The 72,089-nt window shown below is 39.5% G+C and overlaps 3 protein-coding genes across 4 annotated transcripts; 2 read left to right on the forward strand and 1 right to left on the reverse strand.

Moving 5' to 3' along the window:
- Positions 1-1,567: 1,567 nt before the first annotated feature.
- On the forward strand, positions 1,568-2,539 carry LOC131694616 (uncharacterized). The gene has a single exon (XM_058983094.1). It carries the CDS (start codon positions 1,568-1,570, stop codon positions 2,537-2,539), a length of 972 nt encoding a protein of 323 aa, XP_058839077.1.
- A 5,314-nt stretch (positions 2,540-7,853) lies between these two features.
- LOC131694618 (mitochondrial genome maintenance exonuclease 1-like) lies at positions 7,854-9,830 on the forward strand. 2 transcript variants are annotated; one of them, XM_058983097.1, is made up of 3 exons: positions 7,854-7,959; positions 8,030-8,731; positions 8,789-9,830. In XM_058983097.1, exons 2-3 carry the CDS (start codon positions 8,196-8,198, stop codon positions 9,084-9,086), a joined length of 834 nt encoding a protein of 277 aa, XP_058839080.1. In that variant the 5' UTR covers positions 7,854-7,959; positions 8,030-8,195; the 3' UTR covers positions 9,087-9,830. The 2 variants fall into 2 exon arrangements, with proteins under 2 accessions (XP_058839080.1, XP_058839079.1); XM_058983096.1 differs by having other exon boundaries at positions 7,863-8,731.
- A 21,351-nt stretch (positions 9,831-31,181) lies between these two features.
- LOC131694617 (uncharacterized) lies at positions 31,182-33,786 on the reverse strand. Its single transcript, XM_058983095.1, has 9 exons — positions 33,604-33,786; positions 33,349-33,549; positions 32,893-33,180; positions 32,525-32,825; positions 32,128-32,341; positions 31,875-32,058; positions 31,675-31,815; positions 31,452-31,618; positions 31,182-31,381 (listed from the first exon to the last, which is right to left on the reverse strand). Exons 1-9 carry the CDS (start codon positions 33,683-33,685, stop codon positions 31,262-31,264), a joined length of 1,698 nt encoding a protein of 565 aa, XP_058839078.1. The 5' UTR covers positions 33,686-33,786; the 3' UTR covers positions 31,182-31,261.
- Positions 33,787-72,089: the final 38,303 nt, after the last annotated feature.

The raw sequence follows: 72,089 nt of genomic DNA on the forward strand, positions 1-72,089 counted from the left end.
CATGTACACAAACCTCTAACGAAACAATATCAACTGCAAGCATACCCATCACACAGCCCTTTATCAACATCAACTAAATCACGCACAGTGTGTCCGATCATTGTGATGCGCCTACTACTTCTCTGACAGCACCACTGATAATAAAGTAAATAATAAAGAACACGGATACGCGATTGTGACCCGCAGCCCCCACAAACAACTCAAACCAGGTAATCGTGAAAGCCCATACAACATCAACAGCGAGGTCAGCATGAACGAAAACGATAAACCGAGAGAAAGCGGACTAAGTGATCCACAAGCAACAGAGGCAATGAAGTTAATGGATCTTCAACAAGAAATAATATCTTTACGCAAAGTAACAAATCGCGTACACAAGATTCGATTGATATGCAATAAAATTTGATTTATTTATTTGTATTTACACATTGATAATATTAAAAGATCAAAAGATGAAATAGCTAATGGACGATAAACATATCCTCACGCATGGACGCTGAACAGCGACTAACCGCCGAGTGTAGCGTCCTACATAACAGGGAGTATGGAATGTCGCGCTCAAACCAGTGCTGCGAAATTTCAAAATCAGTTACTTATTTCTGCTTGTATTTACCGAAACCAAAATTCAGATTCACCGCCTCCCTCATTCATTAACTTTCCAACTGACTGAAATTTCATGTAGAATCGAATGCTTGAGTGCAGAGGAAATATAAATTCCTTCACCAACCAAAGCATTCATTTGATATTATGTGGACTGTTTGAACTGGCAGAAACTGGCATCTTCTACATTGCCGAGCATAAGTGAAACCAAACATGCCCGAACCTGAATGCGCTGTGTCGGGAGAACGAATGATGAGGGAAACGAACCAAACCGCGACGGACATGAATTGAATTTTGTTTTTTTTTAAGCTCTGGCTCAAACTAATATTATTTACACCAAGGTATCTGTCAGTTTTCATATAACAATCGATAAAACGGAGAAATTTGGTAACAATGGCAGGTTTTGCAGCTCTAAGATCGAGAGATAATGGTTGTCATTAGAGATTGCCAGACATAGCTCAGGGAAGCTACTTGGGATCGCTGATGTTTCTGATTTACGTCAATATCGTGTTATTAGTGCTGAAAACTCCTCGCCGGTCCTGCACAGACCATATCAGTATGAAACGTTTGCTGATGATGGTGTAGCAAATCCGAAAAAGTTCTTGGTGATCGAATTCCGACGAAAGACTTAATGGCAGATCTCTTCCTCCCAGAACTTTTTACTATTGATGCTCTACCTGCCGAACCCCAGAACCTTTTAACTGCCGAAAACATGCGGAGAAGGCAATTTCGATTGAGAGGTAACGGAGGGAAGTACTCTTTCGTCTGTCCTGGTTTTTTACTCGTCTGATATGGTCACCCTAGGTACAGACACTGTAATCCGGAGACCATCGTGAACGAGATACGCCAACGGTATTACATTCCGAAACTTAGGATAGCGGTGAGAAGAGCAGCCAAAGCTTGTCAATGGTGTCGAATCTACAAGGTTTCGCCAAAGGTTCCCCGAATGGCGCCGCTACCACTTGCTAGGATGGCGTCGTTCGTGCGACCGTTCACATACGTCGGAATAGATTTCTTTGGGCCGTTGGCTGTGAAAGTGGGAAGAAGTAATGCAAAACGATGGGTAGCCGTGTTTACGTGCCTGACAGTGCGCGCAGTTCACGTTGAAGTTGCTCACAACCTTACTACGGAATCCTGCATCAAATGTATTCGCCGGTTCATCTGTCGTCGCGGTTCTCCGGCCGAAATATATTCCGACAACGGAACAAACTTCCAAGGGGCCGCAAGACTGCTGAAAGAACAGATCGATCTGCTAGCTGTTACGTTCACTGGTATCGATACGAAATGGATATTCAACCCACCGGGAACTCCCCATATGGGCGGCGCATGGGAACGAATGGTACGCTCCATCAAAACGGCTGTGGAGCTGGCATACAATAATAACCGTAGACTGGATGACGAAGCGCTCGAAACATTCATGGTGGAGGCTGAAGCAATCGTGAATAGTCGTTCACTAACGTATCTACCGCTTGCATCTGAAGAACACGAAGCTCTCACACCAAACCATTTCCTTTTGGGCAGTTCAAGTGGCGTTCGCCAGCCGGCGATGGAGACTACCGGTTCTTCGAAGGCTTTACGATCTTCTTGGGATGAAATACAGCATCAACTCGACGTATTCTGGAGAAGGTGGACAAGGGAGTATCTCCCTACGCTGACCAAACGGCCGAAATGGTGCGGCGAAGCAAAACCAGTAACAGAAGGGGAGCTGGTGTTGGTAGTTGGCGACGGCAGAAGAAATGAGTGGACGAGGGGTCGTATAGCTCAAGTGATCAAAGGGGTGGACGGAAGAATACGGCAAGCTATAGTACAAACTGCGAGGGGGCTGGTGCGTAGGCCTGTGGCTAGATTGGTGGTATTAGAGGTTGATGATGGTGGTAAAACTGGACCTGGTGGCCAGTGTTACGGGGGAGAGAATGTTGATACTGGCAACACGTCTCATTGAGCTACAGTAGGAGCTACGGACTGTCAGGTCGACGGGGCTATCTCGGTGACAGCCGGAAATACAACAGCAGACGGGTGTGAGGAATTACTGTCACTTTGATTTCATCACCAGCGCAGAACAAACGTGTCAGCTAGGAAAATCTTAAAATTATATTATTAAAACTAATGTTCTTACTCTAACTTATAAACTAAATGGAAAAAAACGTTATTGCTATCGGTTTGGTTTATAGGAAAATGTATTATTGAAATTTGTAAGTTCCTAAATTGAATTTAATGTAAACCTAACCTAACCTAACTTAAACATGCAGAAATAGTACGGATAAAGGAGCTAAAACTAATTGTTCCCTAAAACTACACGGATAAACTGATTTGTAAGTAACACATAAAATGAAACAACAATGAAATTAACACGAAAATAAAATTTACAGCTAAAGCTACAGTTACAACAGACAACTACTGTCGTTGTATTCTTGCTCGAAAGAAATCGGACCTATCAGAGTTTCTCGCTCTCAACGTTTGGGAACAGGCAACCATAGTAAATAATTTTTTTCAACCGAAATCCTGGCATCAATGTCCACAACACTTGTCAAATGCAAGATGATAAATGAAAGGTAAGCATTGTTGCAGTTGTTAAGTTTGAAGAGCGGAATAGAAAAATCGGCTATGTTATGTATTTCAATTTTCCATGGAATAATGATTGTAATTGGCTGATTTACAGAATGTAGAGTAACGACTGCATTTTTAAAACTCAACACAACCATTTATTGTTACGGGAAATTAAACAACACCAAAATTATTTTTCTTCCGTGCGAAGTAATCAATTCTAGTCGTTCTTTGGCCGATTCTTGTCTCTGTTTACTCTTTTCCTTCGCTCTTTTACCACTGATATCTGACATACAAGTCAAGTTCTCAATGTGTGTAACCAAAATAACTGTCGTTTTGAAAGGACTACAGCAAGTAGATACTTGGCGCTGGTCGGCGCTACGATCGGTTAGCAGACTTCCAGCAAGCGGTATACGGACATGGCGTGCAAGCTTGGATACGATGATTATTCACGCATGCGAAACTGTGTACAACGGTGATTTGTAACGTATTTTTATCCGAATGTTTACACAGGTTTTCCAAAAAAAAGTTCTAGCTTATGGGCCCTATTCTCACAGTCACGTCACCTAGTGACTAGAAGAAAATTTCCTTCTAGTCACTAAGTGACGTGACTGTGAGAATAGGGCCCTATATGTCTATTCTCTGTGGTTTTACCGTCACCGACCGGTATCGTGCGGGACACTATGCAGTGATTTTGAACAGTTTATGCCTTGGACACTTTAACAGGAATACATTTTACGTTTCCGGATCATTTTGTTAGTTTTGGTTTGTATTAAAGATGCTAAACGCCTTTAGAGAAAGGCTTACCATCGTTTGTTTATCTGTCAGTGTCATTCCAATCAAGCGCGAGACCTGTCAGAAGCACTAAATCCTAAAAAAATCGCTTTGAATCCTTCTCGAACGAGGGCCATTGACAGGTCTCGTGCTCGATTGGAATCGATAGAGATGGCGAGTTGTTATCCAGAGGGATTCAGTGTCGATAGTTTGCATAAGATGAAAATGGTGATACCCAATGTTTCTATGTATAAGTACAGTTGTCATTTTTCTTCGAAAAAAACGATAAAACAATGAAGAAAAACAAACAAATGACGTTACAATTATTTTTATCGGTAGATTCGAGATAAAAATGTGTCCCTAAGTGTTCGAATCGGAATATCTGAGGTGAAGTTCGACCTTTTCTCATTCGGCTTTTTATGCTTACTTCCAGGGTCGCGGACGTCATGTTTAATTTTACGTGTATAAAAGTATTACACTTAAAAGTGACGAATGTTCCCACCTTTCTTTCCCTTCATCTTGATTTTCGGGTGGTGTTAAGTGACGCATTATGGCTACGTGTCAAAATCGCGTCACTAGCGCCACGCTCGGTGAGGCGTATTTTTCATAATTTAAATCGACCGTTTTTTCTGTGGGCGATGAAAATTCTTCTCGTGTTACGTCTGTTTGTCTGTGACTGTGCTTTGCAGCCTGAATCCAATAAGCCATGAATACAGAGATGCCAGATTTGCAGACATGTCTGCAAATTCGCAGACTTTTGATTTTAGCTGCAGATTTTTTCGAAGACGCAGATATTTGCAGATTTTTGAGTTTGGTTGAAGATATTTACAGATTTTTTCGTTTGGTTGCAGATATTAACAGATTTTTGAGAATAAAGGCGTTTGGTTACACTAGTTTTATTACAGATTTATCTACTTCAGGTTTTTCCTCCATAAACTATTTCTCTCTACTAATCTTGGGCGATAAATGCACTATTTTCATTTAATATAACTAAAGTGACTAGAAAAACAAAGAGACGCCATCTTAATTCAGTGAAAACAATTCAACTAGTAACCAGGCTATAGGTCACAAGCAACACTGCAAATGTGCAAGCCTCACAAGACTTTGTTGTTATTCCGTTTGTTTCTTCTAGCCAATAAAAAACTGATGCGTCTTCTGGTCTGCTGAGTTTCTCGATCAGCTAAAACATAGTTATATCCGCAGGAATGGTATTTTTCGGCGGCAAAACCATATTAGAACAAAATTAATCGTTTGCATCATTTAGTATTCGTTACCCTAGTGCTAAATTTCGTCCTCCCATGGAACCAAGCCATTTTCTCTTTAGCGTTTCTAAACACGATGATATTGTAACAAACTTGGTTTGAGGATATCATTTTTATCTTTAAAATATTTAGTAATTTTAATGAATTGCATAACAATACTTCCATAAAAACAATGCTACATAATGCTAAAAATTTACGATTGACAACTCTCTTGTTCGTTTGGAATGACATTGACAGTTAAATTGGAATTCCAAACGGAACATGTCTCTTTGTTATTCTAGTCTCTTTAAATATAAAAAGTTATTTTTGGTCGAAAATAGTTTTCTTGGCATATTTGGTACTTCCCAGACTTTTAAAATTATTATTGCAGACATTTGAAAAAAGTATCTGGCATTTCTGCATGAATATCCGTATGGTGATGTTGGTCAAGATAGGGGCTCGAGCAAATGCAAGCGTCTCCTACAAAAAATGATCGATCATTCAATGCAAGAAGTTTATGTGTTGGGGTGTTCAGCAACAGTCAACATGGCATTACGAGTTATCAGAACTAAAATCGGTTTTTTTTGTCAAATACATGCCTAATTACATCACTAAGAACTGACATCCGAATTGAGTTTTCAACGTAAGAAATAACTCTGTCACATTGAAATGACAACAGCAATTCGAGACTGCCTGTGCTGTAATCGATCAGCAGACTTTCAGCAACCGTTATACGGGTCTTGTGTGCAAACTTGAGTAGAATCCTGATCCACGCGAGCGGAATGGGTGCGATGCTGCTTTGTAACGTATTTTTATTTAAATATTTTCACAGATTTAGGAGAAATCATCGTGCTGGCAGCAATATCTTATGAAAACTGGAAAAACAGTATCATACAAAAGTATTATTTTCAATAAAGTAATTGTTTCACAAAGGGCATGCCTTATTTCATACACTCAGTGAACATTCAGGTCAAATATAAAATCGGCGCGTTTCAAAAAGGACAATCGGGGCGCTGATCATTTATTTCTGAATTCGGCGGCTTGTGAAAATCGTCGGCGGCGCTGCGCGGCAGCGCTCACCTCTACGGTATAATGAAGACTAGAACGCTTAGAGCATGTTCAGGAGTGTTTCAGTTCTAGATTCATAATTTTGATAGTTCTATTATATAAAACTGAAAATTTTAAAACTAAAACTTGCTGGCCCCAGCAGCAGTTTTAGCGGATGTTCTATTCAGTTTAAAATTCATGTCTCACCATTCCTTCAGCGTTACTGCATTCAAATTTATTTTTCCCCAGTCTATCGAGTCTAAGTGTCTGTGCAGCAAACTTTGCATGTATTTAAAACACAGTTCTAAACGTGTTTTAAAATCAGCAACAAATAAAACGGAGTCGTATAACAGTTTTATATTTTGAAACAAAACTGTTCGAAATTATAAAACAACACGCTCTGCGGGGGATGTGAATGTTTCAGTTCCAGTTCTACTTTGAAACTCCTATACAAAATAAAACGCTCCTGAACATGCCTTATACTGCTAACGGTTTATTTTCTGTGAATACTTACAGGTTAGAGGTGGAAATCAGACTGATCTTAAGCTTGTTAGTAGTTTTCCTTTTATAGCGTTGATGGTGATAAGTGGTACCAGTTTTTCGTTGGTGGGCTTTCCTTTCTGTGATACCGAACACTCTCAATATGCATTATGCCAAACCCCTACCTCTCAATAAGCATTATGCTAAATGTCCATTATGCCAAACCCGTTGTGCCAAACTTCCATTGTACTATATCGGGTACACCCTATTTGCAGCACATCATGTGATTATTGCATAGTTAACGAATATCGAAATCAAATCGCGCATTATACAAAAAGTCGTAAAATTTTCATGATCATGTTTTGAAATTTTGTACTCCAGATCTTTGAATGGACATACATGTGAAATATTTCAAAGCTTCCATGCAGCTGCACAGCTGTTCATATGCGTCTTTCAGAAACGACGCAAGATTCATTTCATTCTGTGTTTTTCCCACTGCACATAATTACCTACATATTAAATATACCTACACTCAAAAAAAAGTAAACGTTATGCCCATTGATTTTACACATAGATTTTTGCAAATAACGGAGGCATATAGACACTATTTGCTGGCACATAAACCTAATGTGTGTATTCACAAGAAATATTAATCTTACATTCACATTTCATAACTATTAGGCACATAAAACCCCATTCTATAATAATATGCACATATAACTTATGTGTGTGCATACATAGTTTATACAGTTGACACATAGAAGGTATGTGTGCGCGTGATAACAATAGCATTTCTTCTTCATATGAATTTTAAGCGGTTTGAAGCAAATAGAATTAACGTTTGGATTTCTTTCAGTGTACATTAGCATTAGATATTGCATATGTATTATGTCCTTAAACAACATAGTCTATAGACCATCTTGGTACAGTTGTTCCATCAAAACACATACTTGTTCTCAAAAGGGATTTTTTAAGTCCATTAAACTTGAACCTCGTTTTTCTCACTTCGAGCTGAATGTGACATGACTTAGGACTTTTCGAATAGGTACTCATGAAATGTTCACATTCGTCACTCTTGCCATAAAATATGAACCAATTGCAGTGAGAAGCGCCTCGACGTGATGAACATTTGAACCTGATTTGACATTTTCGTTTTTGTTTTGTTTGCATTTTCGTATTGCCCAGTGCATTGTATTCATTAATGTTCGTTGAGTTTAAATTTTAAGTATGATTCCGGTAATAACTTCAGTTTCACTAAACCAAATAAGTCATCATTGTGAGTATCGTCACATAAGTAAAACTATGTGGAAATTGTTCAATGTGCGCCGTTTGGCAACATCTACCAGAAAGAAGCCTGCTCCAAAATTGCCAACCAGCCCCAGAGCGCGCGCCATTAAAAATCTGAACTATGAAAACAAGGCACTGTTTGGCTCGGTAATCAAAAGTCCTGCTAATGCTGTGACAGCGGGCCCCTCAGTGGACAGCTCAGAACATTCATCCGAATTATTCTGGATGCTTCAAGGGAACAGTGCGCCTTATACGAAGATCCAAAGCAATGAGTGCCGCGCTAGTATGGAAAATGTGTTAATACCGTTCAAAGAAGCAGAACTTCGTTCGATACCTTCATTTCCATTGACCCCCTCGGATTCCGGTATTCTGGAGCAACGATGGACCCGGCACCAGCAGTTTGAAAATGATCAGTACAAATCACCATCGGTCAACAAAATCCTCAGTGCAACTATGCCGGAATTTGCGCGGCAAGCACTTTTGAAGTGGAAAGCCTCAAAGATAGCCTTGCTGGGCGAGGCTGGTTTTGCCGAGCTACAGAAAGCAACACTGCAAAGGGGTAGCAATTTTCACTCTTGCCTGGAAAGTTGGTTCAGTGGGGAAACTCTGGATAACGATAAATTGCTAAATGCAGGTGAACTATGGACGAGTATAAACCCTCAGTTGGACAAAGTTCATAGACCAGCTCAAATAATTGAGCAAAAGATTTATCATCCATTTTTGCATTACAACGGAGTTGTTGACTGCGTGTCATCAATAGAGTAAGTATCGATTAACTCGGTGCATGTACCGAGAGAAACTAACAATTATATTTTCAGAAACAAAATGCACATAATCGAATGGAAGACATCAGAGAATCAAAAATTTAGTCTGTCGGCGACCTTTGATGCTCCACTGCAATTGTGTGCCTATCTGGGAGCGTTGAGGACCGACCCCCTGTATTCGGATTTGAACATATCCGACGGTGCTGTGTTCGTTGCCTACACCAACGGTAAGCCAGCACATGTTCATCTGATCAATCATGCTAAGCTTAGGAAGTACTGGTCAGCATGGTTGCAGCGGTTGCAGGAATACTGGACCCGATACCGTGACAATACCTTACCGGAACCGATTTGATGCGTGGAATGATTAAAATATATGTGCTGAAGCGTTTCATTGTGGGCATTTTGGTCGGTCAAGGAATACTGTCAAGGCAAATAAATGGAATGTTGATTCATGGTATGGCTGTCATGTCAATTCATGAATCTAGTCATATAAATCTGTAGTATTTTCAAAAATGGTTGCTGCACTGGCATAAATTCGTAGTTATTACTGGAAAATTGACCATATTGGCCACATAACGACTTTCCGGAAGTTCTGGAACATCCATACTCCTTGTCCTCAAGCTTTGAGAAATTTTCTTGTCCTGGAGCGTTGAGAAATTTTCTTGTTCTCGAGCGTTGAGAAATATCAGTCGCATAAATTCGTACTTATGACTGGGACAGGGGCCTATAAGGTTTTGTTCTGGCCACATATACGACTCTTTTGCAATAATAATTCTTTGAAAAAAAACAAGAACCTTCAGGAATACCACACACTTTCAGCGCCAGTTCCGGATATTTCGGAAGATCGCTACGTTACCAATTGGGTCCATATCCCAGCCACAACTACGAAATTACGCGAATGATATTTCCAAAAATAAAAAAAATTCTCGAAACTATGAACTTATGCCAATGAAGCGTGAATAGATGTTTTCGAAAAAACTTCAGAATACCAGAACTAGATCATGAATTAGCCAGTTTTACGAATGTTACAAATCTTCCGGATGAGTTTCACGTAGAATTCAGGGAGAGTATTTGAATTGATATTGTTCATTTTAGATGGGATGTTATATAAGCTTTCAAGAAAATTATAAATTTTTGGAATCAGTTTCATTAATTGACCACATTATCGCTTGTTCAGTATTATGAGGAATACGATTGTATCGCTGGAATCGGAATCGTAATGCGGAACATCCAGCATGACCGATGTTTCATGTACAAGACTGTTATGTACATTCCCATTTTTGTTTTGTTTGTGTTTACTGTTAGTATTCTGTCAATAAACCTGTGATTTATGGTGAGGGTTCTGCATGTATCTATGTATGCCAAACATGACCCTGTTCGACACCAATTCCCACTGGCCGACCTGGTCAAATACGGTAACATTAACCAGAAACTGAAAATTGAAACACTAACAAACAATTTGGGTACAAGTACAAATAGATTTGGCTGGAAATGAGTTCGAAATCCGGGTCAATATGACCCGCTAACACCTTATTCGTAACTTTGTTTATACAGCCCATACGGAATGTCCGCAAATTTTGAACTCTATGGAAAATCGTTGCTCTCCACGAAATAGAAAGTCAAAAGATTCCAAACTTCTAGATGCAAAACTTAAAAAGTTATCGCATTTTGAAAGTTCATTTTGGGTCATATTGACCCCAACACCTCAAGAGGGTTTGACGTGACAATCGCGATGAAGTGCTCATTTTTGGAGAGATTTGATGCAGTCTTCTATAAAACTTCTTTTACTTTTTTTTATTATATGAACTTTAACCAAACAGAGCCGTAGCTCTTTTATATATCACTATCTAGCATCTATCCAACAATAGGCATAATAAAACGAGCTTTAATGGTTATCCGGCAGATTTTGCGCAAGCGCTTAGCTATAGCACCTTGCAGCCATTGCCTATTTACGAGACGGGGAATTTTTTTTTTCCTCGCCAGCTGGGTATTGGGGGTCGTTTATTTCTATCTGGCTCTTGTACACTTCCGCGTCATCATCGTGCTTGCTGCTTTTACGTTCGTAAACATCTGATTTCTTCCTTCCTTGTTACCTTTACGACTATGAACTTCTTCAATGATTGTGCTGGCTGTAGATTTTGAGGTACTTGACGCAGCTTTTGTCCTTGTCAATATTACCTGAGTAGGTGTGTGTGTGCGTGTGTGTGTATACAATCCATTTCCCACTGTCCGGCAGTGCTTTTATGGAAGAAACTTATCTGCATCTATGTAATGATATATTTGTTTTCATCGATAGATGGCGCTGGAAATGAAAGGCGATAGCTCTATTGTACATCCAACGACCCATTTCAAGAATGCCTGTTCCTACACGTACATTCTGAGGCCGCCTTCATATACAATAAGCCCCGCGCAAATACATCCACCTATAAATTGGATATTTGCAATATATTCGCGTTTCCAGAATGAAAAATATTTTTGATTCTGGCACGTACAAAAAGGAAAATATTTATGAAGGTAGACAAGCATTGAAAAATGACATGAAACGATCTCACCAGTTCTGAATAAATAAATTCATGAGATTTCTGTGAAGAATTCTCCTTCATCCGTGAAATTGTTGCATCAGCTACTCAGGTTCAGGCGGCGCTGCAGACGCTAAGCGGAACGAACGGGCGTATTTTTTCGCGTCTTGCTACACATACTTCAATGGCAAAGTTGTGACGACAAACTTCTATGCAAAATTACACTTTTCTCGCGATATTTCAAACTACTAACACGTAACTTAACAGAAAAAAGTTACCTACTAAACGATTGACTTCATTTTCCTGGTGAATATATTGTATATCACTGAAAAACATTGGACGTTAACGACAAGACGTACGGGCGATTCGCCAGTGCTGCCACTTCCCCCTTATCAATATTATCTGAGCAGACGCCACAAAATTGGTAAATGTTTGTGTTCAGCACAGGCCAGTACGCAAGGGAAGAGTTTTGGGGGTTCAAACCCCTCCCATGAGGGTCTAGGATAACTGAGAAATAACCACGTGAGGGTGGTCGGATAGAGATGTAAGTCAAGTTGGTCGACATCTCTGGGTCGGTTCACGTTTTCACAAGTTTCGATATTAGTAATAGTTTTGGGCTGGATGTTGTTGGCTCGAATCAAAACTTGTCGAAAGTAAACAAAGTTCATTTCATATCGTCAACCTGGTGCCCAGGTGGTGAAATCAACGGGGTGCTGGAGCGTTGCCAAAAAATTTTTATTTCCAGATTAAATTTTACTAAACTTCCCAGTTTAACTCAACCGGAATGCTGGCTGGTTCTAATTCGTATTCCGGCTCCGGTGACACAACCGATTCAAGTTAGAATGTTTAAGGGGTACCATTTCGATGCGGCTTAGCCGCATAACCGAGGCCTAGGAACTGAAGCGGCGCAAAGCCGCTGAGGATCCGCAGGGCGAGGTGGCCACCGACCGGCCGTCGGAAGCAAGCGAACCTGTGATCCACTCGTTTGCCCGGCTCACTCAAACATAGGGGCTATCCCTAGTTTAAGTTCGACTGAGCGGTAGCGAAGTCGGACAGCACGCGCAAAAGCGATGTGGCGTAGCCACATTGGGTGGTGGACACAAAATAAAATTGGCAACGCTACCAAAATGTAAACACAAATGAACACTCCGGATGAACCTATCGTCAATTGACATTTCGACGAGTTTTGATTCGAGCCAATAATATGGGCCCATAGTTTTGAGTAGATCAGTTACATAGCAAAGGGCGGTCAGCGAGCTTCAACGGGAGCTAAGGAGGAAAAGCACGAAGTCGGAGAGAATCGGTATATCGTTGTCTGGCGAAATGTCAGCCCCGATGATCCCTCCATCGAAGTGGCTGACAGCTAAATGGCTCGCAAAAATGGGCATCGATATCGGCAGAAATACCGACGCCGAAAAATTCTCAGCACCAGCTAGCAAATAAATCGGAACGAGTAGCGCCAAGATGGATAAGTAACCCTGCAAAGTAGGTTGAAACGAGAATAATTTACATCTCATGGTCGACACCTTCGGAACGTTTCGTGTCTCACCAGATGTCGATATTGGCAGCAGACCTGAGCAAGTCAGATATACCGCGAAGGTTGAACAGCAAGCAAGAAAAATCAGCAATGAAAAAATATGAACGATTAACACAACCTAAACGGAGCAAGAGCCCAATTACTGCTGAAGTAGTACCTAACGGTTGCCTCGGAGGGACGAGGATGGCGAGATATAAGATACAAAGGTTTAGTCGGAAGGCATACTTAACCAGAGTCGAAAAATGTTTTTTTCGTTTACCAAAATCTGACGAAAATGACGAGCGAGCGATGCTAATTTCTAAACCACTAGAACATTACGAAACCGAAAATGAGACAACGGCCTACGACAAAGCATGCGGGGAAATTCAATTTCATTATTTCCTCCACACATTCGTTTTCGCTTCCAAATTGATAACGACATTAGTCGCTTCGATATTGCACATAGCGCTGGCCAAACGAAAAGAAACTAGTAACGATATTTATTTGCCGTTGTTCGATTTGAGAGAATTACAAGCTAGCAATGATATTGGACGACTGAAGGGGCAGTGGTGTGCGTATTTCCTGTGTTTGCGACATTCTAGTTGCATGTTATGATGCACATTGCTATAATTTCATTTAATGAAAATAAAAATCAAAATTACTGATTTGAAATTTAAACGAGATTGAATTTTCGTATTGCCATAGGAAAACGAAAGTCACTACTTCTGCTACTCGCTTCCATAGAATCGAAAGAAGAAGGGGCGTTGTCGTTATTGTTTTGCTTTGTGTGAATTTAGTAACGAAGGAGGCAGCGAAAAGACGAAGGTGAATTCAGTGAATTTCATCGTTCATTGAATCGGTATGAGAATTTTAGGCCCTGTACTTAACTACTCGATAACAGATATTTATCCAATTTGTTGAGCTGAGTTGATTGCTACACAAAACTCTTCGGACCTTATAAAAAGTTGGAGGGTTTCTATACCTACCTTTCTTTTATAAGAAATGTAAAAAAAATCAAAACCCTCGCTTTGAAAATTTTCTGCGCACGAGCCTGGTTCAGCGGTTTGTGATTAGGGCAAACCGTAATGTACCGTTTTTTTCATGGAATGGATTTAATTTCTTCCAAATGTGACATAAATCTGCAAGTAAGCGGTAGCGATCTTGTAATCGATATATGGTCGGTGTTAAGTTAGACCGGACTAAGTCGCAAAACATAAAAAATGAGATATTGATGAGTTAGATTATAGATTTTGTCCATCGTGTGTCAGAGTGACTGCCTCCCGGTTATCGAAAGTGTGAATAACGGTGCAATTTAACGACTATACAAAGTAAAGTGGCTTATAACAAAGACTCCATATCAAGAAGACTGGCAACTCTGTCCAGAATCCGGAGACAGTAACAGCAACGCCACTTGCGGGTAAAGGTGGTACTTTCCATAGTGATGCACACACACATATACATTTTTACATAAAGCTTCCTCCCTTCTTCCAATAGAGGCGCTGTAACCTCTGTCGCTTCTCGTTTGTATGGGGGAAGGAAAGAGATATCAGTCTTCTTGATATGGAGTCTTCGCTTATAAACAGCCCCGTGAAAACTGTTTGTTGCCTGAAGCTGCCACCAAATACCAGTAGCGCTAGCTACGTTTCAAATGTTCAAGGTCTGTTCACATGAATTGTTTAAAAGTTGGAATCAAAACAAGTAATTAGTAACAATATATGAGAACTCACGCTTTCTCTTGCATCGCTTCTTCTCCACAAAATCCGAACGCTTTTATAACCTGAGTACCAATTAAGCACATCAAAATGAAGTTTGTTTGCATTCGAAAAGTTTCAGGTCGAGTTAACAACATTGGCTCGTAGCAATGTGAACGTTGCTTAAAGCGCGTTCGCTGTCATTTTTGACAACTAGCCGAGCCAGAAAGCCAGCTTATGTTGGCTTTTCAAAGAAACGTCAAAACATTCACCCTCTCGCTTATAAAAGCATTTTTCGGCATATTTTCGACAGACGCGAGTGGTGACAGTTTGTGAAAATCGAATTCCGGCAAATGAAAAAATATCTTTTCCTCGCATTACGGGCCGTCGATTCCCGATGCAAGGACAAAAAAAGTGCACAGAAAATGTCTAGAAACACAGTGTGCATTGTAAAAATAGTGGAAAATGGTTTTTCAGAGAAAAAAATTCGATCCAAAAAGTGAAAAAATATGGCAATAAGAAAAATTGACATATTCAAATAATTGGCGTTTCACCAGCGACTAGCGACTACCAGGTGTCGCCCCAAAATTCTACACCCGAAAAATAGGTGGCAAACCAGCCGGTTGGTGCTCAGCTAATTTCACCGCGTCCCTAGTCACCTATTTTTATTGGGTGTTTCATCGGCGGTGCTATCGTTGAAAATAAACCGCCTTGGATATTCAACTGTTTTTTTACTTTCTTATTGCAAATGAGTAGAGGTTTTGAATCTTTTATATTCGGGATTGCAAATATTTTGTCGCATGTAAATTTTGGGTATCCGGCGCTGTAAGGGAACACGTATCTGCCGGTCGGTAAACTAATTTCTATGTTTGTTTAGGGATTGTTTTACCAAGGGGGGAACTGATCCACAGAGCATTCAATGTGCTTAGGGAAAATACATGCCCTTATTTAAGTGGAATGATGACTTCAATCATGTATAAGGTTTGAGAATTGACAATTCGCGAGAGGGATCGGGGACCGGTTGGCAATTTCCTTCAGTTATGTTAGCACGAAGAATAAGTGTTTTGCTGTCATTTTCATTGGTTAGCTTTCAATTCTATCTCATGCCTTCACGCGAGTCTAAGTCTATTGATGTCATTTGGTCCTTAGACCGGCGACGACTGGGAGCTATCAACCTTCTGCCGATCGTAGCGGAATGGGAGTGTGCGGGCGGGTCTAGCCGAGAAAGCAATACCGTGAAAGTTGTTCGGAAATCAGCTCCAATTAGACTTTCCTCCAATCCTCTGTATTTCCTTTCAATGTTCGATATAATCGTTCGTATACGTGTATTTCACAAACAATCCGATATTAGAAATAGGAAATACTTTCGTTGATTTATAACATCTAGAGCTATCATAACTCTTTGTCTGTATAACGTGTTATCACTCGGTAGTTTGCAACCCAAAAAATATATCGTAGAGAAGGAATAGCGAAATTAGCCTAAATAGTGTCGCAATAAATGGTATCCGGCCCATTACGCAGATAAGATTGGTTTTCCTGGGCAGTACTCCAACGATCGGCTGTGTGGAGTTCCAATTGCTTTTGTTTAGAAAACAGGATACTCTCGGTAGCCGGCTACCCAGATTTTGAAAGAACAAAAAACTATACAAGATCTTATTTTTCGGGCAATCGTGTTCTCGAGAGCTAACTGAACTACTAACTAATAAACTATACTTTACAGGTCGCATCGCTTGCTTGGAGCGAATGCTAGACCCTATTTCCTTCCAAACCACCAACTCCGCGACACCTATGGAAGAGTCTGATGAACCTTCTGTATAAGATTCCTCATTTTATTCAAACGATCGCCGGGTTAAATCAGCACCGACACGATAGAAACCACGAAAAAATTCGGCGCGTGAATGAATATTATTAAAAAATATAAGCAGTGCTCCTTATAGCCGGCTATCCGGAGTTCAAGTTGCTTATTTTGCTAATCGTACTAATACAACAAATGATAAATTTCCCAAATTCTCGGCAGCCGGCTGCCCAGAGCAATTATTACATGATAACGCTATTGGCACACTTTTTAACAACTCTCCCCTTCCCGTGATACATGTGGAGATGCAGAGGATTCCTCGGTCTCTAGTAGCAACATGTATCGGTCTAACATTCCTTCCTTTCCCAGAAGATCTGCATTCGGACGTGGCCGGCGCAGAGTTAAAAATATTCAAATTCATTGAATGAAAATTGACCATATTCAGCCGCATTCATTTACAATATTCAGTGACGCAGCTGAAAACGTCAAACGAACAAACCGCCCATTCATCCATGCAGATTTTCATTCGTCTCCGATTATTACACGAAGCGACCGTGAACAACGAATCAAACGCATCAAAGTAGGCCCTGGCACAATGTACGCGATGATGATTGTTGTTTCATATGCTTTATCGGCATTTGAAAACATTTTCCTAAATAATTAGTGAAATGAATATATTGTACGATATTCAACTGAATGATTAACATGGATATTTGAATGAATATTTTTTCTACTCACCGCGAGTCGCATCAGATTCATTTTCAGTCGTCAAAAGAGAGATTCGATTATTTTTAACTCTGGGCCGGCGTCGGTATTGATCAGCATGCAAGGATCAGAATAGATTGTACAATGTGGCTCATCATGTTATTCCCAAGCATGTTGTTCCAATCAACATTTTGCAACCTAATTTGGTTCTGGTCAATAACGGAGTAGCAACTACGGGCGATCTCTAATGCTTACGCTTATGCTTATTAAACATAAAAAATGCGATATTGATAGCACTGGATAAAGAATTTCTTTGACTGCACTCGATTTTTGCCACATTTGAAATATGTAACAATAAACAACAAATTTGGCCAAAATATCGTAAAGGAAGCTGCGATTCAAACTTTGAACTCGTTTGTCTCGAAATCAATACTTTGTCACTTAGTCCGGTCTGACTTAACACCAATCATATATGAAGCTCTTAATTATAGCATTGTCATACACAACTATGTGTTTTAAATTATTTAAAATGAATGAGGGGTGGGCGTAGCGTAGTTGGTAAATCGATTGCTTTGTGCTCAGCGCACCTGGGTTCAAGTCCCGACCCCGCACATAGGGTTAGAAATTTTTCATGAGAGATTTTTCTAACCCGAAGAGACGAATGACCTTAAGGTTAAAACCTCTATAATCGAAAAAAATGAATGGTTTCGCCTAGGCCAATTTGTTGAACGCTACGAGCGCTGAATACCTGGCACGGTACAACTCGATAAAGGCGACTTCCATAAGTTTAACCTCCATTTTCACCTTCAGAAAATGTTCCTCACCACGAATGCTCGGTCTAATGCGAGTCATCACTAATCACCGTGTTCGGCTGGAGCACCACTTCTTGTTTCTGCCACTCACTCATCTCGACAGATTTCTAGTAGCAGTTTACTTTGTTCTTCAGACAAGGCACACAATATAAAAGTCACTATATTTGTAGCTTTCCTCGCACTGGCTCGGACAGAAGTATACCTACACTACACTGAGTTTTTTGACCATTGTTTTGGTGGTTAGAAACTTTGACTTTTTCTCAATAATTTGTTCACACCAGCTACAAAATTGTCAAAAGTCGCTGATAATAATGTTTTTTAATTCTTTAAAACATTTCGGGAGGGGCTTTAGCCCCTAGCCCCCCTCTAGCTACATGCCTGCATCAGATTTCCACCGCAAGTGAGGATAAGAAAGATTTCCTTAATCTAGAACTTTATACGACTGTAAATCAATCCTGCTTTGTTAGAAGAAGGTACTGAGCTTTTATCGTAGTAATATCTGCTGAGCCAGTTTTGCATGGGCCCCAAGAGCGCATTTTAATTTACCTACTAATTTTTAAAGTTTTCCAAACTATGTCAACCAAAAGGCCTACGGCCTACATTTCATAGGACTCAACCCTAGATGTGCCCATATCAAAACAAGCCCGGTCATAGTGCGCGATGCGTTACGCACTTTTGATGATGTACGACACGCCGATTGATAAATCTTCGGTGGGAGTGGGGCCTTATTTGAATACCAAACAGGTATCTGAAGAAGATTTTATGTTATTGTTGGTCCGTCCTTAACCAAATTAAAGCCACGGTGAACAGAACGTTGGATCGCAGTGCACGTCGAACCTTCGATTGTTTAACATCTTACATCGATCGCATAGAGAGCCATTAGAAAGCGTGACGATGACTCCACCTGTACGGGGACTAGGTTGGGCAAGCGCTCTCCGAGTATGGATAGTTTGCATGCTGCTTGTGGCGATGGTGGAAATGCGTCCTCAATACTATCAGTACCAGCAATATACGCCTCGGGTGATTCGTGATGCTTCTTCAGGTGAGGGCAAAAGTTGTGGAAGTTTTCCAAATCTGTAATTAATCGTATTTTTTTCTATTTTTGTTAGATTTACCAGAGAACAATTTAGTTCGAAAGGACTTCTACATTCATGAATTTCCACAAGAAATGATCGAAGATGAGGTTCAAGAGCAGGTGGACCGTATGTTGGAATTGAAACGAAGGAAACAAATTGAATTACACAGGATTGTGCTTAAGCTGTATCAAGAGTTTCGAAGACAAGAACAGGACGGGTCGCTGAATGTGTATCGTTTGTAGAAATAATTATAAAATTGTGTAAATAAATGTGTTAATACGGTGATAGTTAGTCTCAGGTGTCAGTAATACTTTTAGCAACTTAATGCGTTGGTACTACATCTCGCGGAATACGATATCGTAAACTCCAATTTACCGAGAAATTTTAAATCAAATCGTGTGGTATTTCTAATTACAGTAGCTGTTACTGAGATGAAAACAAGTTCATTTAGACAAAAATTTCAATTTTTAGGATAGGCAAACTCTGTTCATACGTGAAAACCATTTTCGAAAAAAAATTAAAGATCCATGCACTTTTTTACAAGCGCATACAAACATTCAAATATTATTTCATACTCCAAAATTGCTGATGAGAAAATGTATAATAAATGCGAATGATTAGTGTATTTTAGTAGTATTTAGTAGATTAGAACACGGAAAAAGATTGTTCCCAAAATCATGAATAAAGTGTCATGAATTCTGGAATAATCACGTTTTTACGTTACGAAAACAGGACCATGAACAAAAACATGTGTTTTTTAATTATGTTCAATATCCCTTCAGTGACCTCCGTAACGCTTTTATTAGTGGAAATGTTTGTTTATTTTATGAATTTAAGCCACTGTTTCCGCGATGTCATTACCGAATCGATTTTCTGTACGTGAAGTTGTCGCAGCCAACGATGCTGTTCTGATGGTGAACATAGTAACTTGTGCGTCATTACTGCAGTTTTATTTAATTTTTGTTGTTGTGAAATACAGTCTTATGGTGATTAAATTTGTGTTGAACAAGAAGCCAAAGTGAAATTAATTCAGATGAGATGTGTTTAAGTATGCTACTGTCTGTGTTGCGTTTGATTTAATTATAATTACAATTTCTCGATCGACCGTCGCCCAAATATAGCGTCGTCGGTCGCAGAGTTCGTTTCATTGTTTTGTATTGTTCATTGTGCCGGTGCGTTTAATTTGTCTGTTTGGTATGGGGGAGTGCAGAGGCAATCTATCCGTATCATACAATGTTGCTTGCTCAATATGCCTTGATCGCTTCCATCAGCGGTGCTCTGGGCTGACAAAATCGATGGTCACTTGGGTTACCGACAATGAAAGTCTTTGCTTTAAATGTGCGAAATGTTTATCGGTCCAATCTTTTGGCGCGCTAGGTGGTGATTCGATCATCAGTGATTTGAGAAAAGAGATGGAACGACTTGCTTCCATTTCTGAATCTTTCGCTGCTGTACGAAATAACATCGATGCGCAGATAAACATCGCAATAGAGAACGGGATGGAAAAACTAATCAGATCTTTCAAAGAGACTCTAGAGAGTAAGGTGGCATGTTTGGAAAACAGTGTTACCAAAAAGTTGGAAGATTTGAAAAGTTGCTTGAATAGAAATGTTTATCACGAAAATGAATTAGCTATGATGAACAGAAAGCGGAATTTTACAGAGAGAAAGGTTCATTCTGAATCTGATGGTAATCCCAGTAGAAAACGAAAAGTAATAGCGAATAGAAACGATAAACCGATACTTATTGAACTTGATGATAAAAATGATGACGAGGTTTTCGCTAATAATTCAGTAAAAACTTACGCGAATGTTTTGACGGGAGCTTCTGGGATCAAAAGCCAAACGAAACGTAAGGCTCGTCCGGTCATTGTTATTAAACCAATCGAATCTTCCCAATCGAATGAAGATACGCGAAAAGCATTAAAGGAAAAATTGAATCCAAAAGTACACAAAATTAGTAACTTTAGAAACGGTAAAGATGGCTCGATTATTGTGGAGTGTGCAGCTGGGGATAACATTAACTTGATGAAAGAAAACATTGTAAGCAATCTGGGTGAAAAGTATAATGCTGTTATACCGGCACCCGGTAAACCAAAGTTAAAAATTACGGGAATGAGTGATCGATATTCGCCGGATGACTTCATTGACTTATTGAAAAGTCAGAATGAGGGCATTCCGATTCAAGAGGTTAAAGTAGTTGCCAATTTCCAAAATCCACGCTTCAAATATAACAAATACAATATTATAATTGAAGTTGACAAAGACATTTATAGCGGCCTAATGTCAGCCCGTACGGTGAACATTGGTTGGGATAGGTGTTCTGTTTTAGAGGCCTTTAACGTGCTGCGCTGCTTCAACTGTGGAGAATTTGGTCATAAGAGTACGGGATGCGTAAACAAAGAAACATTCTCCAGATGTAATGGAGCACATAGAACATCTGAATGCTTGTCAACTGATTTTAAATGCGTAAATTGTGTTAAAAAGAATAGTGAACGTAAACTGAATTTGGACGTAAACCATGCGGCATTTAGTAAGCAGTGTTCAGTATATCGGAGACTGCTGGAATTTAAAAAAAGTAACGTTTTGTCAAGTGAATAGCAACTACCAAACGGGAGGCTGTCTGAAATATTGTATTTAAATATAGCCGGGTTGTCTACAAACTTTGTTGCAATGCGACATCTTGTAGAAAACAAACGTCCATTGTTGGTTTTTCTATCAGAAACACATATAGTGGATGCAGATGCATTTGATCAGTATAGTATTCCGGGTTATAAAGTTGCTTTTTGCCTATCGCATTCCAGACACACTGGTGGAGTTGCTATTTACGCCAAAGAATCGATTAAATTCAACGTTCGGTTAAACGAAGCAGTTGATAATAATTGGTTCTTGGGTATATCAGTTGAAAGAGGCATGCAGATGGGAAACTTTGCAGTAGTATACCATTCTCCTAGTTCAAGCGATCGACGGTTTTTAGAAATTTTAGAAAACTGGTGGGAGAATTTCGTTGATTTAAGCAAAGTTAATGTAATTTCGGGCGATTTTAATATTAATTGGCTCAACGATCAAAATTCGAATCAATTGAAGCAGTTGGCTGAGTTTTTCAATTTCAAGCAAACGGTTAGTGAGTGTACAAGGATTTCCAGACACAGCAGAACATTGATAGATCACGTGTATTCCAATTTTGATGAGGTTCATTCGTATGTAGAGGCCAATTGTAAAATTTCAGACCATGAGACGATTTCAATTTTGCTGGAGAATGAGCCTAACCGTGAGGAGGATAAAGTTAAAATTAAGTGCTGGAAAAGATATTCGAAACAAGCCATGTCTCAACTTGTTTCGAGAAGCCTGGATTTTACGGAATTAAATGGAAATTTGGATAACAAGGCAGCTATTCTAACTAACGCGTTAAAAGAGTGTACAAATAGTTTAGTTTCTCAAAAATATGTTAACTTAAATATCTCGAACAGCTGGTACTCTTTAGATCTTTTGCGCCTGAAACGTAAAAGGGATAAAAAGTACAAGAAATTTTGCAGAACTAATAATGAACGTCTTTGGAATGGGTATACACACGCGCGAAACATGTATTCACGAGCTTTGAAAAAGACCAAATGTGAGTATATTCAAAGGAAGATCGATCAACATCAAAACAACAGCAAAGAGTTATGGAAAATTCTAAAGAATTTAATTAAACCTAAATCTAGTTCCTCGTAGTCCATAACTTTCAACGGGGTAGAAGAGCAATCTGAACAAACAATAGCTGAAAAATTGAACAATTATTTCGTTAACAGCGTGCAACTGATCAATCAAAGTATTGAGCTGGTCGGTGAACCTGTGGAAATAACACAGCCGATTAATGTTAACTGTAGATTTGATGGATTTCACCCAATCACTTTTGAACAGTTGAAGGATATTTGTTTTTCTTTGGGAAAATCGGCTGGTATCGATAATGTCAACGCAAAAGTGATACAGGATTGCTTTCATGTCATCGGACACGATCTGCTGGACCTTGTAAATGAATCGCTACAAACTGGGCACGTGCCGAAAGTTTGGAAGGAATCACTAGTGATTCCTATTCCCAAAGTTACTGGGACGGATAAAGCCGAAGAGTAGCGCCCTATTAACATGTTGCACACATTAGAGAAAATTTTAGAACTTGCTGTTAAGGGCCAGCTGATGAAATATTTGAATAGTAATGATTTGCTAATTCCGGAGCAATCGGGATACCGAGAGGGACACTCTTGCGAAACCGCTTTGAATCTAGTGTTAGCAAAATGGAAAGAAAAAATCGAGATTAAAGAGACTATTTTTGCAGTATTTTTGGATCTAAAACGCGCTTTTGAAACAATTTCGAGACCTTTACTTTTGCAAACTTTAGAACGATTTGGTATCGGAGGGATAGCACATAAGTGGTTTGAAAACTATTTATGTGATAGAACTCAGAAAACTAGTTTTAACGATTTTGTATCTAGTCCTCTCGGCAATCCTCTTGGGGTGCCGCAAGGTAGTGTTTTGGGTCCTATTTTGTTTATTATGTATATAAATGACATGAGGCGGGTTTTGCGATTTTGTGATTTAAATTTGTTTGCTGACGACACTGTTCTGTTCATTGCAGCTAAAGATATAAATGAAGCCGTGGCACATTTGAACGAAGACTTACATTCTCTAGCGCATTGGTTAAAGTTCAAACAATTAAAGTTAAATGTTGCTAAAACTAAATATATGATTATCTCTTCGGCTAATACTAGGACCGACGTTAACGTGGAAATAAATGGTGAGACTATTGATCGCGTTAGTGAATTAAAATATCTTGGAATAATCATTGATGACAAGTTAACCTTTAAGTCTCACATCGACAATGTCATCAAAAAGATTTCTAAAAAGTATGGTATATTGTGTCGTCTGAAAAATGATTTAACAATTAGTAGTAAAATTTTATTATATAAATCTATTGTTTCACCACATATTGACTTCTGCACATCCATTTTGTTTCTTGCCAATCAAACACAAATATTGAGGTTACAGCGACTGCAAAATAGAATCATGCGATTAATTTTAAAATGTAACAGGTACACTTCCTCTTATTTCATGTTGGACGCATTACAATGGCTCTCTGTGAAGCAAAGGATTTATTATTTGACAATGGTGTTCATTTTTAAAATTATGAATGGAATGCTGCCTCGATATTTGTGTGATCGAATTGAAAGAGGAAGTGATGTGCATAGGTACAACACTAGAAACGCGTCTGATGCAAGAACACCGAATTTTTTATTCAGTAGATCACAGAACTCTTTGTTGTACAAAGGAATAAGTTTTTTCAATTCGATGCCAAGACAAATTAAACGTGCAGTAACATTGATGCAGTTCAAAACATTATGTATTTCACACGTAAAATCTGTTTTGTAGTCAGATTTTTATGATTTACATTTATTTGAAAAATATGTAAAATCATGAAGATTGTTTTTTTATTCCTTTTTAGGCGTACTAAGTTATTATGTTCTCTATGATGATGATGGATTTTGTTATTTGTTTTTTAACTTAAAAAAAAATATAATGAGATGTCTACAAAAGTCTGAGCCACGCGCGCGTAAATCAGATAGAGGCCATCCTGAAATTGACGTAGCGACCAGAACAAATAGCTTATCGGGTTGAATATAAGCTTTTGGACATTTGTAGTAATCGGGGTCTGGAGTAGATGATGGAGCTGTTTGGGCTTTGCTCGACAATATGGCTAATTTTGGCATCGCTGCGATGGTGGTAATACCGGAGTTAGTTCGTTGGGAGTGGCCTTGATGATTCTTTCTTATATGACAAGACTTCGGGTTCATTTCCCGATCAATCTAGGATATTCCCAGTTGGGAGTTTCTCTTGACTGCCTTGGGTTAGTGGTAGATTAGTTTAAGGTCTGACGTTGATGATATAAATCGGCTAGGCTCTGCACTGCCACCATACTCGATACTTTCCATCTTTGTATGTGGTAGTAGCGATATCTTGGTCAGGCGGGAGGAGTCTTGCTTGTTATTGTCGAAAATTTCGGATATTGGGTTCAATTCCCGATTCCATCAAGCATCTTCCCGGGATGGAAATTTGCTTGATGGACTCTGGTTGTTTGCGAAATATTTGAAGCCTATCTGGTTGCGGTCTTTTGGAGGAAAATCTATGTCTGAACTGTTAACCAGTCCGTATTTGTTTTGTTCACTGGTTTAGTCATGTGTAAAAATATCAATTATCTATTAGATAAATCGTCCAGCTCACACCTTTGTAGGGGTATGAGGTGGGACCATCATCATCATCATCACTAGTACACAACTTTATGAACATTATTCATAAAAGCATAAGTTGGTATGGGGCTTGAATTTTGCGGTACTGGTTTTAGAACCAGTCCGTTGGCATCCTCTCGTTCCGCTGCTACAGCAGAAGGCTGATAGCAGCCAGCCAATGCCGGTCTACGGACCAAATGTCATCAATAGACTCACGTAGACTGTAAATCATGAGATGGGAAACTTGTGAGTATCTCACCGTTTAATGTCCATCGGGGCAGAAACCCCGCCACGCAGCCCAGTTAAAATCAAGAATGCCTATTTTTGTCAAAAAAAAATGTTTGGCTGGATTAGGCTGACGATTTTTAGAGTGATGGTATGAAGTTTATGTATGAGAGGCAAAAATATGTCTAAACAATCAAGTCCAAAAAAGTCAATCTTCGTCAAAAAAAATTTTTCTCGAGATTACATCAAATCTCGACACTCAAAATTGCAAATTCGATTTCTAAATTTTCCTTTACAGCCCTTTTATTGCTAACTTTGGCTTTTAGTATGTATTTAGAAATGGAACACTTATCCTGTCTATGCTTTTAAAGCAGGTAAGGAGTTCAGTGCTCTCCCAAGGCTGGCGTCCGTGCCATGGGGCTCATATGATTTCACAATGTGTAAAATCGAAAATAAATAACTCCAATTATATCTTGTCTGATGGATGCTGTTTCTTGGTGGAGAAACCTTAGCAGCATTATCCACTACAACTTGGGTGTCAATCGGTCTGCCTTCTCTCGCGTTCTTTTCCATATCCTCATCGCGTCGACGTCGCTAAAAAAAAATTTACCGGCCCTGTCCAAAATTTAAAAAATTTATGACGTTTGTGTGGGTTTATTGTTCTTTCGAATCGCTATTGTGTAATGGTCTTCTTCGGCTTTTCCTGCTTTGGTTTTGCAAGTTTTTGCAGTCGTTGTTGAGGAAGTGTTACTTTCTGATCCACAATGAATTGGGTAATTGTTTGATTCTGTGCTGGTGTCTATTGAAGTTGATGAATTTTCCTTAACTGCTGCGCCCTTGGTTTTCCTTGTTGAGGCGTCAGACTACAGAATTAGCACATAGGGCTTTGCCTATACTGAGCTCCATTGAATTGATTAAAAGAGTCAGATAGGAGGGGATAGGTTTTGTCGGACGCAATCTCAATCAGCACCGCTAGAAGTACTTGAGAATAAGTTCCTTCAACGGAGATTACCTCACCGTAATTTGAAAAGAGTTATTCAATTACGGGATCAGAGGTCAGGTCGAACCTCGATTAAATCATCATCCATATATATGGGAATGCTGACTTTAACATTTCGTATTCATATTCACTTTTAACAACTGTTTCCCTTTCTGAAATAGAGTTGCGGAGTAGCTATTTGCTCAAGGTCGAAACTTTAATAGGTAGAAGCAACGATATTTTCTGCTACAAAGTAGACAAAGCGACCCACTGTTAGATCCACTTGTCTGCAATCTGATAGCAAATGGGGTTAGTTTGCTTCTGTTTTGAGCGAGATCTGATTGCAGACTGAAGTTGCGGCATTTGTCAACACTAACAGTATTTTCAGTGAATATATCGCAGTGAATATAAAGTCAATTGTCTGGAAGACAATTTAATAAATGTTACAATGTCCCTGAAAAAAAACTTCAGATTTAAAAATGATCAAATTAACATACATAAAGGAATATCACAAAAGTTGTATAGCATTACACTGACTGGATAAGGAGGACCAGTAAAAGTATCGTTAGCCTTGCTGTTATAAACAATTACTTAAGAAGTTTTGCTGAAAGCGAGGCAGTTTTGGTTAAAAATCATTTGGATTGACGCCCTTTGCAGACTCCCAGAATTAGGATTTTCTCGTACAATTTGCACAGAAGGCGAAACGCACGTATGTCAAACTGAGCAGAATTTACACGTTGCTCGGAGAAATTTCAATCAATTTTTATTCAAATTCGAAGTAGAAAATAGCAATAATTTAAAAAAGGCGGTAATTAATTTTCACAAAATTCTTCGCAAGCGATGCGGAATGCTGAAATTTCCCAGCAACTAAAGTGGTGTGACATTTTCAATATAAGTTCACTGTAGATTGGTCATTACTGCGTTATTTGAAGGCGACGCACGGAATATATTTCCGGGAGACAGTAAGTGCAGATCAACTTACTGAGCAGACGATTTATTGGGGAAAACAATCTGCATCGTCCCCGATGGCAAATATTCTTCGTAATCGAAGATCTCACCTTCTCGGTTAAAATCAATCAGATTGAACTCCTGCGAACCGAATCGGATGCTTTCGGATCAAGCTCGCTAAGTAGCATGTCTCGAAAGTACGAAATTCTCAGCTTAGCTACTGAAAGCAATTTATATTACTAGCGATAAATACACCCAAAACTCGGCCGTAATACTTTTACTGTAATAAGAAAAAATTGCTCAAATTACTGCTTCCAGCTCATCGTTCGACTCTCGCCGTAAGCTACTATCATCCCGTTCCTGCCTCCGCACAACACCAAGCGACCGCAAGCCACTCCAATACTGTTCGTGGGATTGAAGAAAGTATCTTCCAATACGCTCAAAACGGCAACATGGCTTCGATCTCTGCTGAACCTGATCCGTCGTACAATAGCATCGAGGTTTACTACCAGAATGTTGGTGGTTTAAATGCATCAACGGACAGCTATTTACTCGCGACTACGGGCTGCTTTTATGACGTCATTGCATTAACCTAAACGTGGCTCTACAACCGTACTCTGTCTCGACAGGTGTTTGGTTCAACATTTCATGTCTACCGATGTAACCACAACGCCCTCAACAGCCACAAGACATCAGATGGCGGTATACTTATCCCCGTATACCGTGGTATAAAAACCCGATGAGCTGTGGGCGAGCTCCGAGCAAGTGTGGATATCAATGAAACTTGCCGATCGCAATCCGTTTCTGTGTGTCGTGTATTTTCCACCTGACAGTGTTTACAGCCTGATCGATGTGTGTTTCCTCCGTTTCTTCCATTACCTCGGTCGCTGACCCGTCTGATGATATTGTCATACTTGGTAACTTCAACTTATCTGGCTTGACGTGGTGCCAAGCAAGTAATTTCTACGATTGGATATCGAAAAATCTGCGCTTATCAACAATGACAGTTATATCTTGGACAACTACAGCAGCGCAACTCTTCGGCAAATTAATAATATCATCATCGAGAATGGACGTACATTGGACCTCTTCTTTGTAAGTTCCCGGAACTACGCTCCGTACTACAGCACTGCTCAGACTCCTTTAGTCCAGCATGTTCGTCATCATCCCACTCTACAGCTTGTACTTGCTGGTAACCTAGGACTGAATTTTGAAGACGTCTCAAGCTCAATCGTCTACAATTTTCAAAACGCTGAGTACGACAGCATCGTTAGCACGCTGTTGGATATAAACTGGGACGAAAATCTGCCAAACGAGTTGCATTTAAAAAATTCTCGAAACAGAAGACACTTGCATCACGAAACTACTACCAAATACAAATTTATTTGTATTTGCTACTACTTTCAACTTTGCCACGAAAACAAACAGCAAAGCAGACGCGCCTTTTTAGACAGCAGCGAAACGTCGAGCGTCAACTGAAGTCTAAGCCCAAGTCGTTTCGGAAATATGTGAACGAGCACAACCACAACAAGTCGCTGCCACCGCCAATCAAACTATATCTCTAGGACGAATCATCAACCTTTCATGCAGCAAATTCCAAGCTGAATCATCTAGTTTCCGGGGCCTAAATGGCGTTCCCTCTATTTTTGTCAAAAAATGCCTTAGCGGGATCCTGAACCACTTCGGCGAGTCTTCATGCTATCATTCACTACTGGAACATTTCCTTCCTGCTGGAAAGCAAGGCACATATTTCCACGGAAACAAATCGAACAGTGATAATTATCGGGGAATCCCGAGTTTAAGTGCCGTATCTGTACTGCTCGAATGCACAATCATTTAGATCCCATTTTCTTTCATTGCAAACACTACTTCGCGGATGACCAACACGGTTTTATGCCTAAACGATCGACAACGACCAACCTGCTCTCGTTCAAAACATATGTACTCGATGGATTTGCTGACGGATTGCAAACCGATGCTTTTACATGGATCTATCTGTGGCCTTCGACAAAATCTATCATGATATCGCAATAGCAATGCTGAACCAACTAGGTATTCATGGATAACTCCTGCGCTGGGTTCGTTCCTACCTCGATGGAAGGCAACTCCAAATCAGTATTAAGACTGTCTATCCATTCTTCGCTACATCCGGCATCCCACGAGGAAACCATCTCGGTCCAGTGATATTTCTTCTCTACTTTAATGACGTCAATATCAAATTACCAGGACCCCGTCTTTCTTTCGCCGACGATATGAAATTTTTTCGACAAATACGTGATAAAACCGATTCAGAGTTTCTTCAGAGTGAATTGAAGAGTTTTAGTACGTTGTGTGATCTAAACAGAATGGTTTAAACCCGAGTAAATGCTCAATGGTCACCTTCAACGCCATCCGATTCAGTTTAACTACCACTTCTTCGACTCGAGCATTCCAAGACACTCTCGCGTCAACGATGTCGGAGTCATCATGGATGCGGCACTAAAGTTCAAACCACATATATCATTCAATGTGGATAAGGCATCAAGACAGCTTGGGTTTATCTTCGGAATAGCGAATAACTGCAGGGACGCACACCGTTGCCAGTTAATACAGTTCGACACTCTAAGCATCCGGAGGGACTGCTCTCGAGGCCTGTTCGTCACGGACTAACTAACTGCCAGGGTGGATTGCTGTACAATCCTCGGACGCTTGGATCTTCAAGCTCGCGTTCGAGCTCTACACAATAACTCTCTTCTGCGAGTCCCGTTCAGGAAAACGCTCGATCATTTGAATTTCAAATCTTAAGTTCACTGAAACTAGAGAACTATAACTAACCGGTCCTCTGAGACCTCTTGCGTTTTTGAGGGTTAAAGCTAAAATAATGTCAATTCTGAAATGTTATTAGTTTAAACATCCACCATGGGGGCCAAGGTGTCAGTTGGTGAAGGTACAACAAATAAACAAAATAAACATATTAGACACCGGGCCCTCCTGACCGTGATTCGGTTGACGATTTTCAGAGTACTGTAAAACGGGGTATCTTTCATCACCAGGGTAAGTTTGATCAAATGAGACTTTTTTCAGTAACGTACGATAAGATGCTTCCCTGTAACAAAATCATTGAAACAAAATACAAACCATATTCTAAACATGGTAAGCATCTCTCGGTAACGATTATGTCGTCATTTAATGCATCTTTTATGAACACAAATTCAAATTGAAAATGATGCAACTCTCGTGCATCGTTTCAATCTGCTCAAACACTCCCTTGCATATTAATTAAATCAATAAACTTCAATCGAACTGATCACTTTTTTAGAAACCGTAAATATTTTTGTCCAATAATTCATTTTGAAAATCCGATATTTTTATTGCTATATATTTAATTTTAACTATTTTCTTGAATAAGTTCGATAAAAGTCAGCTGTTTCCTTCTAGGCAACTTTGTTCTCGTTCGAGACGTCACAATATAAGGCCATGAAATTGCTTGCAGATATGCAATTTACATAACATTTCGAGCGTTATCTCTCATTTCGTTACATAGATGTTGCTGATGAAAGTTACCCCGAAAACACAGGATGACAATTTACAACAAAGTAATTTTTTTATAGTAAAACGAAATAAAATACCCAACTATTTGAACATTTCCAATCTATGAGTACCAGCACTTGTTTTAAAAATGCAAACAGTTACATCTACTTGAATTGAAGATAGTTATTCGAAAAACTGTTGAAAAAATGATCAATGTTCCCACATTTTACGGTAATGGCACAACCTCTCAATATGAGATAGGCATAAGAAAACAAATAAATAAATAAATAAATACATAAATGAAAAAATAAATAAATAAATGAATAAATAAATAAATAAATGAATAAATAAATAAATAAATGAATAAATAAATAATTTAAGATTGCATATTGTTTTATTTTAGCAACCTAATGCAATATGTTCAGTTATTGAGTATATCTATTGCTATTTGGTCATCAAAAGATTTCCCTAAATGCACCTCGATGAAATCGTTCAGATCTTTTTGAAGCAGGCCGCAGCAAAAATTCCACCCATTATCACAAACACAATTCGGTCCAACACTTTTGCAAAGTCACGCCATTCCATATTCTTCCCATGAAGGTTATCGTAGCTCTGAAGAATGGACAATTATTTGTTAAAACTGAAAGCAACGCAGTAAATCACATAATCAGCAAGTACGTACCGAACCACCATCGAGCCGAAGGAAAAATCTCAAATGTGGATAGCTGAGAAATCGGGCCAACCACGAGTCCGGTGCCATCTTCGGCCCATAAGTGCGCAACCACTTGTCCAGTACAAATAGAAGCACACAGAACCAGGAACAGAGGAGAGTGTAGCGGAAAAACTTAACTGAAATCAAAGTGAATTTTAAGCATATTAATTTAAAGTAATTAGAAAATGCTCACAAATGGTAGGATCAGAGGTTTGTGGGGCATATCCGGACATTTGTAGAAACGATACAATAAGAATGATGATTCCGAGACCGTTGGTCCAAATTCTTAACATCCCGTCCAGCCAGAATGACAACAGAATCATAACATTTGACACTAGAATAAAATAAAGGAAATAATTTTTGGGAAATAAGATTCAACAAATCGCATCTTACTGAAGTATGGTGCGAAAAGAACGGTAACGTAAAATTCGTTATTTCGCTTAAGATGCAGTCTCACAATGGTCTCCTGCCGCGGACTTCCGTCGTGTAAAGCAAAAAGCTCGTGATTATTGACGTTCTCGTGTTTGGTAATCTTTACCACATTCCAGTCCGACTGAATCATATTGGGGTGGAAGCTCTGAAAGAATGCAAAAAAACGACATTCTTTTATAACGTGTCACGTGAAATGCATGTTCGATATTCTTACCACAGCTTCCGACGTCACTTTCAACGGCGATAGCGGAACGTCGGTACTGAGCACTAGATCACACTCGTTGGTTTCATGGGGCCAATCGGGAGATTCTCGAAGCGAGCAGAAGGTTTCCGTTGTGATTTCCCGCGAAACGAACTCGAAGCTACCGTCGTACGAAAAAGTCATATGGTCAATTCCTAACAGCTCGAGGGTTACCGATTCTGCTTCGCTGCAAATAAAGTGAAGTACAGAGAGAGCGTCAGTTATTGTATAGAAACATGTTCATTCAAAATTGCACAATTAAAAGGATGGGAATTAGTTTCTTCCGAAACTCTAATCACGTACGAATAAACACAACTTTCATCGTGAATATTTTTGATTATTTTCAGAACCATCCGGCAATCGTACTTACTCCTTAGCGACTAGCGTCGGTGTCCACAGTAGATACTGAAATCCGATAACTTTCGTTATGTTTCCGTGCTCAGCGGGTACCCAAGTAGTCCGGTTATCACGCCAAGACAGGCGAGTGATAGCTCTAGTTTCCAGTGAATTTTTCCACGAGTGGTACGCAATTCTTGTAAACACCAACTTCTTAAGTTCAATTGGTGTGTACCACTTCGGTGGATCGAAAGACACGTTCATTTGCAGTTCATAGAGTAACTTCGCCATGCTCGTCATATTTTTCACTGGGTCAAATTCTTCCAGTTGTGTTTCTGAAATAATACAGAGAACAGTTTGGTTGATTCACAATGTCAATCGATTATCCCAATCGGTACCTACCTGTTTCTTGAGTGTCGCTTGGACAGTCGTAGAACCACTTGGCCTGTGTTGATCCCCATGAGCTAAAGCTCAGATAGCGGACCGTTATTATGTTCTTGTCCGTTGCTGACAGCAGGGGTAGATCCTGTCCTTCAATTCCGACCTCGATCAGTCCATCCCTGGTGATACGGATCCGCAGTGGCAGCGGATCGATCGGTGAAAGAACACCGGGTGTCGTTTTCGTCTTGAGTGGATTCTTCTTGCGTTGTTTTCTTATCTCGCTAAATGTGTTAGCGCCGCCACCGATAACTGTAGAGCAAGTGTGTGGTGCGGTCGGAAAGTTCATTAATGATTAGAGAGGAAAGGTCTTTCCCGAGTGACGATGCTTTTTTTCGCTCTTTTCATTGTGGGAGTGAGAATCGATCATATCAGAAGATATAATCGTTTCATTTCAATTAAGGCGAACGTTATACTAACCTATTTCATAAACTTGTGCATCGTTGGATGTCGAACCGATGTCTGATAGAAGGACGTGGGCATCCTTGGCCGCCACTACGAATAAACGTAGGTTGACTATGGTTTCGTTATCGATGCTGTGATTTTCCAGCTCATCCAGTTGGTAGAAGGCGTGGTAGTTGTAGCCATTAACTGCGTTGTACTGTTTGCACTTGTCTAAATCTGTACGATCAAATTAATTTATGTTTGCCTTTTTGCAGCTGTGTGGCGTATTACCTCCATAAGTCACATTGTACTTGCTTTCGGTACAACCAAGATTGATGAGGTGAAACATTACTAATAGGGCTAAAAACCACATGATTATATGAATTTGGACAGGAACTTCGCCAGATTAAATGTTTTCGGATTGCTGTTTCAATGAGAACTAGAAGCACATAGCTCATGCTATGCTGTGTAAAGCTCTTGTCGAACTTCAACTGAAAGAGAAATTGATAAAAATTTCTCTAAGAACAGCCAGCATGAGAACTGCAATCTGAATAGTGATAAAAGTGACTGGGCACTTGAAAATATGTACGACTAACTCATTAGGGGAGAGTGAGGACACGTGATCCTTGGGGATATTTGATTACCTGGCCATATCTCCTAATCAATACGCATTAAGTTATCACAATATAAAAAGAAAATGAAGTATTTGGTTGTTTATGCAGTTTCAAAAACAAATCTGATGTATTACATTTGGTTTGGAAAAGTTGTATAATATTTTAGAAAATATGTGTTTAAATCCATCTCGAAGATCTTTTCGCAAATTTATTGAACGGTTGTATGAGATCGTCGAACTAATTATTTATGAATATTTTCAAGTATGATTACTTTCTAAGGGCTTTCGCCTAGAAAAACACGTTTTTCGAATAAAAAATTTCACTACACATACAAAAAATTTAAATTTTGTTCACCTCATACAACAGGTATCTTTGATTCATTTAATACTGGCTATTCTTGATCCCTATCTTTAGTTCTCTCAAACATTTTCGAAATGTATAGAAATAGAAAAACATTTTGATAACGTACCTGGCACTATCAATTGATCTAAAATATTTTTAAATAATTTTTCCATGAACAAATGATGGTATCAGTTTTTGAAGGTTGAGAAAGCCAGTTAAACAGCATTAATTTATCGCAAATACTTGTTTCGACTTTCTACTGTGGTTAAAGTTTGTCATGCATCTAAAAAGGTTATCTTATTAATTAATTTGTCAGGATAGGTGGTTAGCTGAACTTTCGTATCTATAGGTCATAACGTGTTTTGTTTCTTTAGCCCTAGTTGGCGAGGGATCAAGTTACCACACGTTTTTACAAAAACCTCGTTTTGACGTGATTTTCAAAACTGTGCCTATTACCAACAGGGCATAGTAGTCGGATTTACACATTATTCATTGCTCTTACAATTCGAATTGACTACAAGATGGAGAATTTTGCAATTGAAATTTTTATTTCATTGAAAAGTTATGAGAAAAAAAAACAAAAGTGGGATTAAGCGTATCCACTCTCCCCTACTGACATATCATTCGCAATATAAAACAATCGCATATTTAAAAAACTCGGAAAACCTACAAATGAGAGAATTTCAAAAAAAATCTAAAATCAGTGTCAATATTATCTCTACTAATAATATTGCGCTATGATCACAACCACCAAAAATCACAACAGATTTTCTCTGGTGTGATAATGTGTAAGAAAAATCGTCCCATCATCACGGCTTGTAATCCCGATATGAGTTTGATTTTTTTCTCTGGTAGGATTATATAGTTGAGATAAGCAGGCATGAGATCATGAAAATAATAGATTAGTGGAGGTACTACCAATGTACACTAAGCAAGAAAGAGAAATAAGCAAGACAAACCTATAGCGCTTTGAGTAGTTATTTTTTGAAATGTTTTCAGCAAAGTATCTTGGATTCACTTGCGCTTTCTTTTGGTAAGGTAAGTTAGTTTTAATTTTAATCGCTGCGATGCTAACTTTCATATTTCGCATTTTAAAGGTTTGGACTCTTCTGTACAGTTTAAGAACGTTTGAAACTATGACAAGTTGTCAAAGATTCCTAACTAACAATAGTAGGTATAAAGATTCACGTTTTTGTAATATTTTCTCCAGTTCACTTACAATGTTGCCGACACCCCGTCATCAACCGCACCTTATTAGGTACATTCAATTTACCATGTATCGCCTCGATGTGGTTGCGTTAGCGCACGCCCTACCCAACCCGATCACGAGATCGGCACCAGTAGAAAGAACATATACCCAATCAAAAAACGAAGCCGGCGCATTTCCCCAACCAACACCAACAAAAACGGTCCTTTTCAAGACCACGATCATTTTAATAAAGTATAAATTGAAATATACCTCGCCCATATCACTTTTCATCCGAAAATTCCGATGAGTATCAACACATGTGCAGTACGGGATCCTTGTACATCTCTCCGGTTATGTAAAAGACATTACTCACCTATCTTTATATAATTTACATTCTACCACAGAATAAATTATTTGATTTGGATCCAGTCTCGTTGTTTTCGTAACAGTTTATAACCTTCTTTTAAAATGCCGAGAAAATCATCCAGGTCCGCACCGAATATGCACGCTTCCGCACCCGGATATACGGGAGGAGCCAGAAGCAATCTTGTTGCACTGACTACAGGTATAAATGTGAGAAGCACGCCCGCTGGTTTTGCCCTACCTTTTCCTAGTACCGGGAATCGGGAATCAGAATATATTGGCTCATGTGGCACGTTTATCGTACGCAGTCGGAGATTTGAGCCTTGTCGTGTCTTCTCATAATGTCCTGAGCGGATGGAAAGGAGAAGGAGGACGGAGGAAGTAGATTTGGAAGGGTGGATAACAGCACACAACAGTGGCGTAGTAGCGGGCGGTGAAATTTGAAAAATCTGAACATGTTCAACAAAAATCTGCCTAATACTTTAAATACTAAATACTTCTCTACTGCCCATAAACGCATAAGAGTCCCATGTGGATTTTTGTCGAAAATGAGTTATCCATTGGATTGTATTCTGTATCACCACTGAATCACACTGCACAAATAAGATTACCGGGTTCTGTTCAGAAAATATAAAAAAATACCAAAACATGGTTGTCCCATCCATTTGGCTCAATGGATGGGACAATCTTGAACAGCGTTTTTCTCGGCTTGCTGTTTTTCAACATGGGACTCTTATGCTGTTATGGGCAGTCTAAGTTTCATTTTCAAAAGATATCTTCTGAGCATATTTATTTGTAGTGAAAATTGGCGACATGCCTCAGGACTTACCGGTCGGCTCGTTGTGGAGGCTAGGTCTACCGCCGAGAACTACATCGAGTAGATAAATGATAAATGGAACTAGATGGTTCCCGATATCGTGATAAAACTGGGACCTAATTGATTCACGAAACGGACATCGGTACTGAGAGAAATTCCGCCACATTCTGTAGTCCTTCACTGACGGCGAACATGGACTGGAGAGTGTGCGAAAAGCATCCCCATAGCGACCATCTCAGGCGATTCCTCATTGGCCAACGGAACTATGCTACTGCACGGAGAACGACGACTAGCGCGCTAAAGTGGAAGACGAAAGCCTTCAACAAAAACTTCTTTCTTAGGGCATTTCGGCCAGACAGCGGGATCAAGAACGTTGATGCGGCTGATCTAACAAGGAGGATTGTGACGGCTTGTGACGCTACAATTCCGCGAAAACCGTAGTCACGCAGTAGACGGCGTCCAGACTGGGTAAATGAGTCGGTCGGTACGCTACACACTGCATGTCTCAGAGCCAAAAGGCGGAACTCCGCTAGCGAATGACGGATCCCAATAGTAGCATGTCTGTAATAACATACGTACATGGAACTATTGAGATCCAGAGCTACAGGTCCAAAGCCCTGGTAAAGGAGGATGGTTGTGATGATCCGGGCCGAGATCACCACGTAAAGCAAGGTAGGGCATAACCCCAATTCCAAGGCGTGAAGCGACCCGTGCCGAGGGATGAGTGATCGAGGGGGTGAAAAAGATGCTCGATCGTTAACGGAGCCTGTGGGGTACCTGGGCAACCCCCACAGTAAGCGTCCCTTACCACGCTAATGCGGAGCTCTGGCGTGGCGGACATATATTTCTCGCGCTACTCGTGGGACTATACATGGAGGCAAACAAAAATAAAAATAAACAGACGGAGGTGCCAAACCCCTTCGCAAGAGGTGGTTTGGCGAGGTCTCCCCCCCGTGGGGAGAGTAGTGGAGCGATGAGTGCTGCACCCGAAAGCACCAGTGACCCCCCAGCAGCGGTAGGCAATACCCCTACCAATGCATCGGAGGGGCCAATAGCTGCGATGCGCAAAGTAGCGAAGCAACTCGATGCTATAATCGACTTCGCTAGCGCAAAGCAGAACATAGCCAAGGAGTTGAAGTTGAGCCTTCTGGAGCTCCGGAAAGCTGTTCGTGTCGCAAGACAGGAACAGCAGGCATATGTTGAGAGGGTGGAATGTCGGGAGAGGCCCGACAGAGAAACCCAGACAGTGGCCTCCAATAGGGAGGAAAGAGAGAAGGTCAATAGAGGTTCACAGACAGTGGCCTTTACCTTCTACGGAGCAGCCACGTCGATCGGAGCGGCGACCGAGTTCCCCTCGAAGGGAAAAGGAAAGGGCAATCGCAAGACGGCATCGAATGCGAAGCGCCCTAGGAAGTCGCCAGGAGAGGGTGCCAAAACCGACACCACTCGGCGTGCAACCGTCAAGGTCAAACGCCGCCTGGGTGAGGTAAGCGAGGGCGAGAGTGACCTTGCTGTGGAGAGCGATGGTACCAGCAACCCGGCACGACCGGGGCAGGGGGGCTCAAACCCCTGGACGCTGGTTACCAAGAAAAAGCCGGCACCGAAACCGGAGGTACCGCGGCCTGCGAGGAAGGCCAAGGACAGAGGCGAAGCCTTGTGGTTAAAAACCGACAAGGACAAATACGCCGATGTCCTTAAATCGATGAAGGCGGCCGAAAGCCTCTCGGCCCTTGGGCAGGATGTGCGTAGCGTAAGACGCACCAACACGGGAGAGATGCTCCTGGTGCTGAAGCGAGGCGCACAATCAAGTGCAATATATAAGGCCTTGGCTCAAGAGGTCCTTGGCGAGGGCGCCCAAATCAGGTCGCTAGGTGCGGAAACAACTCTCCAGTGCAAGCACTTGGACGAGTTCGCGACCGCAGAAGACGTCGTCGCAGCCGTCAAGGAGCACTGCGGCGTCATAATCGAGCGGGCCTCTGTGCGATTGAGGGACGGACCCTCTGGCACCCAAGTAGCCTACCTCAGGCTACTCAATGCGGATGCCAAAAAGGTAACCGAGAAAGGGAAGCTGAAGATCGGCTGGTCGGTATGCCCTATTAGTATACCCCAGCCGCCTTCAGTGGACAGGTGCTATCGGTGCCTAGAATCCGGCCATAAAGCTTACGAATGTAAAGGCCTAGACAGGAGCAAGCTATGTCGTCGATGCGGCGAGGAGGGGCATAAAGAGCGGGGGTGCACTAAGGCATATAAGTGCCTTATCTGCACCAGCAAGAAGCAAGCCCATAAACATGCTATGGGCGGACCTTCGTGTCCCTTCGGCGAGTTAAATAAGAAGAAGCCGTGAGAGTCACACAGCTAAATCTTAACCATTGTGCAGCAGCCCAACAGCTGCTGTGGCAGTCGGTCTCGGAGTCGAGGACAGATGTCGCCCTCTTATCAGACCCGTACAGTATCCCTGCCGGCAACGGCAATTGGGTGTCGGACGGGTCTGGAATGGTGGCAATCTGTACAACGGGAAGGTTCCCGGTTCAAGAGGTAATACACCCCTCCGCCGAGGGTGTGGCGATTGCCAAGATCAATGGTGTGTTCTATTGCAGCTGCTACGCCCCACCAAGATGGCCAATAGAACAGTTCTACCAGATGATCGACAGGCTCTCGTCGGACCTCGTGGGCCGGAAACCGGTAGTAATAGCGGGAGACTTCAACGCTTGGGCATTGGAGTGGGGCAGCCGCTGTACAAATAGCAGGGGTCAAGCGCTAATGGAAGCGTTTGCGAAACTCGATACTGTGCTAGCTAATGATGGCTCCGCTAGTACATTCCGTAGAAACGGAGTGGAGGCGTGGATTGATTTGACCTTTGCCAGCCCGAGTCTGGCTCCAGGCATGGAATGGAGGGTAGACGAAGGCTACACCCATAGCGATCATTTAGCAATCCGCTTTAAGATCAACTATGGTGTGCAGCATCCGAGGGCGGGAGATCCCTGTCAGGTACGCGGGTGGAAGTCCAATCACTTCGACAGCGAAGCTTTCACCGCGGCCCTGGGACTGGAGGCCAACACCGACAGTCCAAGCGGGGATGCGCTGGTAGCTGTTCTATCACGCGCGTGCGACGCCACTATGCCGAGAAAAACACTGCCAAGAAACGGTAGATGCCCGGTATACTGGTGGAGTGCCGAGATTGCAGCTCTACGGTCAGCCTGTCTCAGAGCTAGACGTAGGATGCAAAGAGCTCGCACCGAGGATGCAAGAGAGAACCGCCGTGAAGCGTTTCGAGCTGCGAAATTAGCCCTTAACAAGGCTATTAAAAGCAGCAAGAGAGCGTGTTTCGACAACCTGTGTGAGAGTGCCAACGCTAATCCGTGGGGTGACGCCTACCGGATTGTGATGGCCAAGACCAAAGGGGGCTCCTCACCCCCTGAACGGTCTCCGGACCGGTTGGCAACGATTATCGAAGTACTCTTCCCGTCTCGAGCCACAAGCCCCTGGCCACCTGCACTACGAGACAGTGCGGGCACGGTCGAAATGGTGGCTCCAGTGACGAACGAAGAACTACTCGCAGTGGCTAAATCCCTAGCAATGAACAAAGCTCCAGGGCCGGATGGAGTCCCGAACAACGCTCTCAAGGCAGCGATCATAGCGAACCCGAACATGTTCAGGCTAGCTATGCAGAGATGCCTTGACGAGTGCCGTTTCCCCGATAGATGGAAAAGGCAGAAACTGGTGCTGTTGCCGAAGCCCGGGAAGCCGCCAGGCGACCCATCGGCGTACAGACCAATCTGTCTGATAGACACGACTGGCAAACTGCTTGAGAGGATCATCCTCAACAGGCTCACCCCGTACGCGGAAGGTACGGACGGTCTGTCAAGCAACCAGTTTGGCTTTCGGAAGGGTAAGTCCACAGTGGACGCTCTCAACTCAGTGATAAATACTGCCGAGATAGCGATCCAACTAAAAAGGCGAGGTATTCGATACTGTGCGTTAGTGACACTTGACGTGAAGAATGCATTCAACAGCGCAAGCTGGGATGCCATCGCGCTCTCGTTACACCGGCTTAGCCTACCGGTGGGTCTGTACCGGATCCTGGAAAGTTACTTCCAAAACCGCGTACTGCTATACGAGACCGATGCCGGTCAGAAAAGGGTTCCGATTACCGCCGGAGTCCCGCAGGGCTCGATCCTAGGCCCGGTGCTATGGAACCTCATGTATGACGGGGTTCTGAGACTGAAGTTCCCTCCTGGGGTCAAGATCGTCGGCTTTGCCGACGACGTAACCTTGGAGGTCTACGGGGAGTCAATTCCTGAGGTAGAACTAACCGCAGAACACGCGATTAGCACGGTGGAGGAATGGATGAGCGCGAGAGGCCTGGAGCTCGCTCATCATAAGACGGAGGTAGTTATCGTCAACAACCGCAAGTCGGCACAACATGCAGTTATCCATGTGGGAGAAGTCGCGATCACTTCACAGCGAAGTCTGAAGTCTCTCGGAGTCATTATAGACGACAAGCTGACCTTCGGCAGCCATGTCGACTATACGTGCAAGAGAGCGTCGACTGCTGTTGCGGCACTATCGAGAATGATGTCCAACAGCTCAAAGGTGTGCGCCAGTAGACGTAGGTTACTGGCAGGCGTTGCCGTATCTATCCTCAGGTACGGCGGCCCGTCATGGTCAAGAGCACTGAGGGTAACCAGTTACCTACAGAAACTGGAGAGCACCTACCGCGTGATGTGCCTCAGAGTGATATCTGCCTACCGCACGGTATCACACGATGCATCCTGCGTGATAGCGAGCATGATGCCAGTCGGGCTGGTCATTCGGGAAGATGAGGAGTGCTTTGAGCTACGTGGAAATAGGGGAGCCCGCGAGCGCACCAGGGTGACCTCGGTCGCCAGATGGCAGCGTGAGTGGGACAACTCCTCGAAAGGTAGGTGGACCCACCGGCTGATACCTAGCATATCGAGCTGGGTGGGAAGACCCCATGGGGAAGTTCACTTCCACCTGACACAATTCCTGTCAGGCCATGGCTGTTTCCGTCAGTACCTCCACAGGTTCGGACACGCGGAGGTCCCAGTCTGCCCGGACTGCCCAGGTGTAGATGAAACTGCCGAACACATACTGTTCGTATGTCATCGGTTCGACGCCGAAAGAAGAGCAATGCTTGACGTCTGTGGCTGGGACACAACCCCGGATACCCTTATCCAGTGGATGTGTCAAACGGTGGAGAAGTGGAACGCAGTCTCGGCTGCTACCATCCAGATTGCCAGTAGGCTACAGGTAATCTGGCGAACCGAGCAACAGACGGCGGGCACGGCTAACTAGTGATTGGTTAGCTGGAGCGAAAAAGGCCAAGCGCAAAATAAGAGAGTGAATGGTCTGTTCATGCCGAGGTAGGTTGGCGCAGCGAATGGCAACCGCGTAAGGGGTAAACCCAGCCACCCCGAAGCAAGACAGAAGAGTGAGTGTATAGGCGTATAAGTGGACTGCCTCATGCCAAGACGGGAGGGTCGTAGCGTAGTATGTTGGAACTAAGCTATCGATGCCTCATGGCGTGGCAGAGGAGTGAAAGGGTGAGCATCCAAGTCAGTCTCACACTGCATGTTAAGGGTGAGCATAAAAGTCAGCCTCACAGGTTGGTTGAGGCTAGCACAAAAGTCAGCCTAGCAAGGAATGAAAAAGGTGAGCACAAAAGTCAGCCTCGCATGGTATGTCAGAAGTGGGGCCTAAGAAAAATGTCCCACATGGGATGCCAGAGGGAGTGACAAAGGTACAATAGAGTGGCACGATTGAGAGTGAATCAGGTGATAGGGTGAGCACCCAAGTCAGCCTCACATGGATGGGTAGGGCGAGCACAAAAGTAAGCCTAGCAAGGAATGAGTAAGGTGAGCACACAAGTCAGCCTCGCATGGAACGTAAAAGGTGAGCACAAAAGTCAGCCTCATGTGGGAGTGTTTGAGAGTGAATCAAAGTGTGATTGAGAGAGCACCCAAGTAAGCCTCATACAGGATGTATGATCGCGCGAGTGAGAGTGAATGAGTACATTCAGTACAGCCATCCCCCCAGAAGTAATACCGAGAGGTAGTTCCTGGGAGGAATGATGGCGGAGCCCAATGGAGTTTAGTCGGTATTAATGGCTGGTCACCATTTGAGTCCGACACGCCCCCAGTGCACCCCGTGTGGTAGATTGGACCCTACCGTTAGCACGTGTACTGGGCTAGGACATAAAGGTCTTCTCCATTGTAAAAAAAAAAAAAAAAAGAGCCAAAAGGCGGGCTCAGAGAGCAAGATCGGAGAGTGAGAAAGAAGCGCAAGGCGACGTTTCGGGAAGCTAGGGCCGCTTTAAAACGGGAGATGTGCTGAGAAGTAGACGCCAATTCCTGGTGTACGGCGCCAGCTGCAATGTGCCGGGGTAAGATAAAGATAATCATTGAGGGTCTCTTCCCGAAGCACGATGCAAGTACTTATTTACCGACACCGTACGGTTAAGAAGAAGGAGCAAACACAGCCGAAAGGCAAGTGACTAACGACGAGCCCAAGTAAGCGTCGGTACGACTTGAATCAAAGAAAATCTCTGGTCCGGATGGAATATGGAATATGGAACATGGTGCTGAATTCTTAACAGGCTGACGAAATGCACGGAAGTTGAGCACGGACTGTGCAAGATGAAGATAGGATTCCGCTAAGAAGTGCCGACATTGGAAGTAATTCGGACAATGCTCGTGAGTACTGAGAAGACATCTGAACAGAAGCTAAGAGGAGATCGATACTGCGCTGTAGTAATGATAGATGTGAAGAATCCGTTCAACAACGCTAGCTGGGAAGCCATCGTCGCAGTGCAGAACAGAATAACCATGCCAGATCCTGAAGAGCTGCTTCCAGAGTAGAGTGATGCTGTACGAGACGAACGAAGGGCAGAAGTCAATGCGAGTCACAGCTGGCGATCCTCAGGGATCCAATCTCGGTCTAACTTTTTGGGAAGGGATGTACGATGGGGTCTTGACTGCCCATGAAATCGTTGGTTTCGCGGACGACGTGTCCCTAACGGCAATGGGTTAGACACTAGATGGAGCGAACGTGTCGTTGACGGAAACAAAAGATGTGACTGAGAATTGTATGAACCGGGTCAAGCTGCAGATATCAGCTCACCACAAGATGGAGGTGTTGATGGTCAGTAGCTGCAAAGCAGTTCAGAGGATGCAGATCGATGTCGGAGGGCACGTGACGAGGCGTGCACTGAAGCAATTGAGAGTGAAAATCGACGACCGGTTGAGCTTCATCAACCACGTCAAAAACGCCTGCGAAAAGTCGGCGATGGCCACGAATGCAACAGCGAGGATCATGTCAGATGTCAGCGCCCCGAGAAGCAGAACGAGACGCCTGCTATCTAGTGTTTCGTCATCGATACTGCGATATGGGGTGGGTTCCTGCCTGGGGTGCAGTGCTGAAAACCAAGCGGAACCGGAAAAAGGCTTACGGACGTACGAGTCGCGAGCGCGTATAGAACAATATCGTCGTAGGCAATATACGTTATCGCCTGGATGATCGCCATTTGCATCACCAGGTGGAGGATTTCTATCCTTTTGTAAGAAATGACTAAGATGTAATTGTGGTTTACTGCATTGCATTGGGTATTTTTGATATTTTTCTTCATGCTAACTCAGTTTGCAATACTCAATACATTGTCAAAAAGTCGTAAAAATCGCCAATTTTAAAGAAATTTTCGGATTATAATAAAAAACTACAATGGGCAGCCCTATGGGGTTGCACGAACTGTAGACGTAGGACTATACTACTTAATGTAAAATATTTATTTTCTTAGTACTTATAGGGTTTTCAATTGATTGACACCGGTGTAGTGGAGTGCACTGATACTGCATCGTTTTTGCACTTTCTAGCAGAAGTGCAGAAAACTGGGTATGTTCCATTGACACTTCTGCTAGAAAGTGCAAAACCAGTGCAATCCACTACACCGGTATCAATCAATCGAAAATCCTATTAGTGTGTGGAAAAAAACACCCGAACCGGTGAAGAAAAATTAAATTTTAGACAATATAATCACATCTCATGTATAGAACAAGCTTTCTAGTTGCTCTCAAACAGATCCTAAAAGTTCAAACACCCATGGATAACCCCAAGTTTGTAGATGTGTTTCGATGCCACAGGATTGTAAAATGGTTAATATTACGTCATGAAAATTCAATTCTTCCGTGACAATTTTTTTTGCCTGCAAAATGCCCTGTGTGTATGCAAAGCTCATGATTTGTTGGGATATTAGCATTGATCGGAAAATGCTTTCCAACGCTGTGCATTGCATACATACAGGACATTTTGCAGGTCACCAGAAGCTGTTCATTTTACCCCCGCCACATGTTCATTTTACCCACTCGCTATAAACATATCTCAGTTTTTGGACATGTTTAGAAATCAAGAATCATGTTTGAAAAAATGTGTTTATGACAAAGTATTTTTACCAGATATGTACAAAACATGTCTAATAAGAAACATAAGGTGATTGTAATATCTCATTCACTTATTAGTTAGAAAATAATGACTTTGCTTAACGTGTTCATTTTACCGCCAGTTCCCCTACCTACCAACACATTCGCCACAAACATTGAACCCAAGCGTACAATGCAAAATGAGTCAACGCTGATGATGATGGGTAGAGCGAAAGAGACAACTAGTACCACAAACGACACTATTTGCGCGTTTCACCAAAATTCCACGCTGCCTTTCCCGATTGAAAGGAACGGCCACGCTTAGCCCATCTGTCATAATATCGTGATTTTGCATAGCGAAGGGCTGAATGATAACACATTTTATTCCAAAAAACAGCCCTGCGTTATGCAACACTTTGTGCAGATTGATTATACCAGTTGCAAGTGGGGCCAAATTCACCAAGTTCCGTAAAATTCCTTTTAAATTACAGATTTGATAAAATTGCTTAGATTAGCTAAACTAATTAATCAAATCCTGTTTTAAAAACTGTCCTTGCGTTTAATCCAAAATGGGAAGCTTATTACTACCACTACATTACTTAATTTCAAGCGCAAATAGCAAATACATGTGCTAGTTAAACCAAAAATTTGCCGGCAGCATTACAGCGGCATTTAGGAAGCAGTTGGAGCGGTCGCCTGTTGGACGACGCAGGATAGCGTCCCTCCACAGCCAGTGTAACGGACTTCTAGCTCAGCTACACTGGCTGTAAAAAACACAGCGCAGCGATTTGCTTCGCTAGCCGTTCAACAGGGAACTGAGCGTGTCTGGCCAAGTCCGTTCTTTAAATAGTCGATAATGACGTCATTCATAGAAGCGTTGCGCGCTAGGTATACCAATCTGTCGTACAGGGCTTGGGAAGCGCTATCTTCTGTGTGTTAATGCGCGATATTTTGACAAGGTTGTATATTATTTAATTTTTTAATGCTATGCTATCAAAAATCTTTGGGTTTATCTATTGGAATCGATTCTTAGAAGTATTTCGGGGCGATTTGCGCAAAAAATTTGAAAATTTATCGTGAGATGGCTGAATTACATGCGTTTAAAATTGGACAACTTTTCGTTACATACCATTTTTGTAAAATTTGCAGAGTGCACCCCCATATCGAAAACAAAGACGTAGTCCTACGTCAAAAATTTTTTCCTGAGCTAAAACAAACCCATTGTTTTGCATAAAAACACGAATTTCACATCAATATCCAATATCCATCATAAATGTTCATATTTGTTCGTAAAAAACGTTATTGACGGTATTGCAAACAACGGCTTTAAGATGGTTATTGCATTACGCCTCGAAAGTGGCGCATCGAAGAGACCGAGAGGGTCAACACACGAAGGCTTAAGCCCTTCGCAATCATCTACGCACACCTACATCCGCGAACGCGCAAACTTGATAACACTCCGGTAATAAGGTGAACGCTATAGCACTTACGAAGTTACAAAAGCGGTCTCAAACGCAAACCCGCAAACGTCCGTGTTCGCACTATCATGAATCGGTCACATCGGGAAATCTTCATCCTCTGTCCTAGCTACTTAGGTCCATACGTTCAGTGGTACCAACCAAAAAACTCTAATCATTTGGAAGAATCTATTTTGTTCTAAACGCACACGCGATCGAACACGTTAACGTACAAATGCTCGAGCCATTCGCGATGATACACGCGATCGCGAAGTCCATACAATGAATATCACATTCAGAATCACGGCCCGCTGCAATTGGCTTTAAGCAGTGTTTTAGTGGGTGCCATTGCCTGTCTCGTCTGCAGTTGTAGTGAGTGATTCTGACGGGGAGCCCTTCCGAGAACCTAGTTCTACGGCTCCAGTAGAACAACTCTAAAAAAACTTTAGTTTCGTTTTTTTTATTAAAATTGGTTTCGGTAAGGGGGGTAAAGGTTTCAGGGTTTTTTTTTACAATTTTTTTAGAACTTTGTGTGAAGCAAATTTATCAACACTTATGTACATTATAGTGAATTATTTCAACAACATGCTGTAATTTTTCTAAGCAAAAATATCGACAAACGACTTAGTGACAAAGGTTTTGTACAACGTCTCTGGAAAAACATGCGGAGCCCCTACGTTGAGTTTTAGAGATATTTTTTTTTATTTAAGGGGGTGTTTACTCATAAAATAGCGGAATTTTTCGTGAAAAAAAAGTAATTTTTATTTAAAATGGGTAAAAAATCCCCTTAATTGAAAATTTATCTCCAAAACTCAACGTAGGGGTTAGGTATTTTTACATATAATGTGTATGCAAAGCTCGAAAAAATCGGTCATATAATTTTGGAATAGCAGGTAACACCGCAAGTCATGTTTTTCCAGAGATGTTCTACAAAAAGCTCCGTCACCGAGTCGTTTGTCGATATTTTTGCATAGAAAAATTACACAATGTTATTGAAATGTTATACTATAACGTACAAAAGTGTTGATAAATTCGCTTCACGCAAAGTTATAAAAAATCGCAAAAGAAGTGTTTTTTCACACCGAAACCGTTACCAAACACCCACCCCCCTCCCCTTAAAGCAGTTCTGAAAATTCAATGATTTTATAAGTTAAAACTAGTCTTTGTCAAATAGTTAGATAGGTATGGTTATTCCATGAGTTTCATGGGGTGGAGACCATGTTACTATTGAATAATATTCTTGACAACCCCTAAAATTATGGGTATTTTTGGAACGGGCTAGACGAGTAAATGATAAAAATTGTAGTTTGATGCCATTTTTTTTGAAAAAAAAGGAAGCGACTTCCGATTACGCGAAATTCTGTAAAACCCAACTCATGAGGGTATTTTTGAAACGGGTTTTACGAGTAGATGACGGAAATCGATTAGTGATGACATTTTGAAGGCCATGATAGCGACTTCCGGTTGAGCAACACTTTCTCTAACCATATCATCACAATATCTATATCACAATATATTTATCTCATTCCGAAAATATCCATATTGCTTAGGTTACAAAGAATACCGGTAGTCACCGACTTAGTTTTCAATATAGCTTCTGGAATCGATTTCCGCCATCTACTCCCCAAGTAAGCAATAAGCATTATAACGTAACCTAATAACTGCTTTAAATCTACACATAAGGCTGTCTTAAAGGGCTGTTAAGCCCTAAATTCTGATATATGCTGATATGCTGATATTTTGCCAGGCGAAATATTGTGCTATTACTTTGCTGCAGTCTGTTGCAGCGTCAATTTTGAAAGCCTGATATAAGAACTACTCATGCTATTGGAAAGCTTCAATTGGCTGCCATTTTCCGCAATGGGTTTGCAACGATTTCTTATGTTTCCTATTCGGTATGAACGAAAAGGAAAAAAATTAAAATACTGCTTAGAAACGTAATTGTCGCAATGCATTGTAATGAATATCGTTATCGGAATTTCGTTTTCACACGATATGAATAATGTTTTATGAAAATTACCTTTAGTAAGTCGAATGAAATGAAATATACCGAATATAAATTTCAAGATGGGTTGCACAACAAATAAACCCGCAGCATTGTGGCAAGATTATATCGCCTTGATATTTGCTCTATAATGGCACTAAATGTATATGTAAAGCATACATGCTTTAAAGATCCTGGAAGCATTTATGCGTTATGTCAGTTTTATGTACGTATACAGGACAAGTGATAATGCTATATTTAGTCTGTGCCTATATGCATTTATTATGCTAATATAGTGCTTATAAATTCTATAATAGAGTTTCAATGCAACATTAATGCAAATTTATAGCCAAGATTGTGCAATGGCTTAATGCTTATGGTTACTTGTTACTTGTGCCGTCAATCCCATTCTGAAAATATACACATTTTGGATGTTATAGAGAATTTTCATAAACCGAAAGTCGCCATCTTGGATTGTGAAAAGATCTGACATCGATTTTCGTAATCTAATCGTCAACCTCATTCCGAATGTATCCATATTGTTGAGGTTATAGAGAATTAATCTAAATCGAATGTCGCCATCTTGGATTTCAAAATGGCTCCAAACATCGATTTCCGTCACGTACACGTCAACTCCATTCCGAAAAAAAAACAAGTTTTATTAGTAACAGATAGTTGACAAAATATTAAATTGTAAACAGCTTCATACTGTGCTGTACATAGTCAGGTTCGCAAAAAAAAAAGAGTTCGTAAAAGCAAGTTACGTCAATCGAATATTACGTAAAAAAGAGTTTTTAAATGAGGAGTTCAGTGTACTTCCAACAAACAATCATTTAGAGCAATTTTTCATATTTCAATGTTCACTGTTGGTAGTTTATTAAACATAGGTTAGTGAAGAAACATAAAATTACTCAACTCGAAAAACTTTTTAGATCATGCTACTGCGCACTGTTGTCAGGAGTCGCCTTCTTCAGCGGGTAAAGAAGCGCAAAAATTAGTCCTGGTCGGCGGCCAGGGGTGGATCCACAAGAAGGGTCCTGGGGGTCTGAACCCCTTCCGAAATATTCAACTTATTCGGAAAGTTTAAATGGATGTAGTTCTGTAAATCTGTAACTACCCAAGCAACCAGAAGTTCGGAGAAACATGTAAAGAAAGTTTGAATTTACGTAAAGGCATAAAGCACGTCAAACTTATAGTATTTTTATAGTAAATTTTTCAGTGAAATAAACAAGCATAAATTTATAAACATATATTGATAATTGGCATAGTTATCGCTTTTTCCCAGAAACCTTTTTTTATTTAAGAGATTTGCGGTAATCGCGATTGAAGACCAATAGATCATCTAAAATCCCAAAACTCAAAAAATTCCATTAGTATATGAGTATTCCTCGTACTTTAACGATTAGTTGAATAAATAATATTTTTTCCTGCATTCGGGAACGCTGTTTTAAGCTCTAAAAATTGTATTAAAAAATTCTGATCTACAAAAAAAAATTATGCATGAAAAAGGAATCGTTAAGGTACGAGAAAAACTAATTACAAACAATTGAAAAAAAAATCGAAGAAAACCGGTTGAGTGGTTTTTCGGCAATCGTGATCACCGAAAAACCATTTTCGGAAAAACAACATTTTGAGGTAATCGAGTTCTAAATTTGAAGTTACCACTGCTGTTGGTAGATGAGGTGCGCTTCGAAGTGCTGTAACTTTCGATCTATTGATCAGATCGCTATGAAAATTTGGGATAATATTCTCAAGGAGTTGTACTTTCAGATAAAGCAATAAAAAAATTCGATTGTTTGAAAAATGAAAAGGTGTGTAACCCCTCAAATTTTAATGGACTTGAAAGCTGCATAAGCCGCTATTAGAACAGAATCGTATCGCAAAATTACTTAAAACGAGAAGATTATGCAGCTCCCTTAAACGTACTTTGGTTATTTGGGTATTAAGTTAACAATACATTTTTTTATTTTCAAATCTTGATTTTCGAAGAAATTTTTCATTGATTTTCCTTAAAAACACGCAATAATTTTCACTAAATTCAAACCGTCCCTCCATTTTTTCCTGGATCCGCCCCTGTCGGTAGCATAACTTTCTTTAACATTTCTGCAACCAAATGCTTAGAGCGTTCCTTGTTCTCGCACTGCTGTTTAACGATAGGGTACGACGAGAGGTCCTGTGGCAGCATTCTGTTTGGTTTTGTGTTGTTTCGATCCAGCACACGGCTGTTGTCGTTGCTAGAGTGTGAACTCAGATAAATACGCGAATTCTGTGTCACCAATAATTATACAGCTTATAATGATATCGAAAAAAACTATTTCAGTCCGGTTGAGATGAATAAAATCGCATTGAAAAATAAATAAAAATCTTTGAATTGGAACAATATTTTCTTCCTAAGTTTGAGGCATTTAGAAGCATCCAGATTTACACTTAACCAAGCACTACTACATTGTATTATTGAAAGTATCTATCCGGAATATTCTAGTTTCACTAAGATACACTCAACATCTCCATATAATATTTCATCCAACCATCGTTTTGTTGACATATTTGTTGACTACAGATCTGGGTCTCTGAACTTTCAACCTCACTGCAACTTGCCTTTGGCAATGTACACTAACCCACTGCCGTCCATTTGCACTGGTAGGCCTTCACCGAGGCACAGTAGTTTACATCGAACCATAACCTAGCGCAACAAGACCACTGACTGGCCGCGTTGTCCACCCGTTTTTTTTTCGAGGAGAGTTGATCGATTCGTCGATGAAAATAACTCGTCGCGCTCTCTTTGCTCTTTTAACTACATACTAGTTAGTATAAGCTCATGTTTTTTTCTTCACTCACTAGCCATCGTATTTTTCCGTCACGTTTTCATATAACGACTGCGACATCGAACAGAGCTTGGCGATCGCCGTCCCATTGGCGCACGATCGAGTTGAGCTTTCCAACCATGGTACGGAGCGAACGGGCGCTCAGTTTTGCACCAACTGTTGACCGAGTGGCACACGATCGAGTTTAATTTTTTCGCGCGGGTAAGACGATTCAGTCACGAAACAGGGTAGGAATTTACATTCTTTTGAACACTTCTGCGTGGTGTAATATAATTTAAAGCAAATCGAAGTGATTGTTTTTCCTGTTTGCTCTTTGCTCGGTCGGTTACTGAGTTTGTGTTTCAATTTGTGTTTTTTTTATTTTCGTGTGGCTCTTTCAAGCAAAACGTGCTGCGATTTTTTAAAAGATCGTTCCTCCAATACACACACACTTGATCGGGCATAGTTTTCACCGTAGCAGTTGCGGAGCCACCGTACGCTGGCCCGCCCACCGGCGTATCAATCCAATTGGTAATTGTAATTTCAATAATTATCTGCAGAGTCTGTCTGTTTTGAATTTAACGTAAAGTGAACGATTATCTGCAGCATCGCTGCAGACTGTTTATGTGTGTGTTGCGCAGTGGTATGCAGTGATTGGCGGGTGCCGTGCAACTCAAAGAAAGCGCTGAAAAGGTGAAAGTTACTCCGAAATAGAAATTCCTGATTCGTAGACCCGCCAAAGGGCTAGCTGAAATGTGAAGAATCACCCACTTAATCTGGAAGGTGGCGAAGGAAGGGAGTGTGTAGTTACAAGTGTGCTCAGATAATTGAGAGTGCGTGAATCGCGTCCAAACAAATAAGTGATCAACAATCATCTAATCGTTTCTGTTGACGTAAATACGACCAGAAGCGACTACTGCTGCTGTTGTCGGGGAAGCATTCCGGAAGCGGATGCGGAGTAGTGGAGCCTGTCAGAATCAAGAGTCATCTGAACGCCAATCCGAACGGTGACTGCCGTTTGTTACGTGAATAAAAGGTAGATTTCATGAGTATCGATAAACTATACATGCTGTAACGAATCGTAGTTGAACTGAGCTGGGGTTTCATGTTTGAGAGTGCTGCTCAACTCAACAGGTCTTCGATTGGTCGATAATTGGCCTCCTCGCATTGCGCTGCATATAATTCTACATAAACACACGGGCTCTAGTGTCTGTGCCTACCTTGCGATGGGAATCACATTACGGGCAGACCGGTTGAGTAACTTTGAATCTTCGATGGTGCGCTTATGAGATGCTTATTTGCTGAATTTACTTCCAATCAAGGAAGATCCGTTTTTTATGAACGCGCTGAAAATCAGTGATTTTCCATAGTTTTTTAAGTGGACAGCCTTGTTTCCAAGTTCTAAGTTCAACACACGCAAAACATCTTCAGATCAAGTGTCGAAACGAGGCAATACAGTAATTGGGTAGGGTACTGAGCTTATCCTATTGCTATAACGCCCATTTGAACCAGTTAGTTACGGAAGCGTTCGCAATTTCTGTTCAACGTTGAACGGAGATAAATAAATGGAATAAATACCCCATATGCAATCGGACTAGCAAACATTGACCAAAATCACCGAATAAATAATGATCCGTATCAGCTATATATGCAAATGCAAATAAACAGCACTGTAAGCACTAAGTTCTGAATTCTTTCGCGGAAACTTGCCGGTTGAGACGCACAACATCTAATCCGGTTAGAAAAATGTCCAATAAAAGTCTTTATGAGTAATTCAGACAGCATCATGACGCCATTCTAGCCATTGAACTTGTATGGCGCTGGCTGAAGTCCTTTTTTGTATGTTTCTCTGATGTGCCTTAATTACCTCGTTGTTAATGTTTTCATGCCAGATAGAGGTGCGTGCCGTCGAGCCACTCCGCCGCCGCCGATTATTTCTTCAAGTCGTCGATTTAAGAAAAAATGGCGGCGGCGCTTATTGTGATGCGCCGCCATTTTTTTTTAATCGCCGGTGGCAAGGATATGGCGATGTACAGGGTTTGTCAGTAGTCAACATATGATGGACCTATAGACTAGGACCCATACTCTTACATTGGGTTGTTTGATTTTTACGAAGGAATCCGAAAAAATTGTCGCCTGGTAGAGGGCTCATTTGAACCTGTTGGCCACGCATTCGCCGACATAGACTTTGTGCTAAAACTTACCGACACTTACCTTGGACGACATAGAGTTCAGCGGGTGCAGTTTTCTAGCTCTGTGAAACAGCTTGTCTGCCTTCACCTCCTCAGAACCCAGTTTAGTACGTACCTGCTGCAATACAGTACATATTGTCGGGGATATGCGAGTGTATACCATTCGCGGGTTCAGAACTTTGTCACTATCAAGCAGCGATTGCATCAATAAAATGCCAATAACTTTCTTGGATAAACTGAGATCGTGTTGCGTTCTGCAACAAAGTTGCTGAGAATAAAATTGCCAATGAGAATCTTAACCGAGATCGTTCTTAGAAGAAATTGAAGCTACCTAGGAGGCCCATCGAGAGGGGGTAGAGTCAGCGGGGGCAATTGTCCCGGGGCCCGGATTCTTTTTGGGGGTCCGCAATTTTATCTGAAATAAGACTTGATGGATGGAGGTTGGGAGCAATAATTTCATATTAATACTAAAAAAATCGCTTTACTAAGCAAAATTGGATAAGAAGCAAAATTTCTCAAAGGGGAGAATTTTTTTTTTGGTAAAACCAGTGTGCGCCAAGGACACAAATCCTGACTTAATAGTCATGGATGCGTTTCGACTTCGTCTCATCAGAAACAGACACTAACTTTTTGTCGGAATAGATTAGCGCCGGCTTACCGGCATAAACAGAACTTCTGCTCGGACGGGACATCACGTTTGACCAGTCGTTCGATTGAAACATAGTGTGTTAGAGTTCCAGAAATTTAGCGTCAAGCCGGCGCTAATTTATTCCGACAAAAAGTAAGTGTCGGTTTCTGATGAGACGAAGTCGAGACGCACCCATGACTACTAATAAGAATATTCGAGATCAAACTCCTAACATCATGAATAATTCACCTTATACTCATGAAACTATTTGTGAACTAGTTCGAGACCACTAAATGTATGACGCTACAACCAAACGTTTGGTTTAAATCATGGCAGGGGCGGATCCAGCCAAAAATTTAGGTGGGGGACGGAAATTTCGATTTGTAAATGTTCATTGCACAATTCGTAATACGTAATATCCTCATCATTTAATGAAAATCAATTTTGTTGGTCGAATTTGGTTTGGAATGATTTTGGAATTATTCTGGAACTATTGGATTTTGGAACGAATTTAAAATTGGAACTTATTTAAAATTTCTCACCAAGTTGAAATATTTTGGAGGCGATCTGGACTCCCAGGAGTTTTTTTTATATTATGAACTTAATTATGCACCGTGAATCTCACTAATACTTTGTTAAACATGCTTCGTTTTTGTGTTTGCATTTCATATTTTGGAGAACTCTGATTTGTGTTAAATATTAGAAACTTTAACATTTTTAATCAAAAAAGCTATGAATTTGATGATTTCAGGAAGTTAATCATGAGTTTCGTACTTACGATTTCCGGAGCAGAATCTCAATTTTTGCAATAGGTATGTGCATTATCGTGATATTTTATTCTTGATAATACCATAGCATTTCTCACGCGGATTAATGTGGCTTGAGAGCGAGTTTTTCAAAATTTTGTCACTGGCCGTAACGATGTTCTCCGATATTTTAATTTTGAAAATTTCAGTGTTTGTGAGACGGACTGTTGTCAAATATTAGATTCCTACTATGACACGAAGGAGGGTCAAATTTTAAAATCTCTCAAACTCTATAAAATTTTATTTTGTTTAGCTTTTCTTAAAGAAATTTGAGAGGGGTTGAAAATAGGATATACTTTTTCGGTTTATAATCGATATATTGAAAAGTATGAATTTTTTAACTTAGAAAAATCACAATTTTAAAAACCGACTTAATCCACGTAGCAGTGATATTTGATATTTTTACGCATATCACTGTTGGATTATTCATTAGTTTGCAGAATTAGGCACCCAACTAGAGGTGATGCACACAGATTTTAGTCGTGCATGAATAAAACCTTGAATAATCTAAATAAATTATTAAAAAAATCAATAAAACAAAGGAAATTCGAAAAAAGTAATGGAGAAAAAATAAAAGTTATTTCATTCATAAAATGATTAATTTAAATCAAAATAATAAAATAAATAAAAACAAATTGTTCAGCTCATTAATTGAAAAATATGAAAAGTAAATGGAATAAATTACAATAAGTCAAATTTAAAAAATGGATGAAGTGAGTAAAGAGAATGACTGAACAGAACTAGCAGTATTATTAAAATGAATAAACAATAAAATGTATGAATTGAAAAAAGGAATGAAATGAATAAAGTATGTTAAATTAATTAAATTAGTTTGATTAATTAAATTAATTAAATTAATTAAATTAATTAAATTAATTATATGAAACAAATTAACCAAATTATTTAATCGGATTGATTAATCAAAACTAATCCGAAAAATCTAATTCATTTCATTAATTATATTAATTAAATAAAATAAATGAATTAAATTAATGAAATTATTATATAAAATGAAAAATAAAAAATCATGAAAATAATAAACTTACTTACAAAATTATTAAAATGAACAACAACAAAAAATAAATAGACGAATTCAAATAGAATAAAGAAAACAAAAAATAAACGAGATGTAAAAACTATAAAACTAATGAAATGACCAAATTGAATAAAATGGATACAATGAATAAAGTTCGTGTCATTCCCCTTCAAATATACAACCAAAATTTTAATTCATTCCAAAATGTTTTCTTGCCTTCTTCCGCTAAAAATAATTGACACGTATTTTTTGTTTTGGCTTAATATGATATTTTTTCAAGTAATTAGTTTTTGAACTTTTGTAGTTTATAAAATTGAACATTTTTCAATCACTGATAACTCGGAAACGATTTAATATATGGTAAAAATATTAAATAAAAAGTTTCGTTTTTAAATAAGCTTACCGAAAAAAAATTACATTTTTTTGCTATATAACTTATAAAATATGCAATTATTAGATACCAATTGATTTTTTTAAAGTTAAGCCAATTTCTTTTTAACTTAAAAATATTGTGTTAAAACATGGAAGTCGATATCAAAATACTTTGCGAAATTATAAAATTATAAACTTAAAACAAGGCAATTTTACACCAAACGCCCAGTGGTAGGCCTGTTATAATTGGTATATCTAGTTATATCGAGAAGATTGTGTGAAAAGTTCGGAATGAAATTCGAAGTATATTGAATTCCACTCCGAAATTTTCACACAATCTTCTCGATATAACAAAAAAAAATTTTGCTCGCTCTCAAAAAAAATTATTTGCTTCTAACATTTGCAGAATACATGAGTGACACAACAAAAACGTGTATAATAAAAAAAATCGAGGGAATTAAAATTTTGATCTTTTAAATCGTGACGTGACGTGAAATGACCCTTATAGAAACTAATAAAATGAATAAAATACATTGAATGAATAAAACCAATAAGATGAATAAAATGGATCAAATTAAGGAGTTTTCCTCATCAGCCTGCTTCAAAAACTCGATTCTAGCCTTTCTCATATAGGAAGGCTATGCAATCGCTTTGCAAACCTTTGCCCGGAGGGCCGAGTTTCCTGTACCATTCGGCACAGTTCGTCGAGTTTGGAGAATATATGTATGTATCAAATAATCTCACTAATTTTTGTCAGAGATGGCCTGGCTGATTATCAGAAAGCCATCATCTGCTAATGATTTTTTTATTGATCGGACTTCCGGTTCCGGAGTTACGGGTTGAAGAGTGCGGTTACACAGCAAATTGCCATATACACTGATACCACCATGATGTCCAAATGGTGTAATAAATATTAAAAAAAATCACCATTGCTTTTATTTGCGGGCGAGGTCACTAATGATAATTTAAATTAGCTTTGACCACATTAGTCACCTATGACGGTTTTCGGGTACTATGTCACCTTTTTCTCACCGAATTCTTGACCGACTTTCACAAAATTGATTTCAAATGATAAATACAATACACCCGTTGCCTGCTATTGAATTTGATTCAGATCTTACTTTTGGTTCCGGAGTTACAGGTTGGTTACTACGGCTACTTAGGAATACCCCATATAAACCGGTACAATCGAAATATTTCAATGGTTTAAAATCCATTAAAATGGACATCAAATAACTTCGAGTTGCAAAACTAAATCATTGATGACCAATTAAAGAGTCTTTGAATGTATTATCCGCTATCGATAATTCTGAAACCCCTGGGTGCAGACTATATTCCAAAATTAAAATCATATTGTGTATTCGGTGATGACTGAACCTATTTTTACCAACAAAGACCCTACTAGACCACACTTCCCCCTTTCCTCTACTGCATTCCAAAATATGTGAACACGAAGACAACATTTAAGTCTGATTTATCCACTAAATATAATATTTTTGTTCCAAGCGTCATAGTCGATTAGTTGCTCATCAGGTTCGTGGCAGTCGTGCCCTTGTAAATATGTGCCAAGTGTAATAAGAATGTATTAGACATTTCCACATTTATTTTGAATATAACCAGCTATTAGATAAATGAAAAAGGCACTATTTCACCATTGGGTGGATTAACTAGGTTTTTGATAATTAAATTTTGCACAGACTGGCCTAAAAAGCATATTAAAATTATTTTTTTTTCAAAAATGATCTAGACTGTCTTTTGAAAAGGGTCAAACTTTTTTACCAATTTTTTTAAATGGCTATAGTCTAAAAATGACAAATCCTACAGAAAATGTTATAGGAGTGGTTTTCACAAAATTAGTCAAATTATTGAATAAAAATTAGTTCATTGGCTTTTAAACTGAAAAACAAATTAAAAGTTTAATGTCAATTTACAAAAAATCCATCTTTGATTTGGATGCAATTTTATCCCAAGATAGGTAATTATGTTCCCTACATACCGTCAAAAATTCAATTTGGGCACTTTCAATGAAAAAATGATATTTGAACAAAAATGTCCTTTTCCAAACTGATTTTTTTTCTGAGCATTTTTATCGAAAACTAAACCAATGAAAGTTATAATCATCTCAGAATCCAATTCAGCAACTGCTAGTTGCCTGATACATGCAAAAAGTATCAGTGACGAATTTGGTATTTATAATTTGGTATACAAACTTGAATGTAAACTTTCAAATGAGCGAGTGGTCGTTACTGGTGGATAATATAAACTAAAGTGGGTAAGACAAAGCGACCCGATCAGAAGGGCATAACTGACTTATAACAACCGGAGTTATTTATATCAAAAACATTTTGAAACAGAACCTGTTATAAATCTGGCTGGTTAGTTATTAAAATAACGAAAAATAAAATGAAAAACTGGATAACAAAATTTTATATGATTTTATTAAAGTTATAACTAAATGAAATATATTTTTTTTTAAAAGATTAGATAGAAACTGTATTAGATATATTCATCTATGATAGTGATCTAGGTACAAACGATCAATTCATAAATCGGCCTTAAAGCAGTCTAGTAACAACAGTTGTGAAGAGTAGTAATATCATTAAAATTATTATTATGGATCAATTGTATTAGGTTAAACAGTAGCAAGTGCCATCCAAAGATAAACAATCCGAAGTGCAATCGTAATAATTTACGTCCCATGTCGTCAAGGATAATCAACCTAGTTAGTTAGCTTAGTTTAGTTAGTTTAAGACAAACGTTATATATAAAAATAAATAAATAATTATGTAAAATTCAATACACAATGTTGTAGCGGTTATTTCTTTCCCTGATCCATCCTCAGAAGAAACAAAAAAACGAGAAAATAAAGAAGTAATAATGGAATATTTGTTTAATGACATAAACTCGTTCCAATGAGATTCTTGATTAATAAAATATACTTAGTTGCTAAATTAGACAATATCTTCTCACAAGCTGAGTTATATTGAATTCTGAGATGATTATGACTTTCATTGGTTTAGTCGAGTTAGTTTGGTTGATAAAAAATACACTAAAAAATAGTTTGGGCAAGGAAAAGTTTTTTCAAATAACTTTTTTTCATTGAAAGTGCCCAACTTGAATTTTTAACGGTAGGTAGGGAACAAGGTATCTTGGAACAAAATTTCATCCAAATCAGATATGTTTTTTTTGTAAATCGATTGGATTTTAAAATCGAATCATGAAAATCACTCCTACATCATGTTTTCTGTAGGATTTGTCATTTTTAGACTATAGCCATTTGAAAAAAAAACGGTAAAAAAAGTTTACACGCTTAATTTTTTCTACCGAGTTTCAGCTTTTTTCGCATCTTTTACCGAAATCTCAACATCTGACATTTCAGTAAACAATTTTTTGGCTGAGATCTCAGTAAAAGTGACGTTTCATAGCTAATACTCGGAAAATATTTCACCGAATATCAGCTAACAAATCTCACTTTACTGAAATATCAGTTTCTAAATTTGCTGACTACACGGCTGTTGGGAAATTGCCGAGCCGAATTGAGTGTGTAATCCCTTTCAAAAGACAGATTTTTTTTTGGAAAAACAAAGTATGCAAAGTGGCTTTTTTGAGACAAAGTCTTCATGCACAGAAAGTTTCATTAAAGACCAAAAACGCATAGTTTTTTCTTTTTTTTATCAGTTCTCGTCTACTATACGGAAGGGTTGGACCCCTCGTCGCTGATGGTGCAGATATCGTGTGCTTTCAATTGAATATAAAAATCAAGTTTTGATAGTGTTTTTGTATTTAAAAAATAATTGAAAAGTGAAAAAAGATTAGTTTGCATCGAACACAAGAGAGGAATGCGAGGTTGCGGATATCGAGTGCATTTGGATAGCAAATAGTTCCTATTATCTGATTCAATGACATAACCTCTATCCAGAGACTGTCCCACCGGAGGATCCATCAAACGGGGGAGTATAATTTAACACACTATAAAGCACATACAATTTCAGCCATTATATAAAACATCCAGGTTAAATGAATTTATAATGCCCGGCCGAAAAAGCACTTTCACCAATATTCGATTGAAGTCGGAAAACGGGTGGAATATTCCAGTGGGGCTCGATTCCGGCTTCGGTGACGTAACTGATTCTAACTAGAATCGGTTGTCTGGGCCCGGTGTGCGCGTTTGAGCTGGCTGGCATGCCGGCTGATTTCCCAGCTGAGCTTAGCTGTTATAGTGCATTTCATGACAAAGTTTGTTGCATGGAAGATTGCATGCAAACATTACGATTCGGTTTTATTCTGTGGTTCCCGATTATTACCGATAGGCAAAAAAGCCATTTGCACTCTCTCCATGACAACTGAGGTTCAGAGCTGCCATTTATACAAGTTTATTTGTGTTTATCTGATGCAGAGTGAAGATTTTCAGTACACAGTACAGATTTTATAACAAATTTAATTGGCGGCCATTTGGTGGACCCTTTCTGCAGCTGTTTTCGTTGGTAGTGGCCCTTTCTTCAGTAGATTATTGTAAAATGAGCCGTGGCATTTTTCATATTTACATTTACAGTCGGAAAATGTACGGATTACTTTGGAGCATTAGTTTTAGATTCCTCTTAGTGCTTGGGTTTGTTAGGGACAATATGAATAGTTGATCGGAAATTCGGCGCGTCTGTTTTTATGACCCTAATTTCAAGCTCCGTTATTGCTAACAAGCCCGTGCATCAGGTTAACAATCCTTTATATTTCCCTTCAGTGTTCGTTATTATCGCTCGTATATTTGTATTCCACAAACAATCCGCTATGGAAAATAAGAAATACTTTCCTTGATTTATAACATCTCGCGCTATTTTTGCTTGTATAATGTATTATCACACGGTAGTTTTCAAGCCAATAAATATATCGTAGAGAAGAAGTAGCGATTTCTGTACAAATACTGTTGCAATGAATAGTGATCCGGCCCATTACGCAGATAAGATTAGCTTTTCTAGGCAATACTCCCACGGTCGGCTGTGTGGAGTTCAAATTGCTTTTGTTTAGAGAACATAGTATACTCTCGGTAGCCGGCTGCCCAGAGTTTAAAAAGAACCAAAAACTAAACAAGATCTCTTTTTCGAGTGATCGTGCACTCGAAGACTAACTAAACAACTACCTAATAAAATATGCTTTACAGGTCGCATCGCTTGCTTGGAGCGAATCCTAGACCTGATACCCTTCCAAACTACCAACTCCGCGACACCTATGGAAGAGTCTGATGAATCGTCGTCCTTCCGTTAAGTAGGTGGAGCATCAACACTTCCTGTCTACCTTATCCTTTATCCTTCCCCGTGAACGATGGAGATGGGGGCGGCCGGCAATGATGGCTATCATGCTGTTGAGGTTTTAATATGGGTCGGATTGGTATGAATTCCTACTTACCATTTCCTAAGCAACTCTTATAAGATAATCAGCAGTCAAACATGTTGAAGTCAGTGTGCAATCCGCCAAAATCATCGTCACAACGCAACGCAACGCAACGCAACGCATGCACAGAAAGTTTCATTAACATTTGAGAGGGTGCTGCCAACTCTGAATACGATTTAGCGCGCAATTCGTCTCCCATCCTGTGCAAAAAAACTTTCCGCATAAGGAAGTGTTGCACTTTTTGCTTCAGGTAAAAAGTACGAGCTGAATCGTGCATGGAGTTTGAGTTGTCCTCAGCGAGCTGCTGCGTAAAATTGTTTATAAATCTGCAATTTTTATTTATTTTGACATGTTGAGTAAATATATGTTCAAAAATACGCAAGAAATGATTTGCTCCTCATGTTGTTTTCATATTCAAAAACAACAAAAACTAAAAAACTACCTATTTTTATGAGCCACCGATGAGAAAAATAAAAAAATAAAAAAATGCAAACCAAAGAAGAAAAAATGAACAGAAAAAATAAATTAAATTATTTAAATAAAAAATTAACAATAATAATTGATATGATTAAGTAATAAAACTATAAGAATAAATTATTTTATATTAAATTAATGAGTTGGATGAAATGATTGAAATGAATTAAAGTAAGTAGTATGAATATTAAAATTAAGAAATCGAATAAAATGTAAGAACTGTACAATGAACTCAAAGAATGAAACAATTAAAATAGCTGAAAATAATAAGATGAATTCAAATGAACAAAAGCAATAAAAAGAATGCGAAATGAAATAAATGATTCAAATGAAACGATTATATTTTTAAAATTAGTTCAATATTTAAAATGAATAAAATATGCAAATACAAGTATGTAGAGTAAAATTCAACTGGTTTTGGAATTCAATGTCTTTATGGTCACAGATTTCTTTAAAAAATATTTATGTTGCGTCACATGGTCAACGCTTTAATTTAATACAAGCAGGTGACTAACAATATTTTGTCTTATATTCTTGCCCAAAAAGTTTGTTTGAATTGATAATATTGTACGACACTCTTAGAGAGATTTTTAAGCATGACATCAAATAAACACTTCTGTTTAGGACTTTTGTACTGAATTGAATTTTCTGGTCCGATATTTTAATGCGTAATTGCAAATAGTATACTGAGATAAAGTCACAAGTACTTTCAAGTCCTTTAAACTCAGCGCGACAGGAGAGAGATAGCGAGAGAGAGAGAGAGAGAGAGAGAGAAAGAGAGGAGGCGAGAGAGAATGCGATTCGTGAATGAGACAGGTGGACATTTCAGAGTATTCATTTGTATAGTAGTAAATAGAAGGGAGTGTAGAGTGTGTAGGCTATTTGGACGATTATTTTATTGTCGATAGCACAAAAACCGTGCATTCAGTCGATTATAATGCAGTCTCTTTCCAGTTATCCTTATACCTTGCAAATTTAGTTTAGTTCGGAATTATTTATCTGGAAACATGGATTATTGGGTCCTATAAACTGGTAACATAACAAAGAAATGGTCCAAACCATAAGAATAAGTAATTAAATTCTTGGAAAACCATTGACCATTGAAAGTGTCCCTGGACATATAAATTTCTGTTGACGTATGAACATTCTCGTAATACAAGTTTTATTTTTTTGAAAATAATACAAAAATTCTTCTGCTTGAGAGCAACTCGAACTGAATGTCCCAATTATCGCAATACCATTTGAGCCAATGCGTTGAGCAAAGATGGCAGATGCTGCCTCATCCAACGGCTTCGTGTGAATAGGGTGATGATAAAAACGTGGCAATAATAGGATCAGGAAGGAGGCATTATGTGTGTTTTAATTTTGCACTAGATGTCATGGATTCAAAAAAATGTTGCTCTTGGTGATGTCACAAGTATTATATAAATATGAACTACATGAAAAAGGTAGTATCTCACTACTATGAAGATTATTCGATGATCTGTTTATTCATATACCATAAAAAATCAAACTCCCGGTTGATCACAATGATTAATGCAAGGCTTAAACACTTTATCTTTGGAAAACGTTTGCTCTTTATCTTTGTAGTGAACTTACGCATTAATTTTTGAGAAATAGTCTATTCATTATTGAGTAAATTCACTAAATGTTTCCAGAATAGAATTCTTTGAATCATGTAGATGTGTTTTCATACCACAATACTCAAATTCGGTTTAGTTTTTCCCCTAAAACACCAGTCAATGAATACTCTTTATATTACACTGATAGAATATATTCGTAAATCGCTGCGAATTAGATTCGTACATACAATTTTCATAAAATATGCGATTTTTTTCGTACATATGAATCATTCGTAGTTCAATTGAAACACTTTTATTTTTTATTACGAGTTTTTCGTGAAAACCACGAAACGACTTTCGTTGGCTTATTACGAAACGGCTTCATTAGGCAAACGAATTGTTCACTGCTATATACGAAAGTCTTCGTAATATTTACGAGCATCATTCGTCAACCGTCAACGTCAAAAGAGAGGTAGAATATGGGTCAATAATTGTTGATCATCACGACGATCTCGGTCTGACTATTTAGTAACCGTATCCGTATCCTCCGGTTTCAGGAAGATTTCCTGAACCTCTTTTGCATCCAGTTGATTCATAATCCGGAGCAGTACGGATCCAGTTGAGCCATCGTGAACTGCTCGTTGGTTTTGTATGAAGAAGTTTGAGTTTTTCTCTACTGGAGCAATGTAAAAATAATATGCCATTAAATACGAAAACTTTTCTAAGATGAACGAAATGAATTCGTGTGACCAACGAAATCGTTCGTAATATACATCAACGAAACTATTCGCTTCATTCACGAAAAATAATGTCGCTATCAACGATAACATTCGTTCAATGTACACTAAATAAGTAGCATTTACGAAAACTTTCGTTCATCAAACGACCATTTCTTCATACCACAATAAAATCGATTTGGCCAGATCGATTTTTTTTAAATTAAAAGAAAATCGGTGTTGTCAAACATCGATCCCAAAAGATCGAATGACAAAAATAATATGCTAATGAATACGAAAACTTTTCTATGATGAACGAAATGAATTCGTGAAACCAACGAAATCGGTCGTAATATACACAAACGTTTATTAAAATAAACAAAACATTTTGTTTCATTCACGAAAAATAATGCTGATATCAACAATAACATTCGTGCAGTGTATACCAAATATGTAAAATTTACGGAAGTTTTAGTTCACCAAGCGGCCATTCTTTTTCATAAAATGAACGAAACCTACTATTTACAATGCACGAAAATACTTCGTTGCAGAAAACGACGAATGCATTCGTGTATACCAGGTTCAATTTCATAATATTTACGAATTTACATTATCAGTTTACGGTTCCATTTTTAGTTATTGGAAATTGGTAAGCAAGGAATAAAAATATAAAATGTTCAGTATCTCCTCCGTTCGTAAATATTTATATGCCTACTAATTATATGCACATAGGCTAAATTGCTTTTATTTGAAATTTGTGTGCTTGAAACATGTCGTGTTTTGACAAAATTACCCATTACTCAGAAAGTAAACAACATATGCAAAATCAAAAATAATAACGTCTAAGGGTCACGTTAGGCCTTTCATTTGAACCAAGATTCGTTAAGATCGGTTCAGCCATTGCTGACATTATTACATGACATTTATGTACATAAATACAGGCAGTTGGGTAGGGGGCATGTCGTACATGAACGACCCTGAAAAAAATTTCGGCTGCTTTGTTGTTTTTCAAATAAAATTGCTTCCTTGTCATTTGACGTTTCACCTTTCACTATCACTAAGAATGACGTAAATACAAATTAAAAGCTCAACATTGACGTCAATTCAACAGCTCTGAAAAAATGTCGCTAGAAGTCTAATTGAACAAAACACCAAAAATTCCCCAAAGGAATCGAACCATTTGTATGGGAAACAATCAATTCTATCAAAAGTCTATATCAAACCCGACTGTACCCATGCCGTAAATTTGTACCGCAGCCACTAGTAGTTCGCGGCGAAAGAACCTTCAACGACACCTGAGTCAATTTGGAGATGGGCATGTTAACACAGTTGTATTAACTTTTTTTTTCAAAGCCACTAACATGATCCGACAAAGACGATATTGCACTGCCATTCTGCACGCAATAATCCGGCACAAAACACATTTGTTCCGCAGCCCAATGCTAGCAAACATTGCATTACAATCATCAGCACTGTTGGACTCTCACACACTGCCGCAAATTCATGTAAATTAGGGTGACCAAGCAAATCAATTTTTTCGATAATACCAAAAATAATACTAGACTGATAAATAATGGGAGGGCATTTGAACTGCAAAATAATCAATATATCGACGATTTTTGGCCAACAGCAAACACCCCTCCCACTCTCGATCCTACTGTAGCATACAGTGATGATAATTATGGCTAGCGAGAAGTTCGCTTTTTCGGATCGCACCACAACTGCCAGCAAGTAAAAAAGTGAAAACTGAGCGAAGAAGCCTCTAACTTGCGAATCAGACTGTTACAGACTTAAAGTGCCACATCACGTCCAGAATCGTAAATCTGCCTTTTGCGTGTGTTCAAGCGCAAATCGTGGCGAATCATGCGAATTAAACGATCGATCGAATGTATGTGTACCTATGTTTTTTTCCGGCACGGCATCCAAACTAGCAACTAGCACGAATTGCCGAGCACGCGGAAGTGAGATGCGAGAAGTGAATCTTCAAAAAAGTGACGTTCTGACGGAGGTACCTACAATCACGCTGTACACCTGAGGCCCTGTTTCCCGTGGCACCGGGTGCCAAATGAGGATCAGACGTGCGTTGCTGGTGGGATCGGGCAGAGGGATTCATAAAATATCGGAAAGATCATTGTAAAAATCGTGAATTTATAAATACGGTAGGAAACAGAACACGCGAGAACAGTCGCCTGATCGAGGCACGCGATTGCACATGATCGGTTAGCGATACTCAACGCCACCGTCATCGATCGGAGAGTAAGTGCGCGCTTAAAAACATTGTTGTGCAACGGCCGTTGGTTTGAGGTGTCTCCAAGAGACCAAAAGTGCAGCACTTTTGCTGTTGTTGTTGTTGTTGTCGCTGACGTTTTCGTCGTCGTTGTTGATGGTGGTACGGACTGCTGTGGGGTCTTGTTTACCTTCTTTCATCATAGAAGAGATCAAGTGTAATGGAAAGGAAAAGTTACGGTAACCAGTTTTTCTTTCGGTGCAGATCTCTCTCGATTCAGTGCCGCTCGATGTTTCCCTGCTAGTGCTAGTAGCATTGGGTAATCTCCAATTCGACGGACTTTCTGCCACCTTGAGTACATAGCAAGAGCTTATGGACAGAGCCGAAAGTGTTTTTAGAGAAAAGTGAGAGTGAAAAGTAAAACTTGAGTGACACGTTTGGCGTTCCCGCGTGTTGGTAAATAAAGTAGTGAGACAGTTATTATCGTTTCTACGTGCATACCAGCATTCCAGTGTGTCGTGTAAAAAAGCAAAACAATAACAGTCCATCGTCTGCAGACTTGGTAAGGGACGTGATTTTGTTTATAGAGCTGAGCTAGGTGATTTCTTTTGTCGTGTTCCGCAAGCGAACAAAAAGTTGGAAATTTAATTACTTTGAGCTATTTTTAACTCTACAGCCGAGAATCTGCAAATCGTTGTGCACAAAAGAAGGATGATCACCAAATGATTTACGAAACAACGATAACTTCGTTATAATTTTGCGGCTCGAAATTATATCAGTTGATCAAGATGTGGAACGTACAGAGAGTATAGCCATTCGTGACTCTTGGCACTAAAATGAAAGCAATTGCTACGAGAAAAGCAATTATTAATGAAAATGATCACCTCGCTGGCAATCAATACCAGTCGCTGTTGACAGCATTGATGCATTCAATTGACGGTTAACGGCGATGGGCACTTATTTCCTTTTCAATGTCATTTATCACTTTACTGGTAGTAACTTTGCTTCCACCAATTTTGTCTATTGCTTAGTGAGGTAAACTAAATTAGAAATGTCTATGGTTTTATAAAATAGCAGTTAAATGTTATTGCGCAAATAATATCAATGATAGTGTATAGTTTGAGAAAAACTGGATCATATTCTTCAAACGGAACAAGATTTTTCCCAAAATCATGAATAAAAATCCGCGAATTCTGGAACAGTCATGTTTTTCAGTTACGCCAAAAGGACAAAAGCAAATTTTTTTAAAGTCTTTTATTAGTAGAGATATTTGTTTTTATTTGGTGAACTTCAGTCACGGTTTCCGCCATGGTGTAACCAAGTCGATTTTCTGTACGTGAACTAGTTCATAACTTTATGACAATTATTCATAAAACCGAAGATTTTATTCATAGATTCAGGAACATTTTTAGAAGTCCGACTACGCTTCGTGAACTAATTCATGATTTATTATAGCTGGAACATGACTTAATTTTTGTGGTTGTGAATTAGTTCACAAAATCGAAACTAGGAATATTATTCATGAATCCTTTCAATCAGCGTGAACTAGTTCATGATTCCTACTGTATTAAGCACGATTCAATATCCGTGCTAGTGAAATACTTCACAAAGTCAAACAGTATTATTCATGTATGCGTGAATTGGTCCATGATTCCTGGTGTATTAATCACACGAAATCATAAAATATTGTTCATGTATTCGTGAACTTCTTCCTGATTCCTAGTACATGATACCTAGTACGATCTATCTTGACAGATTGTGATATTTAGAAGATATCCGAAATCATTTTCAATTTCATTCAATTCTGCACATTGCACAATGGTTTTGCCAAAAATTAATCACGCGAAAATGGTAAAGCATATAGCTATGATGTCTTCTGGGGTGTTCTATGATCATCCAAGACCTTCATTTTGATGATATGATTATAGTGATTAATCCCCCTTGAAGTGAGAAATTAGCTACATTTTTTTCAAGCATGGAAAACAAGATGAAGTCTTCAGAAATGATATTGAGACATTCACTGAAACGTACACGCCACACCAACTGCTTACTAAAGGTCGCTCTAAGCATGCCAGCAAGTTTTTTGTGTATCTAGTGCTGGTGTTTGCTATTTACGGTAGTAATAAGTCTCCCATGTTGGTTTGAACGTAAGGACAATTTTTAAAACAGAGTTTAATTGATATGTATAGTTCATTAAACTAGGAATGGTGGTATCCAACAAGGAAAAACGATCGAAAATGGTGAGTGAAGCTAATCAATCATGTGAAAAAAATTCCCCTAGAGGCGAGATTCGAACTCGCAACCTTTGAGACACCGGCCCAATGCACTAACTCTTATGCTATCCCTGGGTATGGGTATGCCTGCAAAGCGAGAATCACACACAACGGCAGCTGACCACCTCAACATATTTGATCTATTTAATTTCCCCGCTAGATACCAAGGTTTTTATTATCGTCTGATATTGATCACCGTCGCCAGTAAGATAATCATATGTTCTTTCTAGGATGTCCTCATACCCAGGGACAACATAAGGGTTAGTGCATTGGGCCGGAGTCTGAAAGGTTGCGAGTTCGAATCTCGCCTCTGGGGGAATTTTTTTCACATGATTGCTTAGCTTCACTCACCATTTTCGATTGTTTTCCCCGTTGGATACCGCTATTCCTAAATAAGGTATTGGCACTTAAGTCAAAAACCAAAAAAAATAATTATTAGTTCATTAAACTAATTTTATCAATTCTGTAATCTAAAACGAATTTGTGAATTTTACTGAGCGTGATGAATTTGGCACCACTTGCATCTGGTATACACAACCTGCACAAAACGTTGCATGCCGCAGGGCTGATTTTTGGAACAACTTGTGTTCGCATTCGGCCCTTCGTTATGCAACTTTGCAATATTATGACAGATCGGCTAAGCGCGGTGTTTCATGAAGTGCGGCTGTTCCTTTCGATCGAGAAAGGCCGCGTGGAATTGTGGGTAAATGTGCTATTAAAGAACTTGTTTTTGCGAACATCTGTACTGAAGACTAAAAATCTTTATTTATAGTACACTCGAAGTTATTGGCCGTTGTTTCTGAATGGCTCCTTAAACCGTCTTTTTTCAACATAACTTCTTAAATATCGTAGATCAGCAAGTTCTAGAAAATTGTGCGTCTTATCAAGAGAAGTTATTGGACAAATTTTGGTAAAATTAGCAAACGTTTTAAAATTAATAACTTTTGAACCGACAAAACCTGGCAGCCTTATTGTCTCCAGTAGAGTTATAGTTGATTTGACTATTGTTTTTCAAAAAATGTCAAAAATAATGGAGATATTCAAAAAAAAAAATTGGGGGTCATCCAACTATAACGAGCTATAATTTCTTAAGCATTTAAAAAAGACTGTTCATGTATTTAGCGAAGATATTCGTGGAAGCAATCTCAACAACTTTTGCAAAGACGTTAGCTTCTTCTCTTTTATCAAAAAAAAATTATAGCAGCAAATGCAAACCTTTACAACAAAAATAGAGTATTCGTTGACATAAACTCAGTCGTTTCCACGTTAACAACTAATCACTATTTGAAACACTTTATTTTCCAAAAAATGCCAAATTACTTTGAATATACACAGCCGTTGTTGTAATGTAGACAGTTGTTCATTTTGATAATTCAAACTTTTTTACGGAACATACTGAACATTCACTATGCTATATTTCTTGTTAGTGGAAATTCATTTAACCACAACCATGTAAGAATGATATTTAAAAAGTTATATTAATTGATTTTAAAGAGATCTTCCACAAACAACTACCAATTATGTTGAAAATATTAAAGATAAAGACTTCGTATCTTGAGCAAAGTTATTGACAAAAGTTTGCTCTACAATTCTGCGTAAGACATTATTTTAATATATGCACTAGTACGATAGTTGGTATGGTTAAAGGGCTTATATTGTAAACAAATTCCTCCGAGGACTTCATTTACCCAAATTTAACAATTTTGGCGTAATGATCGCACGATTTTGGCAAAAACCGCTGTGGATTGTCATGAAATTTTCACGTGAACTATTTCACAAAATTTGGGTTTATTAGTGCAACATCATATAATTTTGTCCAGCTTCTAGCGACTAGTAGTAGGTGCGAGCAGGCAGCAAATATAAAAAACCTAAAAGGACGTCGTGAATCGTTATTCAGTTGATAAGGGTCAATGTGATGTTCGGACTTCTGTCCGAACATCACATTGAACCTTATCAACTGAATAACGATCCATGCGCTGAGCACCAAAAATGCATTGTTGAGCTACAAATCGTGTTCGTGATGTAGTCCAGAAAACAAGATACCGCGAATCAGTTACACTTTTATGATCTAGTTCATATTGTCACGTTACTCCGAGTAAAAATCTCGATAGTAATTATATATTAACATAAAACATCTTACTCCTACACTTATACGTGTCAAATTCGAAAATGAGCTCAAGAATAAAGTATCACGATAACATCCATATAAATTACGAAAGGCGTGATGGAGATTCTGGGATCACGAAAATAAATCATATTACTCGCGATTAAAACATCAAACATCGTAACTATGATCTAGAAATCATGAACTCTACCTTGACTAAAATATCATGATAACCAGAATAGAAATTAAGGAAATCGTGGCTAAGACCCTAACATCATGAACGTAAATCACACAGTATTACCAGAAAAATCCAATACGAAACTCATGAATAAAATATAACTTGACTACAAATTTCGAAAAACGTGACTGAGGTCCTGAAATCATGAATATATATCGCGCTACCCTACCAGAAGCATCCTATTGCTAATTCATGAATAAAATATCACGGTAACGTGTTGAGCAACTACAAAAATCGCGACAAAGCTCTTGAAATCGTGATCATCGTTTGAATGTCGTATTTTTTAGTTGAGCTACTTTATACAAACCAAACCAAATTATGAGCAAGAATCGTAACAAAAACTAAACATGTCCAGGAAACAACCACCGTAATCCAACCAAAAATTCGAATGTGACGCCATGTATATTTTCGAGGCGAGCTAGTTTTTTTTTTAAATTTGAATGTCGTTAAAACATAAGAACGCTTTTAATCCACTTAACAGTGTGATAAGACATTTTTACATTTCTTATAAAAGAAATGTATAGAATTCGCTCAAACTTTCAAGATTTTTTCCGAGGCCCGGAGGGCCGAGTCTTATATACCAATCGACTCAGCTCGACGATTTGGGACAATGTCTGTGTGTGTGTGTGTGTCTGTGTGTGTGTGTGTATGTAACGGACAAATTCTCATTCGTGTTTCTCAGCAATGGCTGAGCCGATCTTATCCAAACCAATTTTAAATGAAAGAACTAAAAAACAGTATGAACGCTATTAATTTGTTTTT

Source organism: Topomyia yanbarensis, unplaced genomic scaffold (genome assembly GCF_030247195.1).
Source record: "Topomyia yanbarensis strain Yona2022 unplaced genomic scaffold, ASM3024719v1 HiC_scaffold_112, whole genome shotgun sequence".
NCBI classification, from domain to species: Eukaryota; Metazoa; Arthropoda; class Insecta; order Diptera; family Culicidae; genus Topomyia; species Topomyia yanbarensis.

What these genes read in the sequence shown, in the direction of transcription:
- LOC131694616 (XM_058983094.1), top strand. Translation starts at nt 1,568, where the DNA reads ATGGCGTCGTTCGTGCGACCGTTCACATACGTCGGAATAGATTTCTTT.
- LOC131694618 (XM_058983096.1), top strand. Translation starts at nt 7,911, where the DNA reads ATGATTCCGGTAATAACTTCAGTTTCACTAAACCAAATAAGTCATCAT. An exon ending in GACTGCGTGTCATCAATAGA is followed by an intron (nt 8,732 to 8,788) that starts GTAAGTATCGAT and finishes TTATATTTTCAG; the next exon opens with AAACAAAATGCACATAATCG.
- LOC131694617 (XM_058983095.1), bottom strand. Translation starts at nt 33,685, where the DNA reads ATGTGGTTTTTAGCCCTATTAGTAATGTTTCACCTCATCAATCTTGGT. An exon ending in CCGACGCTAGTCGCTAAGGA is followed by an intron (nt 32,342 to 32,524) that starts GTAAGTACGATT and finishes CTTTATTTGCAG; the next exon opens with CGAAGCAGAATCGGTAACCC. An exon ending in TTCGGCTCGATGGTGGTTCG is followed by an intron (nt 31,382 to 31,451) that starts GTACGTACTTGC and finishes TCCATTCTTCAG; the next exon opens with AGCTACGATAACCTTCATGG.